Source organism: Lolium rigidum, chromosome 2 (assembly GCF_022539505.1).
Source record: "Lolium rigidum isolate FL_2022 chromosome 2, APGP_CSIRO_Lrig_0.1, whole genome shotgun sequence".
Classification (NCBI taxonomy): Eukaryota; Viridiplantae; Streptophyta; class Magnoliopsida; order Poales; family Poaceae; genus Lolium; species Lolium rigidum.
In genome coordinates, this window is record NC_061509.1 from 182,053,596 (window position 1) to 182,125,066 (window position 71,471).

The 71,471-nt window shown below is 43.2% G+C and overlaps 5 protein-coding genes across 6 annotated transcripts in view; 2 read left to right on the forward strand and 3 right to left on the reverse strand.

Annotated features, from left to right (window-relative positions):
* Nucleotides 1-24,486: 24,486 nt before the first annotated feature.
* Nucleotides 24,487-25,545, reverse strand: LOC124690353 (putative cyclin-F2-1). The gene has a single exon (XM_047223743.1). It carries the CDS (start codon nucleotides 25,543-25,545, stop codon nucleotides 24,487-24,489), a length of 1,059 nt encoding a protein of 352 aa, XP_047079699.1.
* Nucleotides 25,546-31,594: 6,049 nt separating this feature from the next.
* On the reverse strand, nucleotides 31,595-37,200 carry LOC124692677 (protein FAR1-RELATED SEQUENCE 6-like). 2 transcript variants are annotated; one of them, XM_047226096.1, is made up of 7 exons: nucleotides 37,065-37,200; nucleotides 34,851-36,980; nucleotides 34,632-34,745; nucleotides 34,447-34,557; nucleotides 34,108-34,164; nucleotides 33,620-33,700; nucleotides 31,595-31,983 (listed from the first exon to the last, which is right to left on the reverse strand). In XM_047226096.1, exons 1-6 carry the CDS (start codon nucleotides 37,179-37,181, stop codon nucleotides 33,659-33,661), a joined length of 2,571 nt encoding a protein of 856 aa, XP_047082052.1. In that variant the 5' UTR covers nucleotides 37,182-37,200; the 3' UTR covers nucleotides 31,595-31,983; nucleotides 33,620-33,658. The 2 variants fall into 2 exon arrangements, with proteins under 2 accessions (XP_047082052.1, XP_047082053.1); XM_047226097.1 differs by lacking the exons at nucleotides 31,595-31,983; nucleotides 33,620-33,700; nucleotides 34,108-34,164; nucleotides 34,447-34,557 and having other exon boundaries at nucleotides 34,632-34,748.
* Nucleotides 37,201-62,637: 25,437 nt separating this feature from the next.
* Nucleotides 62,638-65,015, reverse strand: LOC124687792 (probable small nuclear ribonucleoprotein G). Its single transcript, XM_047221537.1, has 4 exons — nucleotides 64,847-65,015; nucleotides 64,727-64,749; nucleotides 63,053-63,174; nucleotides 62,638-62,878 (listed from the first exon to the last, which is right to left on the reverse strand). Exons 1-4 carry the CDS (start codon nucleotides 64,879-64,881, stop codon nucleotides 62,816-62,818), a joined length of 243 nt encoding a protein of 80 aa, XP_047077493.1. The 5' UTR covers nucleotides 64,882-65,015; the 3' UTR covers nucleotides 62,638-62,815.
* A 213-nt stretch (nucleotides 65,016-65,228) lies between these two features.
* LOC124692678 (peroxisome biogenesis factor 10) lies at nucleotides 65,229-70,961 on the forward strand. The gene is made up of 11 exons (XM_047226098.1): nucleotides 65,229-65,433; nucleotides 65,533-65,564; nucleotides 66,953-67,042; nucleotides 67,484-67,578; nucleotides 67,674-67,875; nucleotides 68,004-68,073; nucleotides 69,214-69,292; nucleotides 69,523-69,656; nucleotides 69,839-69,927; nucleotides 70,240-70,325; nucleotides 70,427-70,961. Exons 1-11 carry the CDS (start codon nucleotides 65,244-65,246, stop codon nucleotides 70,527-70,529), a joined length of 1,170 nt encoding a protein of 389 aa, XP_047082054.1. The 5' UTR covers nucleotides 65,229-65,243; the 3' UTR covers nucleotides 70,530-70,961.
* Nucleotides 70,962-71,456: 495 nt separating this feature from the next.
* Nucleotides 71,457-71,471, forward strand: part of LOC124692679 (stress-response A/B barrel domain-containing protein UP3-like) — a 927-nt gene continuing 912 nt past the window's right edge. Inside the window, exon 1 of the mRNA XM_047226099.1 lies at nucleotides 71,457-71,471. This exon is cut by the window's right edge and continues 912 nt beyond it. The gene's annotated coding sequence lies outside the window, so the exon portion shown is untranslated.

Consider the following 71,471-nt stretch of genomic DNA (forward strand, 5'->3'; position numbering starts at 1 on the left):
AATTTAAGTAAGACCTGGATTCCATTATTTTATGTGTTCATCCTAAATAGTTGCAATCCTAAAACCCTAGGGGTTTAGCCCATGCGAATCTATGAGCTTCACTTATACCTATATAATCCTAATAAGAAACAAATTAATACATGATCATGATCTACTAAAATAAAACAACATCACTTCACATGTGATTAGCATTTCATGTCTTTATTCTTGATTAAACCTATATGATCCACTAGTGTCCCCTAGGTATAAACCCTAGCTTGTTACCACATGTTAGCACCATTGATCATCAATCTTATACACCACACCATTAGGATCAACCTCAACCATCAAACCCTAACAGAACCATGTAGATCCATCCTAATACCAATCTTGTGTAATAATTCACATAACATGCTCCTATCCCACTAAACCCTACTTAGGAAGTAATAAGCCACTTGATTTAGAAGCCATTAGTGATTACTTAGTGAAGCAAATGTGAAACCATAGTAAACCCTAATAGATAATTGATGAAACCACTTTGATAACCATCCCTTGATAGAATACCTATTATCAACCATAGTAATAAACCTACCAATACTTGCTACATATATACCATTCTACTTAAGAACCAACTAGTACCTATTAGTAAACTAAATGAATCCAATAGTAAACCCTAGAAAGTCATAGGTCCTATGTATAGTAGTTCATATTCTTATTTGACTTGTTCTTCAAAAGTTATTCTTTTGAAGTACAAATGTCAATCAAACCTTAGAAGCCCTAATTCTTCTTTGAAATACTTATTAAATCTAAATCAACATGTTCTTCAAAAGTTATTCTTTTGAAGTATAATATAAGTAATCATCAACCATGTCCTGTAGAACTTAAAATTGACAACTGTTCTTTACATTTTATTCCACTACTATCCTTTGTGTGTATGCTTGTTATGATGCATTATATCATGTGTTTATGCTATTTATATCACCAAACTCTAATAAGAACCTTGTTTGAGAACCATTCTAAAAGTGCAACAAACCCTAAAGAAATCTTTACAACTCATACATCCTAAATCACCGAGGCTAGGTTACGCTCGGGACGATTGCATCTCATACCATGCATTATAGCATCTTTGCCAATTCTTTAAACATTGTCCTTACCGGACAATGATGGTATTTCAGAATTTGGAGTTCTCACGTATCGAAGCTTTTGCCTGTTGACAAGGTATTAAGTTGTCAATGCCTATGGATTGTAGGCTAGGGTTTAGTTGGAAGTAGAGGGCAAGTAGATCTCGAAGGTTTCAGCCGAAAAGTACTCGACGATTATGAAAACTAGGGTTTGTTAAACAATGATTCGATGATCTCTTTGTCCCTCGACTCCCCCTTATATAGGAGGCGGAGCCGAGGGATTCGTGTTATACAAGTTACAGAATCCGGGAAGGTTTGTAACTCATCCCGCAAGATTACAAATAATGCTTCCTATTACAACTCTAGCTTTCCTTAATAATATCTTGGGCTTCCGAATCTTCTTATTCTTCGGGTAGTGGGCCTTCAGTAAACCCCGGGTACTATCTTCGGCAGGCCCATTTGGGATGCCTATGTCAGTAGCCCCCGAGATTTTGCTTGAATCGTAGAGTTAAGGAAAATCTCCACAGTTTATTTTTATTCGACAACTTCAATTCCTCTATATTTCTTCTCATAAACTTCTATATTGTACAGGGATAATGGTAGTTGGGGCTAGTTCGTCTGACGGATCAGGTACTAGTTAACTGCTCTCGTGGCAATCCGCAAAAACCTACTTCAAGATCACGTCCCCGGACATGACCTCGGGATACCGGTGTAAACTTCGACAGGCGCCGCTTAAGGTCTTACCATTCTGTCGAGTCCCGATAGAAATTTATCGGGTACCTAACGCGTCCGTTAGGATTTTTCTTCGTATCTCGTTGATACGGATAAAAGTAGCAGAGCGCAGTCTTTGGCGATGCCACGCCCAGCAGAACGGATCTGGGGTCTTACCTTCGCAAATTTGCGGCATTCAGAAATTGATCGCAACTTTGGCGTTCTGAGAATATATTGTCGAGTGCTTTTTCGGCTGTTGGAATAGCACATTTTATCGAGTCAAAGATGACTTATATTGTTCTCCCGATGGGAGTATATGCAGAGTTAATTAAAACTCGAAATATACTCTTTTGCTCTTCTATCTTTCTTTTTCTCTTTCTTTTCTTTCTTCTTTATAATTTCATCGGGCACGCGATAGCGTTCCCGATGGGAGTAGCCCCCGAGGCTACAGCCAAGGATTTGTTCTTGGTTGTAGGCTCCACGCCTCATGCCGCTATATTCTCTTTTTATCTCCCGAAGTTTTATAATTTCTCGGGTGCGCGAACGGTGCTCCCGATGGGAGTAGCCCCCGAGGCTATGAACAAATATTTGTATTTGATCATAGGCTCACACCATTTCTATTTTGTCTGTCTAGATCTTTTTTCCTTTTTTCCAAAGTAGCCCCCGAGCATTTGATCAGAAACTTGTATTTGATCAAAGGCTCAGCATTATTTTTTCCATGTCACCTTTTATGAAGTTGTGTAGTCGAATTTTTCCTTCTGCCAAGGTGACGTTATTGCTGACGATAGCCACGATTGCTAGTCAGAATTTTGCGACAAGTCTGTTCTCGCTGCCATGCGGGCCCAATTGATCCACTTTCTTGACACGTCGTGCAGGTGGGGGACACACGTCCTCCGCTTTTTCGGGCACACGCACCGTAACTTCTCCAGTGTTAAGTTACTTTTTTACCCTTGTTGCCACGTGGTTGTCATCTGTCACACACATTCCTTATCCAACGGTTCGTCGTTTCGCCGCACCCTTATATAAGATTGTCATCTTCCTCCTTGAGCACTTCCGCTCGCGCCGTCCCCCCTTTTCTCATCTCGCAAATTTCCTCCTGCAATCCACAATCTCCTAAGCTCCTCGCTTCCAAGCTGCAAACCCTGCGCCATTGTTGATGCCACCGCGTCGATTAACAAGGCACAGTACGCCGGAATCCTCCATGGCCGTCGTGGATCTTGGAACGGCGGAGTGGGAAAGATCCAAAATTTCCACTCAAGACGTCAATATGCTGAAGAAGCTGGGGATCAGCAAGAAACCCAAGGCATTGTGCTTCCCCAGTGAGGAGAGCTACCCAACCCCTCCAATGGGGTACCGGGTAAGTTTTGTCGACCACCTCATCCGCGGTCTTTCCGCCCCTATTCATCCTTTTCTCCGCGGACTGCTCTTTGTCTATGGTTTGCAACTCCACCACCTCACGCCGAATTCAATCCTCCACATCTCCATTTTCATCACTTTGTGCGAGGCCTTCCTTGGCGTCCAGCCTAACTGGGCGCTATGGAAGCGCATTTTCTTCTGCCGCCGCAATGGCTCGCCCAATGTCGCCTATAATATAGGCGGCGTTGTAATTTCTGTTCGGCCCACTGTCGACTACTTCGACGTCAAGCTCCCTGACTCAGTTCAAGGATGGCGCAAGAAGTGGTTGTACATTCAGGAGGAGAACCACGGATGTGCGGAGGACAACATCCCTCCTTTTGATGGCGCCGAAAAAATCTTTCGCCGCCGCTCATGGGACGCGGAAGCCACCGAAGAAGAAAGGGCGTCGACAGAAACCTTGATGGCTCGTATCCACGAGTTACAAAATACTCACGGCAAGGAGTTATCGGGTATCCAAATCACTGCATACTTTCTTAGGACTAGGGTGCAGCCGCTTCGAGCTCGCAAGCATCCTCTCTGGAAATATGCCGGCGACAAGGACGTAGATCGGCTGTCGGTGAATTTGGAGGTCAAGGATTTAGAAAGACTTGTCCGGAAAATTTCATCTCTCAGCAAAAAAGATGCTGTCCCTTCTTTTTGTCGAGTGACGCCATTCAGCGCCGCCAATCCACTTCCCGAGGTAATCTTTATCTATTGTCCTGGTGTTGCTTTGCTATATTTTTTGTAACTTTATTTCTGATATCGGTCCCTATTTTTATTTTGCACAGAATCATCCAGACCTTGTCTCGCTTCCTCCTCTCCCTGAAGGTGGAGAAGTCGAAGAAAGGGCCATTGTCACTGATGACAATCAGGAAGCTCCATCTTTTGTGAATGAACCCGTGGATTCTCGAAAATCTGCTGGTTCTTCCGAAGGTACTGCGTCGGCACAATCTCCTCCTCCCGCTGTCTCCCCGAAAGGCAAAAGGAAGAGGAATGATGTCGAAGATTCCGGCACTTCCAAAGCCGAAGAAGTTGATCCTTCACATCAGAAGGCGGCTTACGATCCTTATCTTGAATCCCTCGTCAGCTCGTAAGTTATTTTTATTTCTCCTTTTTCTCGTACTCGAAATGTTTGTCTTGTCTTGCTTTTTATGCCGTCGAGTTTTAATCACAGCGATGATGAGGAAGAAACACCAACTGTTGACGTGGCTCCTCGGACGAGCACGTCACATACTTTGCTTGCCTCGGATACGCTAGTTGAAGGAGAAGAATCCTCGCCTCCTCAACGAGACGTCGTCACCACTACTCCGCCATCAAGCCCCCTTGCTCCTTCACCAAAAAGGACAAGGATTGAAACGATCATTGAGCCTGCCCCTCAATTGGGTAGCTCTTCTACTCTGCTCTTGGATGATGTAAGTTCTCTTTTTTTATTTTCTTGCCGATATCTATATTTCCTCTATTTTGCTTTTTCACGCCTTCACTTTTTTTTATACCGATGTTTCTCTTTCTTTGTTCTTCTTTGACAGCCCATGATCAAAGAGCTTATCCGCATCGGGTCCCAATTCATTGGGTACCGTGAGTATGCCAGCAGAACTGAAGGTGATAACTTTTTTTGCTGTTGTTGTTTCGACTTCTTGCTCCTGTCGTTTGTCGCAATTTTTGACCTTTCTTTTTTATTTCGACAGAGAAACTTGCAGAGGCCAACAAACGTGCCGAGGTACTTGCTCAAAAACTGGAGCAAAGTGAAGCGGCCCGCAAGAAAGCCGAACTTGTTGCTAGCGAAGCCAAAACAGAGGCTGATGAAGCCAAAGCAAAAGCTGCTAGTGTCGAGGAACTGCAGAAGAAACTTGAAGATGCTGAAACTGCTTTAAACGAGCATAAAGCCGCACAGGCTACTCGTGAGCAGGGGATTCTCAAGCGCCTGAAATCGCAAAGTCGACGCTTTCAAGGTAATATTATCGATCCCTTCTATTTTTTATGGGACCTGTTGTTTCTTGTTTTTGACCAATGTTTATTTCCTGTGGCAGGCCAAACAAACCAAGAGTTTGATCTAGAGAATCCCGACAATGATCCTCTCCTTGACGCACTTTCTTATCTGGAGTTACATGGATCCGAAATTCGTGAAGGCGTGGCGAATGCTGACGCGGGACTGTCGACGCTGTTCCCCTACTTCTTCCCGAAGAAAGAGGAGCCCAAGACTTTCCTTGCCCTTGCCCAGAGCTTCAATTCATCAGAGGACCTTGGACTGAAGATGCGCCAGGAAAACATGAAGATTGCTGTCGAGAGTACTGTTGCCCTGGTCGCTGACAGCCAACAAACTGTTGATTGGATGAAGGTTGGCGACACCGATCAGATAGAGCAGTCAAGATGGAGGTCGTTGATTAAGGCAGCCAAGCCCAACACGAAGAAAATCCTGGCCTATCTCGGGATCAAACCAGCTTCAACTCCTAGCTCATCAAGGCCGGAGGTCTAGTTGCATGCCTCTTTGTTTTTTGCTTTCTTTGTCTCTTTTGCCCTCGTCGCCAATTTAGCCGTGGCGACCATTATCCCGGTAGTCCTTTTGGAGAAACTTCTTTTGTAATGCCTATGTAAATTTGTCTAGAAATTAATGAAATTCCCTCCGGCATTATCATTGATCCCGGCGCTTTCTTTTCCAGCTAATATTTGACAACTATTCGACCAATCCTTGCTCGCCGATGCTTCACCCGCTTCTTCCTTCTCGAAGAAAATGCTAATCGATGATAACCCTCTCGAAGGTTCTTCAAGCAAACATTTGTCGGAAGATTTGCAAGAACTTCGACAACAACTTCAATCCATGAAGAAACAAACTCTTGCGATGATGGAAAAATCTCGACAAGCGTCCGAGAGAGAGGAAATTGCTCTTCAACAGGCAAAGGAAGCCATCGCTGCGAAGGATGCTCGTCGTTGTCGAAGCTGCTCGAAGCTTCTTCTCGCGAGAATTATATGCTTCAGCTAATGACCGATGCCAGTTTGGACATGACAGGTATGTTTCCCGCTCGTAACCATATTGGATATTATTCTTCACCATTCGTTACTTGATTTTTTGTTTGATGTGTCAGGCTCGTTTCTCGGATGCTCGCTGCCGAAGACCAACGTGTTGAAGCTCGAACCACTGTTTTGCTGAGACTGGCTGCGCAACATGGGTCTAATTTTTGGGTTACTCCTGAGCGCACCCGCCAAATCGTCAGATTTCAAGATCGCGCGGCTCAGGTCCGCGATTTCCTTGACTTCTGTACGAAGACTTTATTCTTAGTTTATGGGACCATGTTCCCTCGGAACAAAATGCCAGAAACCCTTCCAGCTTTAATGGAGAAATTTCGAGATGCTCCTCGAATCCATGGCTTTGTGCGAGCTCAACTTTCGTCGGCGCAAGATTTGCCATGATGATGATAAAAATTTGTCATCCAAAATTGCCCATAGATCAAATTGTTCCTACTTGTTTGGCGAAGATGGCAAAGAAAAAGAGAAATATGGGCAAGATTGACGATTTGGTGACTCCTGTTGCTGAAGATATGATGGATGAACTTCTTCGGATGGATTCTGAGTTCTTCGTGAAGGGAAGTTATGCTGAACATAGTACTCGTCCTTCTACTGAGCGGATAACCATAGATCATGTGCTAGGTTTCCCTTGAAAACTTTTTCCTCTTCTTTGCTGTATTTCTATCATTGATACATCTTTGTGTATTTGTAAACACAATCTATATTGTCAAGCTGTGTTTTTGATCACTGAGCCCCCGAGCTTTTGGTTGGAGTCTATACTGTTTTTCTATCTCGGAGGTTTTCCCTCCTGTCATAATAAGATATCTCTGTTTTTTCATTGATGGGTTGGAAGCCCCCGAGTGTCGTGGTGTCACAGTTCTATATTTTTGTTGCGAGGTTCTTAGACCAAAGCAGTAAGTTTCTTTGGCGCATACACTATGTTTATGATTTTATTAACTTCCGATATTTGGCGAGGTATTTAGTGTACCAAGGCGAAATATTTTGGTAAGTCTAATATGTCTATATTGTACGTATTTTGAAACTTGAAAGCGTTGAGCCCCCGAGCATGTCGAAGAATAAGAAATATGTCTCCACTATCTTTATTATATTGCAGCACCGCGAGCCCGCCTCATTAAAAACCTTTCCGGCCCCACTCGGTGCCCCGAAAAGGAAAAGAGTGCGTCTGAAAACTCGCGGGTGTTTCAGTACATTGTATTTTTACAGAGAAGGACTATATTTCGACTCTAGGCGTAGAACCGCCTGAGCTGTGCTACGTTCTAGGGGTTTTTCTCGGGAACCCCTGTCGTCTTGTCCTTTATCCTGTACGCTCCTCCTTCAATTACTTCCGTTATGACGTAGGGGCCAAGCCATGGCGACTCGAGTTTTTCAGTGCGCTCTTGATTGAGTCGCAAAACTAAGTCTCCGACTTGAAAAGATCTTGGTCTCAAACGTCGACTGTGGTAATTTTTCAGGTCCTGCTGATATTTGGTTACCCTTGATAATACTTCGTCTCGAGCTTCGTCGAGTGCGTCGACGTCATCTTCCAATGCTTTCCTGGAAGCATCTTCATTATACTCGTGACTCGGGGGAGTCGTGCTCTATTTCTATTGGTAGTACTCGCCTCGCTCCATGGACAAGGAAAACGGGGTCTCCTGTGTCGCCGTATTTGGTGTTGTTCGGATGCTCCATAACACACTTGGTAGTTCTTCCGGCCAGGTATGTCGAGCTTTTTCCGAGTGGTCCTAATAGGCGTTTCTTGATGCCATTGCAGATGATGCCATTGGCTTTCTCGACTTGACCATTGGTTTGAGGATGTGCAACTGACGCGAAGTGCAATTTGATGCCTACCTCTGCACAGTACGCCTTGAACTCCTTTGACGTAAAGTTGCTGCCGTTGTCTGTGACAATGCTATGAGGTACTCCAAATCGAAAAACGATGTCCTTCATGAATTTTATTGCTGATGATGCATCTGGTGAATTTATCGGCTTTGCTTCTATCCACTTGGTGAATTTGTCGACGGCAACCAGCAAGTACTCATATCCTCCTGGCGAAGCTTTGTGCAACTTGCCCACCATATCAAGTCCCCATTGGGCAAAGGGCCACGATAATGGTATTGGTGTTAATTCCGCCGCTGGAGAGTGAGGTTTGGCGGCGAATCTTTGACACGCGTCGCAAGTCCTTACTATTTCCTTGGCATCCTCAATTGCTCGTCGACCAATAGAATCCTGCTCGAAAAACCTTGGCTGCAATAGCTCGACTACTTGCGTGGTGGCCACATATTCCTTCATGTACATCCTTCAGAATTATTCTTCCTTCTTCGGGTGTGACACACCTTTGCAGGACGCCCGAAATACTTCGCTTGTATAATTCCCCTTTGATCACTGTGAAAGCTTTGGATCGTCGAATAACTCGCCTTGCTTCAACTGGATCGTCGGGTATTTCTTTCCCGAGGATGTATGATATATATGCTTGCATCCATGGAATTTGAACCATCATCACAAGTTCTTGGTCCTCTTCATCCTCCGTGGTTTCTTTGAGAAGCGTCGAAGTTTTCTCTTCTTTTGCTTTTTCTCGCACCTTTTTTGGTTTCGTTGATCTCTCCGCTATTTCTTCCCAAAATACTCCTGGCGGGATTGGGAGGCACTGCGACCCGATGTTTGCGAGAACGTCGGCTTCATCATTGCTCAATCGGCTGATGTGGTTTACTTCGCATCCATCAAACAGCTTCTCGAGCTCATTGTACACCTCCTTGTATGCCATCATGCTATCATTGACTGCGTCACATTGGTTCATAACTTGCTGAGCCACCAATTGTGAGTCGCCAAAGATTTTTAGTCGAGTTGCACCGCAAGCTTTCGCCATCTTCATCCCGTGTATGAGGGCTTCATATTCTGCTTCATTGTTAGATGCGTTAGGGAACGTCATCCGAAGGACGTATTTCAACTTGTCGCCTTCAGGTGATATAAGTACTACTCCTGCGCCAGCTCCTTCTACTCTCTTGGACCCATCGAAGTTCATGGTCCAGGTTCTCGACAAATCTGGGGGTCCCGTGTTTTGTAGCTCCATCCATTCTGCAATGAAATCTGGCAGAACTTGCGACTTGATTGCCTTTCTTTTTTCATACGTGATGTCCCGAGGGGAAAGTTCTATTCCCCAAAGGGAGACACGCCCGTAGCTTCCGGATTGTTCAAGTATATTTGAAAGAGGTGCTTCGTTGACTACTATTATCGGATGTGCCGAAAAATAGTGGCGCAACTTCCTTGCCGTTGCAATTACTCCATATGCTAGTTTTCGGTACTGCGGGTACCGCTGTTTGGAAGGCGATAAAACTTCACCGATGAAATATACTCGGCCTTTGCACTCCATGGAGTTTTCCTTCTTCTTCTCTTTCGACAACTAGCACCGTGCTAACCACTTGGGGCGTGGCTGCAATATACAGCAGGAGAGGTTCCTTTTCCTTCGGCGCCACCAAAATTGGTGGTGTCGAGATTGTACGCTTCAAATCCTCCAAAGCTCTGTCGGCCTCTTCATTCCACTGAAATTTATCTCCTTGCTTTATTAGAGCGTAAAATGGTAACGCTTTTTCTCGCAGCCTGGCGACGAATCTGCTCAAAGCTGCGACTCGCCCAGTTAGCTGCTGTATTTCTTTCAACTTTGTTGGCTTCCTCATTGTTACGATAGCTTGTATTTTATCGGGATTTGCTTCAATCCCTCTTGCTGAAACTAGAAACCCCAGAAGTTCTCCTGCTGGGACGCCAAAGGAACACTTCGTCGGGTTCAGTTTTAGGCAGAATTTGTCAAGGTTGTCAAAGGTTTCCTTGAGATCCTCGATCAGCGTTGCTCCCTTTTTTGACGTTATGACGACATCGTCGATGTATACTTGCACGTTTTTCCCAATCTGTGTCGCCAAACACTTCTGCATCATCCTCTGATATGTTGCTCCCGCATTTTTTAGACCAAAGGGCATTGTTCTGTAGCAAAACACGCCGTAAGGTGTAATAAACGCTGTCTTTACTTCATCTTCTTCTTTCAATCTGATCTGGTTATAACCAGAATATGCGTCCAGAAAGGAAAGACGTTCACATCCAGCCGTGGAGTCGATAATTTGATCGATCCTCGGGAGGGGAAAGTGATCCTTTGGACAATGTTTATTGAGACACGTAAAGTCGACGCACATGCGAAGGACCTTAGTGTTTTTCTTCGGCACCAACACAGGATTTGCTACCCATGTGGCTTCTGTAAATATTTCTTTGATAAAACCAGCTTCTCTTAGCCGATCGATTTCTGACAGCATGGCTTTGCGGTTTGGTTCCGAAAAACGCCGCAGAGGTTGTTTGATTGGTCTCGCTAATTGATCCAAGTTTAGGTGGTGCTCGGCAAGTTCCCTGGGTACTCCTGGCATGTCAGCTGGACACCATGCGAAGATTTTCCAGTTCTCACGGAGGAACTCGACGAGCGCGCTTTCCTATGCGAGGTCCATGTCGTTTGCGATGGATGTCGTCTTTTTCGGGTCTGTCGGGTGAATCTGCACCTCCTTAGAATTTTTCTCGGTGTTGAAAGTTGATTCTTTGTTTGGCCTTCCAACGTCTGGCAGCACGTCATAGTCAGTCATACTCCTTGACGCCAGATACTCAGCTTGCATCCCGAAAGTTTCGATATCCGGTGAAAATCTTTATCGCACTTATCGGCTAAGGCGAAGCTTCCTTTGACTGTGATTGGTCCCTTTGGTCCAGGCAACCTCCACAACAGGTATGTATAATGTGGCACCGCCATAAATCTAGCATATGTTGGTCGTCCCAACAGAGCGTGGTATTGCGACGGAAAATCCACGACTTCAAATTCCAGCCTCTCGATTCTATAATTCTCTCGGGTTCCAAACTGAACGTCGAGATTGATCTTCCCTAATGGATAACTTGGTTTCTCCGGTGTGATACCGTGGAACCTTGTGTCTGTTGGCTTCAAGTTTGCTAGGGATATGTTCATCTTCCTTAATGTATCTGCATACATAAGGTTTAAGCTGCTGCCGCCATCTATGAACACTCGAGAGACATCAAATCCCGCAATAACTGCTGGTAAAATAAGTGCTGACTGCCCTGGTCGAGGAACTTGCTGCGGATGATCTGCTATGGTGAAGCCAATATCTTGCCCTGACCAGTTAAGATACTCGACTGTTGGTGGAGGCATTTTTTCTGCCATGAACACCTGTCGTGAGATTACTTTCTGAGCTCTATTGGATGGCCTTCCCTTCTGAATCATCGACACCGCTCCGTTGGAGTTAGGATCAACATAAGGTGGTGGTGGAGGTGCTGCCGCTATTCTGAGCTGATGTCGATTGTCGTCTGTAATCGCGGGGGGCGGTGGTAAGTGAATCTCACTCCTGGGTTCTCGAGGATTTCTCTGTGCTGCCCGAGCGTTAGCGTGCTCTGCCCACCTTAGCATTGCCTGGAAATTGCGACAATCTTTCTGCAGATGTCCTGACTGTCTTTTTCCATTGCTGTCGAGGAAAAAATGCATCTGACACGGCCCATTCATCATCTCTTCAGGGGACACGAAAGGCCTCGGGAACCTAGGACCACTATTTTGCCTGTTGTTTCGAGAATCGTCTCTATTATCGCCTCGCTGCTCATTGCTTCTCTGATAATCATCTCTGTTGTTTCCTCCTGTGTTTGCCCGAAATCCTGCCGAAATTTGTCCTGGAGCATCATAATTCGGGTACTGCCGAGGAAATCGTCGCCTCGGTTGATAATTTCGACCACGGTCCTCCTCTGGAGACATGTGTCGTTTGTTGTGGACAGCATCTTCTCCATCTGCCCATCTGTTTGCTATTTCCATTAACGCGGATACTGTCTTTGGGTTGGTCCTTCCCAAGTCCTCGACGAAATCTCCACGCCTGATTCCTACGACAAACGCATCTATCGCTCTCTCGTCAGATATATTTTCTGCCGAGTTTTTGATGATGTTCCACCTTTGGATGTATTTTCTCATTGGCTCGTCCGGCTTTTGTCGACATGCTCTCAACTCCTCCAACGACGCAGGTTTCTTGCATGTGGACCGGAAATTCTTGACGAACACATCCTCGAAGCTTTCCCAACTGTCGATAGATCCTGGGGTAAGTTTCTTTATCTAAGATCGTGCGGCTCCACTCAGATGCACCTGGATGCTTTGCATAGCTGTTGCTCCGGTTCCTCCCGTGAGCTTTACTCGTCTCGAGATAATCAACTAGCCAATCCTCTGGATCTTGAAGGCCGTCGAATTTCTTGAAGTTGTCGGGTAACTTGAATCCTGAAGGGACTCGAGTTTTTCGGACTCTCCTCGTGAAGCACGGCAAACCGCACATATCTTCGTCGTTAAGCTCTGGGGATTGGCGATGTTCCCTTCTGCTTTGCCGCGCTCTATCGACCCTTGCTTGTGCTGCCGTGTCTCTTGCTCCGCTTGGTCCTTCGGGGGCTGCCGCCGTTGCTCGCTGCAGGTCGTGGACTATTTTGCCTTGCCGCTCCTTCGGGAGGCGTTGATACAAACGCCGTCCCCATAGCTCCAACTCCTGCTATCGCCATATTGTATAGTGTTTCCCTTGGATCGCTCGGGAGGTGGTTTAGATGCGAGGATAAAAGCGTGTGTCGCCATATACCCAGCCTCTGGTGTCTTAGGGATGATGTTTCCTCTTGTATCTATCGACATAAAAGACATGTCGAGGTTTTGGACCAAGTGCTCTCTTTCTGCTTCGGGTATGTGTTGTAACCTTGATCTTGCTCTGTTCCGAGCCTCCCTGTGGCTATCACCCGAAGTTCTAGATTGCCGACTCAAATCTGCCCTTCTCCTGCTGGATGCAGAAGCTGCCTCCTTTCTTCTGTTCAACTCAGCTGTCTGTTTTTCCAGTTCTCTTGCAGCTCGTGCGAGCCTATATTGATATGCTTGCAATTCCTCTGGCGTAGCTGTGGTGGCCATTGGTTCTGAGCCGTCCATAGCTCTCGCGGCCCTATCCCACGCTGCTTGCGAGAGTTGAACTCTGTCTCGCGGCTGTGGCCCGACGTATTTATTGCCCAGGCCTCGTCGCAGATCGGAGGGATCGACGTATGGATTTCCCAGATCGTCGAAAGCCTCAGATGTTTCCTCTTGATCTTCAATGGCATAAATCTGATGATATTTTGTATTCAGATCTATGTTGGGTTTGGTGACACCATCGTTGAGATTGATGAAGACCTTGCCCACTGTAATAGATTTGTCGATGAAGTCATAACTGTCGACATCGCTTGAGCCATCGCTTATATATGAGTCCGCAGATGACTCAAACGACATGTCGCTGAAGATCTTGGCGAGTTTCTCTCTTGCCCTGGTGCTGACGTAGCGTGTCGACGAAGTTTCTTCTTCTCCTAATTCGGTTGACGATGTATAGCTTGAAAAATCAGAATCGACCGCCGACGATTCCGACGAAATCAGAATTTCGACACGATACGATCCTTCCTTCTCGACGCGAAAGCGAAACCTTCCGAACGTCATCTCCATAGGCTCCTCCAGATACGCATATGCATCCAAATGGGAGGGTGGGTGAGTAACAAAATCGACAGGACCAGCAGCGATCTGTTTACCTCGATCCATTGCGTTGCTTGCGGTTGATGATATCGAAGATCTTGAACGTGCCATCGAGATCAGATCCTTACGCCTCTGATCCCCACAGACGGCGCCAATTGACAAGGTATTAACTTGTCAATGCCTATGGATTGTAGGCTAGGGTTTAGTTGGAAGTAGAGGGCAAGTAGATCTCGAAGGTTTCAGCCGAAAAGTACTCGACGATTATGAAAACTAGGGTTTGTTAAACAATGATTCGATGATCTCTTTGTCCCTCGACTCCCCCTTATATAGGAGGCGGAGCCGAGGGATTCGTGTTATACAAGTTACAGAATCCGGGAAGGTTTGTAACTCATCCCGCAAGATTACAAATAATGCTTCCTATTACAACTCTAGCTTTCCTTAATAATATCTTGGGCTTCCGAATCTTCTTATTCTTCGGGTAGTGGGCCTTCAGTAAACCCCGGGTACTATCTTCGGCAGGCCCATTTGGGATGCCTATGTCACCTGTATAATCTTGCAGTCAAGAAAGGCAAGTTCATCGCTTTCTCATGTCATTTGATTATTTTTATCAAATTATATGCAAAGTAGTATACTTATCACTCTTGCATTGAAAAGCAAATATTATTTTACAATTATGAATATGACTATGTGGTGGGCAATGGAACCATGGTATGTGTTGATTGGTGGAGGTTCCATTGCATAGGTACTATTCATCTAGGATCAAGTACCAATGCCGTCCAGTGATTCTAGCGACGTACATATCGCGTTAACCATAAGATCTATAATGGCCCTGGAGAAGTCAGCTGTATCTTTTCCCTCTCGCATGCCAACGGACTAGTGATAAATGTTGCCTGGATCGGTCTATCTTTGGTAAAGGTGTGGACATGTGGTCTTTCACGGTCTACCATTAGATACAGGGGAGGGAAATCTTATTATTGGTCTATGAAGGATTGTAAGGGTTGTCCAGATCGGTCTATCTATGGTGTATAGGACAGGGCACATGAGTTGTTCGGATCGGTCTACCTTTATGGTATAGGGGAGAACAAGTGCCTGGGTCGGTCTACCCATAGATAAAGGGGAGGACAGACTTACAAAAGGGTGGGTCTGCGGGGTCGCGGAGAAGGCAGTGATTGGCTTGGATCTTACACCTGGGCTCACACCAAGGAAGTGTGGACGGGAAAGAATTCGCCTGGTTGGCAACAAGGATAAGGTCTCTTATGGGAAAAGTAATGCACCTCTGCAGAGTGTATCAAATTGTGGCTGTCACTCCTTGTTCCGGGAAGGGAACTACGAACGCGGCAGGAAAGGAACTCCATGAAGTTCTTTTCAACCTGTGAAGACTGACGGGCATAGTTTTCAGAATAAAATAAACCTTTTGAAGAAATGTTTATGAAAACTTGCATTCGCCTATGACTTTCTGGTCTATGGCTGTAGCTAGTGCATGATACACCTATTTCCTAATATGAACTTGCTGAGTACGCTCGTACTCATTCCCTCCCATTTGAACCCCCTTCTTCGATCAAGGCACCGAAGGAGAAACTACCGTGGAACTCGAAGACAAAGGAGTCAACTTCAACAAGATGAAGAATCCAGTCAAAGAAGTCAATGGAGTCAACTTCTGCATCAGCTATAATGGAAACCTAGACTAGTAATAAAAGGGAACCTTTCCCTAATCCTAGCACCTAAGTAGTTAGATTTCTATAGCAAGCCAAGTAGCTCTTAAACTTGAGTTAGCAATAAGATAGACTACGAGTCGTTCTTCTGGAGCTTTATTTGAAGTTTTGCCTCACTGTAAAGTAGGAGGCTGTGTTGATCTTATGTAAACAGTTCGTGTGTACTTCTATAGACATACCTTGGACTCGCAAATGTTTCTGTTGTACCACTCTGAGGGATGTAATATGAGTGGAACGGTGTTTCACTTGTGTTATATCAACGACTTGTGTACTACACCATGCAGTGGTACGTTGGGTCACCACACTAACCCAGGCCAAAATATCTGACCGCTTGAAGGAAAAGAATATCTGCTCTCATTGGTCACTCTCCCGCACGTGTGGAAGGCTAACTAAGAGCATATCTAGCAGAGCCCGTAAAAACGTGAACTGAAAACTTGGAGTTCAGTTTACCGAACTTGTGTTTACGGGTCATAAAATGGCTGGCGCAGAACAGAGCCCCAAAACTGTAAAACAGAATATTCCATTCTGCGCCAGCGTCTTCCGAACCCATAAAGACAGGGTATATCATAGACTTTGAATATGATCAAATAAATAATACAATCAAATACAAACAATTCATGCATAGTTCATAGTGCAGACATCAAATGACACAATCATAGCAAATAGTTTATAATTCACCATCTCCTCTCACCACCAGCATCAAACCGAGGTTGGCCCACCGTGACCATCATCGCCACCACCTCCATGAGTCACCGAGCCACCACCACTTGCCTCTTCACGAGCTAGTCTTCATCTCTCCATGATCTCCGATGAGGCCTCCTTCCACCACTCCAGTTGTTGCTCATTCATGTCCTCTGTGTTCATCATCATGATCTCCCTCTCTTCGGCCAATCGTTGCTTCATTGCTTTGGCCTTCTTCACATTGATCCTCATCTCCTCCCACTTGGCCTTGTTCCTTGCTTCCTCTTGGTTGGCTTCAATCTTGGCAAGACTCACCTCCTTCTTCCTCTCGATGATGACAAACTTGGTCTCCAAAGTCTTGGCCGCTATCACCTCCTTGGACTTCATCATTTGATCAAACTTGTCCCTCAACAATGCAGCCCCCCCTCGAGCTTGAGCCTCTCCTTGGCCTTCTTGTTTCCCTCCGGCTTGTCAACATTCCGGCCCTCCTTCTCATCCTCGGTGCCTTCGAGTGCAACCATTACAGCTTTCTTGGGTGCTACTTCTTCGTCCCTCAATTGCCACTTAGGGAGGTGTTGAAGCACATCAAAGCAATGATGCATGGTGAAGCTCTTGCCCTTGTTGCCGGCCATGTCTCTGTACCTCGCATCGGCAATGCAGTACTACATTTGCAAAACCAAACAAAAAATCATGAATATGTGGGCACCAAAGCGAAACTACAATTGTACAAACAAAATATGCGAGCATATTCACTCACATATTCGTCCACAGTTGCGCCGCTAGCAGGATTCGACACCAGTTGGTCCATTGCTGCTGCCAACCGGCCGCAGGCCGGTTTGACCGCGTCCCAACGCCCTTGGAGGGATCTGTACATGCGATCGACGGGATGGCGAAAGCGCGGCATCAGTTTATGGAATTTGTCCTCGATGCGCTACCAGTAGCGCTTCCTGTTTGATCGGTGTCGGAGACTGCATCCATCCCCACGGCGGCCCAAGCTTGGCAAAAGGTGGCGTGTTCTATTTCCGTGTAGTTGTTCACCCATCTCTTCTTCCTCTTTCCATCGGCCTCCACCTCGACCACACCTTCGTCCCCTTCATCTTCTTCCTCTTTGTTCCATTCTTCCCCTTCATCCGCGTCGTCCTCATCTCCGCCGATTCCAACGTAGAACGGAGGGAGTGGGGTAATGTTTACCTCGTCCAACATCTCCATGCACGAGGTGTTCTCGTTCCTAACAGTACGCGGCCTCAATATCTACTCGCAATGAAAAACTGAAGAACAGTTGTACTGTGTACCTTGTTGACCCGTCGTTGAGCACGCCCTGAGTGATGTTTGCAGTGACTTCCGGTGGCGGCGGATGCGGCGTTGGCGGGGAGGGGAACGAAGGTAGGGCGCCATGGCTCGTCGTCGCCTTCACTTTCGTCCTTTTTGGCACCGAATTTTTCGGCCTGGCGCGGGATGCCTTCGGCTTCGTTTCGACCACCGGGACATCAGCGGTGGCCGACGCGGCACTGGCTTGCAGGACCACATGCGTCCTCGCGCACCGCCGCTTCACGACACTCATCGACGTGACCATGGTAGCTACGTTCGCGGGGGTCGCAGGGGTCGTCGGGCTAGTTGGTGTAGCGGCGAAAGCTCTGACAACCGTGGGAAAGGGTGGCGGGGCTGTGAGCTAGCAACGGTGGCCGAATGGGTCGATTCGAGACTCTTGGTAGAGAAATCGGACGACGGCGTCGCAGAGGAAGGTGAGGGCGCGCAGATCGGCGGCGGCGGCGTCAGCGGTTGGGAGGAGCTGAAACTTCCCTCGTGCGCAAACTAGGGATTGTGTTCGGGCTGCGTTCGGTTCGCTCCATCGGCCCATACAAATACAAGCCGAGTATGGGTTTCGGTCTCGGCCCAAATTTTTTTCAGTTTTGCCTCGTTTAGGAGATTAGGAGAGAGAAGATAAGAGCAAGTACAATAAGGCTTAGTTAGCGGGTTATAAAGATTTAAATATAATATATGTGCTTAGTTGGAGGAGAGAGAAGAAGAGCGAGAAGGTGGATGGGCTCTAATGCAATAGTCAGCTCTAGCATGTGCTCCGAGGCACTTTGTGAGACCAAATAATAGACCATGTATTGATAAAGTAGTGCATTCTTAGAGCCAAATATTGTACATGCTAGCTATATATCTTATATTTACTAATTGGAGACTCCTAGGAGCCACCACGGTTAATCCTAGAAGCCTGTAAAGAATATCCATCCGATCAGGAGACTATGTATCGGCAGCCATTGGATGGTCTCTCTCTTTTACATGGCTATAATTGACGTGGCATATTGCTTATAGCCATCAGCTGGCTATCCTATTGAACTTGCTCTAAGTGGACTCTTATGCAGTAGCTAACTCTAGCACATGTCCTAAACACTATGTGAGACTAAAAGGTGGACCATATATTATAAACGTAATACACTTTTATAGCTTACTATTGTACATGCTAGCTTTAAATTAACTATAAGATGTGGCAAACTATTATAGCTGGCTACGGGCTATACTACTGTTCTTGACCTAAACCACTATCACCACGCCAGCACTACTAGAGTACTAGTATGAAGCCACGTTGGCTCTCTACGTGATCGAGTCATGAATCTGGCCGGCCTACTTGTGGCAAAGCTCCACTTAGATTCTCTATCTTTTCCTCATGTAAGTACAAGTGTACAACGTGTATACTACTAGGTAGGTAATTGTACATCTAATTAGTCGACACATGCATTAGACCACCTAGTCCTCATGCACAAGCAAGTCTACTCCTCTATTACTTAATTTCATGCAACATTTACTTCAATACTGCAGATTATACACAAATAAATCAAGTTGCCACTTTGCTGAACTCATCTAATTATTGTTGCAAGCAAATATTACAATCCAAGTTAAATACTAGAGATTAGCAAAAATCACATCAATTAGAAACAAATTAGCATTGAACCCTAATTAAATAATAACTCAAAAAATTGGGTTATCACAGTTTCCCTTGCTTGTAGTCAGGGTCACCTAAAGAGCAAGTGATTAGAACTACTTTTTCATGAACTTAGAGGAAAGAGGATAAGATGAAGTCTAGCTTGTAAGGGTACATTGCCCCTATGTGTGGTTTTGGTAATTAATGACAACCCATATGGACTAGTGTTTTCATTGAGTTTATATGAAGGAATATTCCATAGGTACTACTTGTATTCCATGTGTTGGATTCAAGTATGGATGCCATGAAGATAAAGATACACCTTGTGTATTGGCATCAAGATCATCGATCAAGATAGTATGATAGAGCATGAGAAGATACAAGGTTGACCAATACAAAGAGTGAAGAATAGATTCAAGTTTGGTCAACACATGAAGCATGAAGAATGTGCCACGTGAAGTCATGTGGTATGCCCATGAGAGGATGACGACAAGTGGTGATCGTCATCAAGTTTGAGTTGGGCAAGTTCAAGTTGAGCATCTCGAGAGGATCATATGCTTGAAGCTTGCCGTCCATTTGATGACAATGGACATGTGAAGATGTACATCAATGGAGTTTTCCCATCATAGTATATGGGGGAGCATTTGTGAGTCTTCACGAAGTAACGATGATCAAGTGTGGCATTCCGGCTTGAGTGGAGCTTGAAGAGTTATCATCAAGATCAAGCGGGATGCGCAAGGCAAAGGTATGGCCTTGCTAGGTTTTTCTTTTACCGGTCTCAAGGTGGTTAATGGGAGACCGGATTATAGGATAGATAGCCGCACTATCAAGAGGGGCTTTCGGTTGGGTAACTTGATCACATCGTCTTAGGGAGCTTAATCATTTTCATACTTTGCATATCCCTATTGCTTCTTGATGTTTCTCTGTGAGAGGTTCTTGAGCTTGTTGCTAGCTTTACAACAAGCCCAAGTTCATCGAAAACGGAATCCGCATTCATCTTCTATTGCGTTTTCGAGTTTCGACGTCTTCACCGTTTCTTGACGGTGGGAGACTCCCTCTCTAAAATCATCTAAAATGTTCTGTTAGGAGTCTCCATATTTCCAAAAAAATTGGTTTCATGTCAATCGGGGTCCGGACACAAAAGTTATCACAGTTTTTGTATAACATGCTTTCCTGCTGGCCCGGTTTCTAGCCCGGCGTGACCGGCCGTCCGACTGGATGGCCCGGTTCAAACCGGCCCCTGGACCGGTGCCAACCGGGCACTATCTAGGAAGTTTTCCAGCTTGGTCCGGTCACTAGCCCGGTCGACCGGTCTGTGGACCGGATGGCCCGGTCTGACCGAGTCCTGAACCGGATGGCCCGGTCCCAGGCCCGGTTGACCGGGTCCTGAACCAGGCGGCCCGGTCCCAGGCCCGGTTGACCAGCCTCCTCGACGGCTGACTCAGCTCAACTTTTCCCCAACGGTTATATTTGCTCTTGGGCTATAAATAGCCCTTCTTCCACCTTGGGCTGAGAAGTTCTTCCTATTCTCTCTCCTCCATTGTTGTCTTTGAAGAACTTGCTCTCTCTCTCTCTTGATCCCCACCCATGATTCTTGCTCATTCTTGAGGGATCTAAGAGAGGAGATCTAGATCTACAATCCCCACCAATCCAATTCTCCTCTAAGTGAGGGAAACCCCTTGGATCTAGATCTTGGAGTCTTGTGTTGACTTTCCCCATTGTTCTTCCTCTCCAATCTCATCTTAGCATTTGTTGCTTGGGTGGGATTTGAGTGTGAAGGATTTGAACTCCTTTGGTGTTCTTGCTTTGCATCATTGCATAGTGTTGAGCTCTCCACCATGATTAGTTCGAGTGAGAGACCGTGAGCTTGTTACTCTTGGAGGGAGACCTCCTAGTTGGCTTGGTTGGTGTCCCGGTGATCTCTTCGTGGAAGATTGTGAAGGGGCCCGGGCTTCTCCTTCGTGGAGCTTGTGAAGTGGTTGTGGATCTTGCCATCTCCGGAGTGGAGGAAAAGCTAACCATAAGTAAAGGGTCATTATCCTTCGTGGGTGTGGCTCGGAGAATAGGGTGAGCCTTCGTGGTGTTGGGGAATCCTTCGTGGGACCTCCACTCCTCCAAACGTGACGTACCTTCTTGCAAAGGAAGGGAACACGGGAATACATCCTCGTCTCCGCGTGCCTCGGTTATTTCTATACCCGAGCTCTCTTTCCTTGTTGATAGCCATCGTGCTTGAAGTACATATATCTTGCTATCACTTGTGCTACATATATCTTGTGCCTATCTTGCTTAGCTCTAGTTGTTATTGTTACACTTATTTGAGCTTAGCATATTTAGGGTTTGTGCTTGTAATCTAAACGTTAGTTTAATTCCGCATTCTTACAAGACAAATCCGTAAGAGTTTTTAATTGCCTATTCACCCCCCTCTAGGCGACATCTCGATCTTTCATAGCTAACTTCGGAGCTTCGTGCTTAAGCCTCTCAAACGCATAGAGAAAGATTTCTCGCGTTCCCCTAATTCAGGAATAGATGGCGAAGGCTATACTTGGCAGACTATATATAAAGGAAATTGGGTAGTTTTTTTCCTTTACGACAATAAGAGTTGATTCACACGCGTGTAGTTTTGGATCGATGCCGAAGAGTGGTTAGGAGGTGAGTGAGGGACTTGAACTTGGTATATATTCTGTACGTAGCATCGATTGTGCAATTACATCTTGGGGGTCCAACTTAAGAAATGTGAAGTTCTAGGGTTCACCTAAAGATCAAGTGATTACAACAACTTTTCCATGAACTTAGCTTGAGGAGAATAAGGTGGAGTCTATTTAACTCCGAGGCTCCATGCTTAAGCCTCTCAAACGAAGAAGTAAAGTTGCGTGGCTACATCTAGTCTCCTTACTTTTTTTTGCTTTCTACCAGGTCATGTTAGTTTGATTGTTGTTTTAATCTTATTAGCTCTAATTTTCTTAGATTTCATGATCCCTCTAATTGATAAGTGATAAGCCTCAATTCTCACTAGTTTATTTGACGGCCATGGCCAATATACGATCTATTTTATGAGATTTGAGAACCACCTCTTTTGAGGTGTTGGAGGTGTGGTGGCGTGGCTTTTTCATGGCAATGTAAGAATTTGGTGAAATCCACATGTACACTTGTCTTCTCTACCTAGCATGTGATAATATTTGTGCTGAAAAAAGCATGTGATAATATGTTGCACTATGTGCATGCCCCCACCCACCTCCGAGGACGTGTTTTTTTATACTCGGAAGCCATGTTTGTAGTTTTACATCGAGGCTGCACTGTGAGTTCGATATTTTGGGGCATTCAATATAGTGTCTCATGCTAGTTTTACACCTTCCCAAAGTGACGAAGTAGAATTCGGTAATAACTTAACTCAAGTGACCCATGTTTTGTAGTCGCTTTCGTAAACTGTCCTAGCTAACTGATTTTTTTCACTCAATTCAAACAGAGAGTAGTTAGTGTCCCTAACTTTATGCTCTATTTCTTTCGTGTTCCTAAAGGTGTCCTAAAACGCATGGATTTCTTTAGAGCTAGAGTTCTATGGCAAGAGAAAGATGGTGTTACAAAGTACCATTTAGTTAAGTGGAGTGATGTTTGTCGTCCTAGAGATCATGGAGGTTTGGGTGTTACTAATTTAAACTTAAGGAAAATTAGTTTATTATGTAAATGATTGTGGAGACTACAAAATGAGGATGGTGACTGGCATAGATTACTCCTAGCTAAGTATGTAAAATCTGGAACTATTGCTCAGGATAGGAATTATGTGGGACGCTCTCATTTTTTGGTCTGGGTTGATGGAAGTGAAGAATGTATTCGATAGTTGTTGTAAGAGAATTGTAGGGAATGGGGAGAAAACGAGATTCTGGGAAGATGTGTGGGTAGGGAAGATAATTTTTCCAAGGCTTTATAATATTTCTTTTGCTCATCAAATTATTGTTGCTAAAGTTTTTGCTCAAGATTTTAACTGTATTTGATTTACATGTTCTTTATATGGTGAAACTGTGGAGATGTGGAATAAACTTTTAGATCATTGTGGTCAGACAATCCTCTCGGAGGAGCCTGACAAAATTACCTGGCTTTTAACTAAGTCCGGAAATTTCTCGATTAAATCCATGTATATGTACTTATCAACTCGTAGAGTGCTCTTTCCATATAAGATGATTTCGAGGCTATCATTACCTCTTAAAATCAAAGCTTTTATTTGGCTTTCGGTAAAAAAAAAGAAAGTGTTAACCAAAGATAACTTGATTAAGAGAGGATGGAAGGGTTCTAGATTTTGTGAATTCTGTGGAGGATATGAATCATTAATCACTTATTTTTTTATTGTCGTATGTCGAGGTATATAACTGGAATATGGCAGGGAGTATTTTGGACGTCGCTTCGAGACCAGTGAATTTCTTTGATTGGTGCCAGTACTGGATTCCTCAGTTTTCTGGAAAAAGTAGAACGGTTGCAATGATAGGAGCTGCTAGCTTGTTATAGAATTTATGAAAAACAAGAAATGTTGCTTGTTTTCAAAGAATTTTGCCTAAGGATCCCACTGATGTTATTTTCTCTCCGTGTTGGTTGTTGAATAAATAAAAAAATTCAATAGAAAGAAAAGGTGCAAAATGCGGTGCAAATGGTTTCAGATCGCCTCCGTAAAGTTGCAACCGAGGTGTTTGGGCGGCGGCATAGCTGGGCACCTAGAGCGAAGAGGATCTGCGGATAATTGAAGAGCCAATTATCCGATCATATTCTTCTTTATGTGTACTCTAGAAGCTATGTTGACCCGGAAGCTAGACTATTTTTGATGGAGACGTTGGGATAGTTGACAGTGTAGTTGCATGGTTGGGATAACTTTGGTTGATGCTCCGGTACTCTTTCTTTGGTAGCTGTAATAAGGCTCGGACCTCTTGTTAATTGTGACTCCAGTTTCTTCAGTGAAATAGGGGGTCTTGCCCTTTTGATCATTTTTTTTTCGTGCACATGATTGCCGTTCGATTCGCTTTGTTTCCTGCTTGAGATTCATGGTACAAATAACATTAAGTTTCATTATGTTTTAAAAATGTGAAACATGATGATTCACGACGAAACCTAATTGTCTTCGTGCACAGAAGAATCACCGCTCTCAAAAGATGTCACTACATCTATAATGTATGACTATATACATAACAACGTGTGTCATCACGGTTCATTGAGAAGATACTTTCAAAAGGCAAATGCGTCAACAAACTTATGGAGCAATTAGGAAGAACCGATGGCACAATGAAACACACACATCCACATGCATGCATAGAAATTCATAGGAAGCATGAAAAAATTGAGCTCAATTACATTGCAAGTAGTACTCACATATGTAGATTTGAACATCATTTCCAACTCGAGATTTATTTAGTGCCTCTCTTGCCCTAGAATCTTTCATTTGAATTCCTACTCGTCCTGCAGGAACGCTGGCAACACATGGAAGCGAGGATCGGGATTCATCCTGTGCATCGTCTGAATTTCAAGGGTGATGTCCGTGGGCTTGTACCCCGTCAGCTCCTCGAAGTCTGCGTTCCACTGTGGCACCTGGCTGGCCATCGGGTTCAGGATCAGCCTGGCGAGGAAGACTGCCGACGCCGCCAGGGCGGACGGCGGGTGACGCACCCATCCATAGTTGAGGATCGACTGTTTGGCGAAGAGATGCGCCAACCGCTGAACCTCCAAGTCTTGCTCTTCTCCTTTGTCGTGCCTAGTGAAGTGGTGCACGAAGGTATAGGCCGTGGGTCCGCTGAGATCGTACCCCAGCGCCGCCACCATGTCGAACTCCATGTCGATCACCTCCTTGCCGGTGGCGAACCCGCAGCTTTCGGCGATGCCCGTGGCATTCACCTTGGATATTGTGCACTGCTCCTCGTATTTGGCGGCGGTGTAGACGGCCGTGGCGCCCAGTAGATGGAGCGCATACTCCATCTCCGTGTCAGTCAGCCACAGGGTCCGCTCGGACAGGACACGGTCGACGTAGGAGACGGCGCGTTGAAGCGTCCCGGCGGCCAAGCGGAAGTGATGGGCGACGTCCTCCATCCAGAAGATGAGGCGGGCGCGAGTGGACTGGCTCTTGAGATCTCCCAGCAGCGTATCCAGGTAGCCTGGCGAGGGCCGCTGCTTGACGTCCAGCTCCATCTTCCGGAGGTTGACGTCGATGTCGGCGTCGTAGTCGGACAGCCGCGTCGAGCTCTCGAAGTCGGTGACCTCGACGGCCGGGTATGAAAGGTGGGCGCTGAAGTCCAATGCTGCAGCGTACAGCTCGCACGTCGCCGGGAGCTCGATGGAGTCGTGGAGTGCGGCGGCGTGGTGGGCGGGGGTGGAAGCGAAGCGGACAGGTGGAAGCTTACCGATGGCCCGGAGGTAGGCGTCGTCGAACTCCGCCGTCCTCTGGTCACCGCGGCCTGAGAAGAAGGCGGAGGGAGGAGGGCCCGGAAGAAGCTCAAAGGATCCACGAAAAGCCATCGCCTGATCGAGATGGACAGATATAGAGAGTCTCGATCGGCGCTTTGAGCTAGGGGAAATGGTCTGGTATATGTGAGGAAGAAGGGATCGAGTCCTGCCTATTTGTAATTGTTATCCATGGCTCCATCTGTCTAGTAATAGTGGGTTTAATCGCTAGTGTAGGATTCAGATTGGAGCCGTGGAAACTACGCACTGTTTCTTGCCATAAGTAAGATTTCCGATTTCGATCAAAATTTGAATAAACGCGCTAAGTGGAATGAATACATACGGGCCGGAAGCTCGCCAATCGTAATGACGTATAATACACCAATGGGATATTAAGAGCGAGACTGAAACACGTGCGTCCGACTATTGTTTACTGAATTCCTTGATGAATGAAATATGTTACGAGATGATTCCGAATTTCCGAGATTTTTTTTTTGCTTTTTTTTTTGAAAGGTCAATTGATATATTAACACTAATAAAGAGCAGTACAAAGAAACCTGATAAAGTGCACACATTAAGATGAAAGCATGATAGTTCATATACTTATAGGAATTCGAAAGGTAGCGAGCATCTAGGAAAATATGACTTTAGTTTTTGTGCCTCGGCTATTTACAGGATTTAGATTAATTACATGCCCTATCTTAATCTCTGAATTCTTCGGACCATGCATGATGTTATTCTCCGGAGTGCCAACTAAGCTGCCACACGTGAGATTAATCACTTCTACATCCAAAAACAAATCTAGAATAGTATGATGATAGAAAACGGTTACAATGAGTATATATGAGTATTCTGTGTTTTAGATGATCTGAATCTGCCGATACATGAAGTATGAACAACGGACTTTTTTCCATTATAAATATGAAGTGTCTATGCCTTTTAGCGGTTGATGATTGTGTGGATTTTTAAAAGAAAAATGAAATCGTATTTCATAGGTAACCAAGAAATCCACCAAGGATGTGGTTGTTCTATTAGACATGCACCTCAGGTTGGGCTCATCTTATGTCCAAGGCTAACCGGGTGAGATTTCATTGTAAATACGGATGAAAACGGAGCGGCAACATACGTAACTGAGTGCTACCTTGTTTTTTTTTTTCATAGTGGAAGCGGAAATGGATATAGAGTCCCCAAATAAAATACATAAACGTATACCGCCATAAAAAAATATAGATCAAATACCATGTGGAAGCAAACAAGAAGGCTAGTGTTTACCTAAACTAAGAGCCCCCTAAACCACACAAAAATATCTTAACCACTAAAATGAAAGGACATAGTTGGTAACCTATGGGACATGGTGAATAGGTTCGGAAAAAAAATCCTTTAGCAATTTTAGACTTTGCGGATAAATAAAATAGCCTAATGGAAACTAAGTGGGCAACTTATATGATGATAGGAGTACTTGAAGCACAAAGACTATCATAAATTAAACAACACTAGTACAAAGCTCAGATAGAAATAACTGAGGCACGCTGGAGACAAATATATAACCTAATGTTCGCTCCTTGGGGGGAGGGGGCTACATGACCGTTGGGCAGGTGTGTGGGATTCCACGAAGAATTCCCAAGCTCAACAAAAGGTCACCTTCTTCTCCTAGAGCCTCCTCCATGAAGTTAGAGTTCAATAACTAGTGTTAGGCATTTAGGTGGCCTCCAAACCCTTACAAACTTTCCATGGACAAAATCCACAAGTCAAATACTTTTGGGCGACCTTATACACATAGGGTTTCTCATGAACCAAAAAGTTAAAGGCTAGCTCGATGGGCTCAAGGAGAAATGATGTATGGATTGGTGTATTGTAGATCGGGACCTCCTCTATCTTTTCCAAAAAAAAAGGAATTTGTATTTGGTATGGGTAAATGAGAGATCCTCATGCATTGGTATTTTAACAATGGTGGTGAGAGAGAGAGATTCAATATATGATATGTGAATGGTTGACCTAACCCTTCAAGGAAGAATACATGCCTTATACAGTCTAAGGAGAAACACTTAAGTCGGTGAAACCGACTACCAGACCAAATGGTCTAGTGTGATAGCCAGTACACCCTAAACAATGGTGGTGAATGGTTGATTGTCTTAAGCCGATACACTAGTTCACAAACCGAGTCACTCGGTCTGCACCGGAATCGTGCGGTGAATTAGAACTGGTGTTGGTGCAAACTGGGGTGATCGTTGTAGGAACCATACAGAGTGTGATACACCGCTGGAACTGCTCCAAACAATATTTGTCTAAAGAACTATTTATCCTCTCCTTTTGTGTGATGGAATGTTTGGTGGTAGGATGTGTATATGGATCTAGAAAACATCCCCATTAAATTTATCAAGATCACCCCTTTTAATAGGGTGGTGTTTCCTATTGACTCAAATAAAAGATCAATGAAATATAAACAAAACTACAACACTTTTATTCTTTATGAAATGGGGGTGGGGGGTGTCTTCAACCATCAACTATCATCGATATAGTACTAAAACATTTACATTTGACTTGTAGATAACATTAGTCCACCTACCTTGTCATTTTTAGCTAAAATAATTTTTAAGGATAAAATACCCTTACAATGTCCCTTTTGTTTGGTTAAAAATGACAAACCATATGATATGCGCAAATGGGGTTTCCCATTAAGATATAAGTAGACCCCCCCCCCCCCCCACCCACCCACCACCACACACACACACAGAGAGAGAGAGAATGACACCATATAGTATGAGAAGTTCTCCCAGTATCTTTAGGAAACATGCAAGATATGGACAAGATATATCACATGAATATCTAGATATAAATAAACATAAGCAACATGCATAGACATCCATGAGTTCACATAAGCATAGGATACTTGTCCATCACACGAACAAAAGCAAATGGGTCAACAAATGAAATAGCCAATAGTTACACAAGCCAGTAAGGACCAAATAAATTTGCAAGGCTTGTGATAACGGTGAACCACCCTAGAACCCCGACAAGGAACCCGTAATACAAATAGAACTCTACTCTCTTCTCCCTCTTTAGCATCGAAACATCAAAAAGAAATAAAGAGTAAACAATGCTAGTGCAACCCAACTAGTAGATATCATCATCATCTGAAGGTGTGTTGTTGTCCACATCTTCATCCTTCGCGATCTCATCTTCACCATTTCCTGAACCTTGTTGAACATTGGAAAAACCACCTTGAGCAATAAACGGAGGCATATCGTAACTATAGGGCGTGAAATCACCAATGTGTGGCATCTCATAGTTCTCATAAGGAACGGGAGTCATCTCGGGACCATCCGGAGGAGTAGGATTGTAGGAATACCAAGAGCGAAAACGCTCATTTTGCATCCTTGTCTCATGGTCTGGCACATAACGTCATAAGATGAACGACAATCATTTATGCACACGAAAATAGTAAAAGAGATCACAACACAACACTTGATGTGGGTGTTCACGAAAATAGTGAACGAGGAGTAAGAGAGTGACCTCGTGACAGAAGAAGGGAAAGAAAGACCCCCATGAGTTGTCGGTAGGCAGCCGGCTTGTTGTGGTCTGTATTCGATTGGCTGCCCCGGCCACGTTTGTATGGCCTTTTTGCCTGTGACCTAACTCGTACACTAATATTCGACACAAACACAACACTTGATGTGGGTGTTCACCCTGGTGTTCACATTTTTTTCGAAAATTTCACCTATCTATTAATAATCTGCAACAACACTATATAAATGTCTAAAAATAATAAAGTTACAAATAAATCATTTGACCACTTAGGGCCGACTATAGACACTATCGCTGGCTGAAGTTGCATTGCCATCCTCACCCCTCCACCACCGAAGAGCTTGTGTAGTAGACAAATGAGAAGTCGGCGTGCTAAGGCCCCAAAAGACCAACGCACCCGAACAACAACCATCACCAATGATGAGAACCGTAGATTGGAAGAAACTGGTCTGAAACCACAACAGCGAACACGAAAATCAACCGGGTCCTAGGAGATTCACTGGACACACGACTCCACGCGTCCTCCACCGATGCTAGACACACCACCGAAGCGAGGATAACGAGGAAAGAACATTATTCTGATTTCAGGATGTAGCAGCCGCTTCACCAAACAAAAAAAAATTAAAACCTTTTCATCGGCAGGAGGCCGCGATCTGCCACGCCTCCAAAGACACAAGGCCACCGGCGCTGCTGGGCGCTGGCGGGAGGAACGATTTTTTCTTCCGGATGAGCAGCCTGGGTGTTCACTTAACTTGCAGCGCGAGATGGCAATATAAACTCAAAGGATGTTTAGCAATACTATAAGCTTAGCTTTTTTTGTATTTGAAATAACCGAAAGGGATGGGGTCCGCAAGGCGAAGGTGAACAACGAGTAAGAGAGTGACCTCGTTACACAAGAAGGGAAAGAAAGACCCCCTGAAGTTGTCGGTAGGCAGCCGGCTCGTTGTTGTCTGTATTCGATTCGCTGCCCCGGCCACGTTGGTCTGGCCTTGCTGCCTGTGCCCCGTTATATCGTTCCATCTGTGGGTGTTCACTTAACATGCAGCGTGAGGTGGGTGTGCTGTGGTTAGCAGCTAGCGATATAAACTCAAAGGGTGTTGAGTACACTACACTTCGTCGTCTCTGCCTTCGCTCCTGGAGCCTCTGCCCGCCGCCCATCATCCTTCCTTGCTCTGTAAGCGCACTTGTGCATCTTGGCTTGTGTGTATGTGTTGTTGTTTCCTGTTCCATCGACGCACTAATACTGGTTATTGTTGCCTAGATCGACCGACGGAAATGGAGAGCGGTGATCTGAGGGGCAAGAAGCCGAAGATGGAGCTACCCAACGGCGGAGTGAAGCAACAAGTAGGAGCTGAAGAAACAAACGGAGGAGGAGGTGGTCGGGCAATCGTGGCGGCGGAAGCTGGCGGCGCCTCGAGGTCGAGGGTGGACATCACCATCAACTTCGACATGACCCTGCTCCAGTGCTCCGTCTGCGCCCTTCCCCTGAAGCCTCCCGTCTTCCAGGTAGGTTCATACCTTTCCTCAACACTCGACCGATTCGATCGCCGATTTGTTGCATGCATGCATTCACCTAGCTGATGTTGTTAATTACTCTGGCGCGCCTTGTTGATTCGACTTGCGCAGTGCAATGCCGACGGGCACGTCGCCTGCGCGAGCTGCCACGGCAAGCTCCCCGGCAACCGGTGCCACGCCTGCGACCACGGCGGAGTCTACGGCCGCTGCGTCGCGATGGACGCCGTCGTCCGCGCGGCCAGGGCCCCGTGCCCCTACGACCGGCACGGCTGCCCCAGCTACCTCGCCTACCACGACCTCGGGAGCCACCAGAGCGTGTGCCCGTACGCGCCCTGCTCCTGCACGGAGCCCGGCTGCGTCTTCGCCGGCCCGCCCGCCGCGCTCCTCGGCCACCTCATCGGCGCTCACTCCTGGCCCGTGCGCAGCATCCGCTACGGCAAGGTCCTCAGGCTCCGCGTGCCGGTCTCCGAGCCGCCGCGGGTGCTGCTCGTCGAGGAGGGCGACGGCCGCGTGTTCCTCCTGTCCGGCCTGATCTGTAGGTCGGTCTCGCTGGTGTGCGTGAGGGCGAACGAGGCGGCGGGGCCGCCATACACGTGCAAGCTCTGGGCGGATGCGCCGCCGGATGTCGCGACCGGCAAGGAGAATTCCCTCCTCATGGACTCAACGGTCACGAGCAGCGCGGCGCCAGGCCAGGTCGCCATGGAGGAGGTGATGTTCCTGGATGTGCCACCGGTCATGCTGCATGGAGCTGGAGCGTCCAAGGAGATGCTCCTCCGCGTTCGCATCGACAAGTCCTCAAGCGTGCCTTAACAAGCGTGCCCCCCTACGACAAGGTTTAGTTTGCCTGTCCAGAAATGTTCCAAGTACTTGTAATCACACATGAACGCATTGTTGCATGCTACTTGTATCACTCCAAACATGTTACTGTATTATTAGAATGTGTGATTCTGGGTGATTAGAATGTGTGATTCTGGGTGCTGAGTTATTCCTACAAATGTGTTGCCTGACTCTGTCAAGATAGTAGCAGCATTTGTAAGCTGCCATGTTTCACTTGAAGAACTGAGGTTTGCACTCTAAACCGAAGTACTGTGGCAACTCTCAACATCACTGGTTAGAACAGTCTTCATTTTTAATCTACCACCACAATACAGAAGTTACAGCAGACTCCTCATGTCAAAGCCCCGTGTTGAGAAAACTTATGATCAACGAGCTTTCAGGTGACACTGGGGCATCAGTAATCCACTAGACAGCAGCAACAAACAGCGAAACACATGGACTAACACTATGTACAACTTAAAGCCAAAATTCACCGGGCAGACAAGCAGCAGTAGTTAACAGGACGTAACAAAAAAATTGTGTTTTCCATTGGATTCCTCCGCCGAGTTATCAAATGCACCTTTGTAGAGTACTACCAAATTGGTGTCACCAGGTTAGTCCAGGCAGTAATTACAAGTTCCGGTGAAGTCGTAGTACCTGAAATTTACATCAGGAAGTTGATGACAAATGGCCAGCAGAGACACAAAGTGTGCAGCCAAGACTCACAAGATTTAGTATATGACAAGCTTTACTTACTAGGCAAGATTGCAAGCCTCTAAAATTCAAATTGTCCTAAATAAGAAAAGAAAAGAAAACACTACCAGCAGTTTTTTAAAATCTATCATCGGTTACTGATGAACTGTTTTATGCAAAACTGTGATGTGTATTGAAAATCTGGGTATTGTTTACCAAACTATTTTCGGTTCAAAAAATACTGTTACTAAACCAGTCAATGAGGAATGAGGAAAAGAAAAGGGCATTACATGTGTAGCTCTAATTGAATTAATGTGCAACATCCAATTAGATTTATATATGTCATAGCTCACAAGACTTGGAAGTAAATCTTCTACACAAAAATAACAACAGTGTGATAACCAAATGCTGGTTCAAAAGTCAAAACCATGTAGTGTTTGTTGTACGCTAGCATCCGTGTACTGCAAATCACTTACAGCGTGCTGCTTCTCTAGCACTTCCCCTACTTCTATTCTAAGATTAATGTTTGGAGAACTTGTGTCAAAAGTTTGTTACTGTTAGTCAATATGGTGTTTGTTGTATGCTAGCAGGGGCGGAACTAGGCCTTGGGCAACCTCGGTTATAGCTCTGAGCTTGACCTAAGTAGTATAAGTGCCCTTTACTAGTATTTTCTTGGAAATTCAAAATGCCAAGCCCAGGCCTTTGATCCAGAGTGACTAGGGTCTAGGGATAACACTGATATTGCGACCAAGCTGATGTGAGCACATGCATGAGTCCATCACGGGTCTATGAATCTGCAAGATCACCATCACCAATCAGGTAATCGGGCACCCATGCATCTTCTCGCATCAGCATGGCCACAACGGGAGTGTGTTCATGATCACTGGATATTGTGATACCGTGCTGTCGCCCATGCTTGAACTGAGGTTTATGCGGCCACCACCGCTACCGCGGCAGTTTTGGCCATTAGAGTTCAGCCCTGATCATACCCAAATCCTATGTCTACCACTCTAAGCTAGCCTCTGGGAGTCTGGGTATTGCACTATACTAGCTTTGCTACGTTGTTTGCTGATTCTTAGGTTCTTCCCCTACTACTGCTGCAGATTTATACTTGGGGAACTTGCATCTCCAAATATATAAAGTTTTCTATCACAAGTCCATGCACAAACTCTAAGCATCTCTACCCCAAATACACATCCTTTATGCATCGGACCCAGAAATCATAAATGCTCACCCCCTCCCTCTCTGTTCTCAATCCCAAGCCAGAAAAAAAATATCAAGGACCTTCTGTAGAGGAATGCCAAGAACTTCATGTGATTTAGTATTTACGGCAAGATATTGCAATATACACAAAAATATATGGATGGTGACAAATATACATGTAAATATCAGAGTAAATAAGAAATAATATTCCTGAAAGTAAATTAAGTATGAGCATAATCTCCAAAGAATAAGGGAATAAGATCCTATTTCAACACAGAATAATTCTTGAATGTCAACTGATGTAGTAAAAAAGAAAAACAGATCTCCAGACATTATCAAAAGTTCACAACTACACTAAGAACATGGGAATCTCGAAATAGGCAAAGAGGCAGCATACCTAAAATTCTACTGCCACAACTAGAGCAAAGAACATGTTCTACCCCGCTCTTCTTGTAGGAGTTCTTATAATTGAATTATCCTGCAATATAGCCATACAGTTATTTTACTACATAAAAGTGCCTTTAAATGCCAAATGGGAAAAGGGGAGGAGAATAGTTTATTTGTTCCAAATGTTTAAGAAGAACAATTGATAAGCTACAAAGATCAATAATTATAGACATTGCTCAAGCTCATAACATATCAAGGTGGAAAACAATGGGAAAGAGAACTCAGTGTGGAATAATATTAAAAATCATATATCATGTGCATTTATCTAACTGTAATCCAAAAATTTCTCAAAAGGTCCATTGTTAATGAAGTTCAGATCAGAATGGGAAATAAGCATATACTGTATAAAAGAAAATGCGAGCTGGCATGCAGCTTAAACTGTAGAATAATAATTTAGAGGTCGCAATAAAAAGGGGATAGCCATTTGTGCGGACAGACCTGCACTGTTGGGTTGTAACCCCACTGATTCTCAAACGCATGGGGATCTGCCTGTACCTGAAATCGTTCAAACACAAGAGGCATTGGTAATTACACAAGTCGAAGTACACAGGGGATGGTCAATATATAAATCAGCACAACTGTTGATAACTATGAGCTCATGTTAACAACATAGTACTCCCTCTGTCCCAAATTGTTATTATAACCAATATACTAACCATATACTAATATATGGTTGTAATAACATCTTATATTATGACGCAGACGGAGTAACTAAATAGTTGCAAACAAAGAAGATTGTGGAATTTTATCAGATCTGCGAAATTTTATAGCAAGAACCTGCATAAAGTTGTTCGGCATCATCCTTGGTTGATTAGGCAATTGATGATGTTGGTGATTAACATCCATTGCAAATGGAGCTCCAAATGACAGGTTTGGAGATATTCCTTCCTGTTTAAGTTTCCAACAAGATTTTATCAGGTACATGAAAATAATAGCAGCAGCAGAACAAAAGTACTGTATACCATTAAATCAATGCCTGCATGCACTTCCATGTGAGGACTTTCATGATGGGAAGCTGACGGTGTCCCTTGAATCATATTAGCTTCAGCTGTCACAAATGATGATCGCAGAAAATCCTACTAAGAAAAACATAAACAATCAACAAAGCAGCATTCATATGGCACAGTCTGAAATATGATGTCTGGGGCTCATTATGCCCACAAAACTCAAAAAAGACAAACCTGTTCTTTATTTGACCGTAATACCGGATCTGAATTGTCTGCCACTTCCTTTGCTGGACGACCCCTGCGCTTTGCATTTGTTGACACAGAATTCCTTACACCCTCTGAAAACTGAGGACCAAAAAGGCCTTCTCCATTTTCAGGCGTTTCAGCTTCGAACGAGAGAAACCTCAGTTGCCTCTCTCCATCAGCTTGGCCCTCGTCCAGAAGAGCCTTTTCTGCTTCTCTCAGTAACTTCAGAGCAACAAGGTACCTATTATCAGATATGAAGCCCAAATTGAGCAGCTGTCGGCACTGTGCGAACAAATAATCATGACGCTCAACTGTGTCACCAAGGAGCATCCCATTAGGGTAATGTACCAAAGCATGCAATTTCTTATAGTCTCTTTTCCAGCGATCAAGGACATATGCTGACGGAATCTCAAACATCTCATGCAACTTTAGCACAGACAATGCATGTCTACATAAGATACCAGTGAACTGATAGAAACCACATTCACAAACAACAGTGAGCCCTTCTTTATCAAAATAAACTTCACAAGTCCTGCTCTCCGTCTCCTTTCCATCTTCCATGTATGAGCATTCTTTCACTTCAAAAGTAACAATTGAGCCATCAACTTTACTTGGCATGCCATCACAATACATTGTTGCTTTCAGCTCATCCTGAAATTTCCTGAACATGTTGATTGTGTAGGCTTTGGCCAACTGCTCTTCCATGTAGAACTTTGTTACAGTCAGTGGAGTTCTATGGGAGGATTCTTCATCTGCTTGCAACTCTTTCTTGTATTTACTCTCCAATATCATCTCGTATTTACTGAAAAATTGCTTCAAAGAAGTTTTGGGGTACACAAATCCATCATAGTATGAAGCAACAGACTCCCCACGCTGTGAAACTGACATACCTACCCAGAATTGGTCTTTCAGATAGGCAGGAGCCCATAATTCCCGATGCTCGTACAAGGAACTGAGGCACTGATTTTCTGCAAGTCCATGATCCTCAATAGTTCTCTTCCAGTCAGCTTCAAACTCTGGTTTCTTCAAGGACCCATATGTTACTTTCTTCAGCGCTCTCTTAATTGTTTTGAATTCTGCATGTGTTTTCAGGTTCTCTGCCACATCTCTCATAATGCGATACAGACAAAGGCGGTGTCTAACTTGGGAAAATACTTCTCTAGCTGCATCTAGAATAGCATTGTAATGCTCAGTGATGATTGCGTTTGGGTATTGATGTTTCATACATGCCAAAAATGCCCTAAATAACCAAGTATAGCTCTCAGCACTTAGATCTGAAAGTAAACCAGTACCAAACAGAACAGACTGGCCATGATTATTCATCCCAGTGAAGAAAACAAGTGGCAAATCATACTTCTCGGTCAAGTATGAAGTGTCAAAGTAAACAACTTCCCTTTGACCAAAGTATTCATAAGCAGCCTGTGACCTAGCATCACTCCAAAACAAGTTGCGTAGACGCCCTTTTTTGTCCAAATCTAGTAAGTAGAAGAAGTTTGGGTTTTTATTCTGCATAGTCCCGAAAAACTTCTGAATGTGCTCATCATCTCCTTCCCCGAATTTAAGCCTTCCTATCTCAGTAAAGTTCCCTTGCACCTTGTCAGGTATCGGAACATTCCTGCGTCCTTTTAATCGTGATGAAGCAGCTTCCCGATTCTTCGCATCGGTCAATTTCGTGTAACAGCTCATGAGCGGCTCTGAGGATTGGTTGAGCGGATGGTTGTGATCGAGCTTGGCGTCGTCAATATGAAGCCACCTATCCTGCCTTAGCTTCAACGAGATCCTAGCTGGGCAGTTTATCTTTACTGTTTCTCTAGACAGATAGCATGCATTTGCTCTCCCTCTCCCAGCCCGACTGCATCCAAGCACCAACCTCCGACAAACCCCTGACTTCAAGTAGGATGACTTGAGAATGATGGTCGAAAAGCCAGAATCCGCCGCGTACTGCTTGTAGTATTCCAGTGCGTCATCATAAGTTTTGAATCTCAGGCCGTAACGCGGAGCGTTCTCATCCACCTTGGCCTTCCCAGCATCTTCCTGGCCGCTATCATTGTCATCAACGAAGATCACCTCTTTGCCCTGATGCAACGGCAACTCCCTCCCAGGAGTACCTCCCAAAACCTGGCAAAAAAGGAAAAAAATTGTTCTCTTAGCAGCAAACATCAAGAGATAAAACGCTTCAAGTAACCCCCAAACACTTGTAACCTGAGATTCTGCAACATTCTTCGGCAATGCGCCATTCTGTGGTAGCTCTGGCATCTTCCCATCGACACTAGCAGCCACGCTCTCGATTGGCACCTGCCTCGGCAACTCCTCTACCATATCACTTGCTCTCTGCTGAGCTTAACACGCACACAGGATGTTGAACATATGTCAATCAATTGCCCCGTCCCAAACGAATCTCATCGGAAATTGCTGTGGGCCAGTGGCGATAGCATCATAGCAAGGGAACCGGCCTTGCCTTACCTTAAGGAGGCGGCACAGGGAGACCAGGAGTGACAGTGAGGGGAACAACGCCAGTGGCCGGACCTCTACACGCCGCCGTTGTGGAAGGGAGGGCCGTCGCAGCCGACAGCGAGGAGTGGGAGGCCGGAGGCCGTGGCTCGGCGGAGAGGATAAGCGAGTGGCCGGCTGGGGAGAGTGGAGGGAAGCGAGGCCTAGGAGGGACTCATGGAGAAGCTTGGTTAGGGTTTTGGGGATTGGATTGCTCTGGATCGGCGAGAGACATGGGGAAACGGAGAGGAAGCAGATGAAGGGGCTGCGAACTGGTCCCACCTGGTAGCCAGAGAAAGTCCCAAGCATGCTACTACTACTACTGTTTTTTGAGGCAAAGCTATCATGGCAAGCAACTTTATTGATCATCAAAAATAGTTACATCGTTTGCAAGAAACTCAATAAGAAAACACATCGTTTGCAAGAAACTCAATAAGAAAACACATGCACCATCCCGAGGTCTGTGACAGGGCGGTACTTGTTTCTTCTTTGTGCGGAGGGGCTGACAAGTTTACTAAAATATGAGGAAAATGTTGGACATGTTATTGGAGTCAAGGTGTGCCGTGGTGCTCCTGCGGTATCTCACCTCTTGTTCGCGGATGACTCCCTGATTTTGATGAGAGCTGATTTGTCCAATGCTACAGCGTTAAGAAGAGTGCTCCATGACTATTGTGCCTCCTCTGGCCAGTTGGTTAGTGAAGAAAAATCAAGTATCTTCTTTAGTCCTTGTTCCTCACCTAAGGTTAGGGAAGCAGTCTGTACTGAGTTACATATTCTCACTTAAGCTATCACTGATAAATACTTGGGGCTACCACCGATAATTAGCGTGGACAAGACAGATTGTTTCATGCACTTAATTGATAGAATTTGCAATAGATTAAAGGGCTTCAAGGATAAGCTACTCTCTTATGGAGGAAAGGAGGTGCTACTTAAAGCTAGTGCGCAAGCTATCCCTGCATATGCAATGTCAGTCTTTAAGCTCCCTAAACAAGTAATTAAAGGGTTCACAGATGCTACCTGATACTGGTGGGGAGATGATGATGAGTAGAAACACATGCACTGGTACGCGTGGTGGGAAATGTGTTGGGATTCGTTGCATAGAAAACAAAAAAATTCCTACCGCGAACACGCAATCCAAGCCAAGATGCAATCTAGAAGACGGTAGCAACGAGGGGATTATCGAGTCTCACCCTTGAAGAGATTCCAAAGCCTACAAGATGAGGCTCTTGTTGCTGCGGTAGACGTTCACTTGCCGCTTGCAAAGCGCGTAGAAGATCTTGATCACGGCGCCACGAACGGGCAGCACCTCCGTACTCGGTCACACGTCCGGTTGTTGATGAAGACGATGTCCACCTCCCCGTTCCAGCGGGCAGCGGAAGTAGTAGCTCCTCTTGAATCCGGCAGCACGACGGCGTGGTGTCGGTGGTGGTGGAGAATCCCGGCGGAGCTTCGCTAAGCGTGCGGGGAAGAAGGAGGAGTGGGGTGGCTAGGGTTTGGGGAGAGGGGGGCGCCGGCCATCTAGGTGGTGCGGCTACCTTGTGCTTGTTGGGGTGGCCGGCCCTCCCCTTGGCCCTCATTATATAGGTGGAACACCCAAGAGTTGGTCTACAAGTCTTCGAATAAGACCCCAAACCAAAACCTTCCATATCACATGAAACCTACCCAAGCTAGGACTCCCACTAGAGGTGGGATTCCCACCCTTCCTTGGGAGGGGGTGGCCGGCCCCCTTAGGGGAGTCCACTTGGGACTCCTCCCCCTTTAGGGTTGGCCAGCCATGGAGGTGGAGTCCCTTTGGGACTCCGCCTTCCAAAGTGGTTTCTTCCGGACTTTTCTAGAACCTTCTAGAACCTTTCGGATCATTTTAAATCTTATAAAATGACTTCCTATATATGAATCTTATTCTCCGGACCATTCTGGAACTCCTCGTGATGTCCGGGATCTCATCCGGGACTCCGAACAAATATTCGAACTCCATTCCATATTCAAGTTCTACCATTTCAACATCCAACTTTAAGTGTGTCACCCTACGGTTCGTGAACTATGCGGACATGGTTGAGTACTCACTCCGACCAATAACCAATAGCGGGATCCGGAGATCCATAATGGCTCCCACATATTCAACGATGACTTAGTGATCGAATGAACCATTCACATACGATACCAATTCCCTTTGTCACGCGATATTTTACTTGTCCGAGGTTTGATCATCGGTATCACTCTATACCTTGTTCAACCTCGTCTCCCGACAAGTACTCTTTACTCGTACCGTGGTATGTGGTCTCTTATGAACTTATTCATATGCTTGCAAGACATTAGACGACATTCCACCGAGAGGGCCCAGAGTATATCTATCCAGTCATCGGGATGGACAAATCCCACTCGTTGATCCATATGCCTCAACTCATACTTTCCGGATACTTAATCCCACCTTTATAACCACCCATTTACGCAGGTGGCGTTTGATGTAATCAAAGTACCTTTCCGGTATAAGTGATTTACATGATCTCATGGTCATAAGGACTAGGTAACTATGTATCGAAAGCTTATAGCAAATAACTTAATGACGTGATCTTATGCTACGCTTAATTGGGTGTGTCCATTACATCATTCATATAATGACATAACCTTGTTATTAATAACATCCAATGTTCATGATCACGAAACCATGATCATCTATTAATCAACAAGCTAGTTATACAAGAGGCTTACTAGGGACTCCTTGTTGTTCACATAACACACATGTATCAATGTTTCGGTTAATACAATTATAGCATGGTATGTAAACATTATCATAAACACAAAGATATATTATAATAATCATTTTATTATTGCCTCTTGGGCATATCTCCAACGATCTCCCACTTGCACTAGAGTCAATAATCTAGTTTACATTTGTAAAGATATAACACCTTGGCCTTCCGGTGCTTTATCATGTATTGCTCACGGGAGAAGTTTTAGTCAACGGATCTGACACCCTCAGAAACGTATGTATTTTGTAATTCATTTGCGTCTCAACGCATCACTCATTTCCAAATGAGTCGGCATTAAATATGTTTGGTCTTCTGGTGGAACCTTAATTCCGCGGTCTGAAATATGTCACTAATATTGTCACACACAATATAGCTTCAAATTTCTGACTTTGTCGGAACTACACCAAGTTCTCAAAGAAACTCTTGACTTAACATCCTTTGTCATTGTCAAAACAATGACATACTCTGCCTTCTTTTGTAGAATCCGTCACAATATTTAGAACTCTTCTAAATCTAGCATAGACAACTTCTAGCTCATTGTGCTACCTTTTAAACAACACTTAGTCTAATTTGAGATTGAAATTTTATTTTCATATGTGACAAAACAAATATCGGTGCAACACCTTACAGCGATTTATTTGTCATTTCTCCATACAAAACTATATATATATATATCCTTGGTTCTTCTTAAGTACTCAAGAATATTCTTACTGTTTTTCAATGATCATCACATGAATCATTCTGGTACATGCTCATAACACTTTTTAGAGCACAGGACATCTGATTGTGTACATATTATCCGTGATCTATAATCACTCATGTGTTTTTACTCATTGAGTGTCAGATACACTCAAGTCTTGTTAAAACTTCACATGACAAGAACATTTTCTTAATATTTCTATATTGAACTATTTCAATATCCATTCTATGTACTTTGACTTAAACATATTATGTGTTTCAATCTATCTTCATAGATCTTGACACAAAATTTGTTTATGTCCATATCCTTTCATTGAAGTTATTTTCTCAATGAAACCTTTTAATCAAGTATATAATTACATCATTTATAACCAACTATATGTCATCTACATAAGTATTATAAATATGTCTCAGCGCTCCCACTTAATTTCTTGCAAATGCAAGTCTCTTCATCGTCTCTGATGAAATCAAAAACTCTTTGACTATTTCATCTGGTGAAGATTCCAACTCCATGATACTCACTTCATCCAATTGAAGTTTGTATACCTATCTAGTATTCCACGGACCAGCAAAACTCTTGATTGTATCTTGTATACACCTTTAATACACACTTCTGATAAGTAATGTATTTTGCCATCCTACTAGCATATCTCATAAAAAAAATATGTAGTGATTACTAGAATAATCCACATAGACTATAAGCATTGCTACAGAAGATCTAATCTTATCGTATTCAACTCTTTGAACTTTGTCGCAAACAACTTTTTGACAAGTCAAGCTTCATCAATTTTATAGATCCATTTACTTTCAATAAGTATTCATCTATCTTGGATTTCATGGCGTATAGCCATTTTAACGGAGTCAGGGCCCATCATAACTTCTTTGTTTATAGTTGGTTTATCATTGTTCAAAATCAATCCTTTGTCCACAAATCATTTATTTGATCACAAAGTAAACCATACCTACAAGGTTCAATATGTACTTCGATCTCCATGGCTAAAACACTTTGTAGTCATGGGAGCTATGATCGACGTGGCCGCTTCCGGAACCAATTCCGATGCAGCGCTACTCTGTTCATTATGCTCAGGTTCATAAACCTTATCAAGTTCTATTGTCCTCCCACTCAAATACTTCGCTAGAAAACAATTTCTTGGAAATAAGAAACATTGACAAACACTTTTGTCTTTGTCTCCATAGTGGGAAGAATTCCCAATCAATTCTCTGGGATAACCAACAAAGACATTCATCCGATTTTGGTTGTAAACTTATTTACTTATGCTATGCATACCAAAATTTAAGAAAGGACTATTAGGGTTCATACCCATGCCATAACTCGTATGGTGTCATTTCGACGGATCATGATGATGCTCTATTCAGTGTAAAAGCGGTAGTCTCTAAAGCATAATCCACAAAAATATAATGGCTTTATTTTATTTTATCTCATCATTAATCCAACAAAGTTTGGATACATCTCTTGGATACTTCATCATCACTATGATACTCCAAGAAACGTGAGTTCTAGAACAATTTCATAACTCTCTTAGATGTTCGCTAAAACTCGTAATTCAAATATTTCCACCATGATCCAATCATAGATATTTGACTTTTCTATTACGATGATTTCCACTTCATGCTGAAAATTATTTGAATCCATTCAAATGTTTCAAACTTCTTCCTTATCGAATATATCCACATATACTCAATTCATTGTTGAAAGTTTTCATGAAGTAGAAGAATCTCCCGCACACAACTATGCCCAGTGAACCACATACATCATCATGTATGTTTTCACTATGTTAGTTGCCCGTTCAACTCTTGGCCTATGAACGGTATTTTAGTCATTCTCTTTAGAAAAGATTTGCAAGCACCAAATGATTCAAAAATCAAATGACTCCAATAATCCATTTGCATGGAGTTTCTTCATGCGTTCCTTTCTAATATGACCTAAATGGCGGTTCCACAAATAAGTGGAATTCAAATCATTTGCCTTATGGCATTTTAGCGTCAGTATTATGTGTGTGTGTTTCACCATTAAGATTTATAATAACTTATCCATCGTACATGGAGTAATGTCATAATTTGAACAACTCATTGTTTTCATTTGACCAGAGCAAAATAACAATTATTAAGTTCTTTATTATAAATTCTAAGGGCTAGATAGAATGCTAACGACGAACATAATAACACTTTATTTTGTTCTAGTCGTGCATTCCTATCATATTCCTTGTCAGTCACTTAGGCCATTGTATTCTTGTATTGCGTTGTTTTGTATGACACTTCATACCAACCAATATAGTACTAATACTCAAGAATTCCATTGTGTGACCTAACTAGGAATACAACCATAACATGTATATCATTTATATACACCTGAGCTAGACATTCTAGTCTTTCTTTTCTTTCTGTCAATAATCTTTTGTAGTTTCTCTTTTAGCTTTCCTCATTATTCAGAAAAACACATCAACTTCAATAACTTCTCGATTTGTTGGTCAAATACCAATAACCTTGAGGTTCTTACTTTGAAGTTGATCATCATATGACAAGTGTTCCGGATTTCACTATTAGTAACCTTGTAATATGATGAACAATTTCACTCATAATTTTATCCATTGTATCATGATGACTTTACGAGACCATGTACGTACATGCTAGGCTCATAAAGTTTTAACCTTGGTATTCGCATGTGCAAATCTGGCTTGCACCCGTTGTATGCACACGTAGAATCTATAACACCCGATCATCACGTGATGCTTCGATACGACGAGTCTTAGCAACGGTGCATACTAAGGATGATAACTTCATGGATATGCGAATATTGTTAGTGCCCCAATAGTTGGAGGATTGGGACGCCTTGCGTCTTCAACCTTCGTACATTCCCATAAAACTTATGAGTTTATGTAGTCTCACCAAATTATATTCTATCATCTTGCAATAAGGTCTTAGATATCACATATATCTCATACCTTGATTATTTCTGAAAACTAAATTTTTAGCTCCTTACTTTTCAAACAGATTTGAACTTCAAGTTTCAAGGAGACAAGATAACTTTATGTACTAATTGAAACCATAGCTCTTTGAATCAACAATGTGAGGTTTACTAAAAGTTTGCTACAGGACTTAATCACTTCTTGATTCTTTGACAATACGGTACCAATCCGTAAAGTTTTTTATCAGATTTTAACAGTATTTCTATCTCAATTACAAGACTAGCACATGGTAGAAAACGGATGCCAATACTACAAAATTAATTCAAAATACTACTCAGACTATGTTTATGATAATTAGTTCATGTTTTAATCTAATTACTAATGAACTCCCACTTAATACAACATCCCTCATAGTTGTTAAGTGGTACACGATCCACATCCACTACACCAAAACCGATCATCACGTGAGATGATGTAGCTTCAATGGTGAACATCAACATGTTGATCATATCATCCATATGACTCGTGTTCAACCTTTCGGTTTCCGTTGTCCCGAGGCCATGTACGTACATGCTAGGCTCGTCAAGCAAACCCAAGTATTCCGCGTGTGCAACATGGCTTACACCCGTTGTATATGAACGTTGAATCTATCACATCCGATCATCACGAGATGCTTTGAAATGACGAACTTTGGCAACGGTGCATACGAGGGGAGAACACTTTATTATCTTGATATTAATGTGAGGGATCATCTTATAATGCTACCGTCGCGTTCTAAGCAAAATAAGATGCATAAAGGATTAACATCACATGCAATTCATATGTGATATGATATGGCCCTTTAGTCTTTGCGCCTTCGATCTTCATCTCCAAAGCACGGACATGATCTCCATCATCAACGGGCATGATCTCCATCATCGTCGGCGTAGCGTCAAGGTTCATGGCGCCGTCTTCATGGTTGTTCACCTCATGTAGCAACTATTACAACTACTTTGAAATACTACTCAACATGAAATTTAAAGACAACCATAAGGCTCCTGCCGGTTGCCACAATACAATAATGATCATCTCATACATATTCATCATCACATTATGGCCATATCACATCACCAAACCCTGCAAAAACAAGTTAGACGTCTCTAATTTGGTTTGCATATTTTACGTGGTTTAGGGTTTTCGAGAGAGATCTAATCTACCTACGAACATGAACCACAACGGTGATACTAATGTTGTCAATAGAAGAGTAAATTGAATCTTCACTATAGTAGGAGAGACGAGACACCCGCAAAGCCTCTTATGCAATACAAGTTGCATGTCGAACGAGGAACAAGTCTCATGAACGCGGTCATGTAAAGTTAGTCCGAGCCGCTTCATCCCACTATGCCACAAAGATGCAAAGTACTCAAACTAAAGACAACAAGAGCATCAACGCCCACAAAACCATTGTGTTCTACTCGTGCAACCATCTATGCATAGACACGGCTCTGATACCACTGTTGGGATTCGTTGCATAGAAAACAAAAAAATTCCTACCGCGAACACGCAATCCAAGCCAAGATGCAATCTAGAAGACGGTAGCAACGAGGGGATTATCGAGTCTCACCCTTGAAGAGATTCCAAAGCCTACAAGATGAGGCTCTTGTTGCTGCGGTAGACGTTCACTTGCCGCTTGCAAAGCGCGTAGAAGATCTTGATCACGGCGCCACGAACGGGCAGCACCTCCGTGCTCGGTCACACGTTCGGATGTTGATGAAGACGACGTCCACCTCCCCGTTCCAGCGGGCAGCGGAAGTAGTAGCTCCTCTTGAATCCGGCAGCACGACGGCGTGGTGTCGGTGGTGGTGGAGAATCCCGGCGGAGCTTCGCTAAGCGTGCGGGGAAGAAAGAGGAGTGGGGTGGCTAGGGTTTGGGGAGAGGGGGCGCCGGCCATCTAGGTGGTGCGGCCACCTTGTGCGTGTTGGGGTGGCCGGCCCCCTCCCCTTGGCCCTCATTATATAGGTGGAACACCCAAGAGTTGGTCTACAAGTCTTCGAATAAGACCCCAAACCAAAACCTTCCATATCACATGAAACCTACCCAAGCTAGGACTCCCACTAGAGGTGGGATTCCCACCCTTCCTTGGGAGGGGGTGGCCGGCCCCCTTAGGGGAGTCCACTTGGGACTCCTCCCCCTTTAGGGTTGGCCGGCCATGGAGGTGGAGTCCCTTTGGGACTCCGCCTTCCAAAGTGGTTTCTTCTGGACTTTTCTACAACCTTCTAGAACCTTCCATGGAACCTTCCGGATCATTTTAAATCTTATAAAATGACTTCCTATATATGAATCTTATTCTCCGGACCATTCCGGAACTCCTCGTGATGTCCGGGATCTCATCCGGGACTCCGAACAAATATTCGAACTCCATTCCATATTCAAGTTCTACCATTTCAACATCCAACCTTAAGTGTGTCACCCTACGGTTCGTGAACTATGCGGACATGGTTGAGTACTCACTCCGACCAATAACCAATAGCGGGATCCGGAGATCCATAATGGCTCCCACATATTCAACGATGACTTTAGTGATCGAATGAACCATTCACATACGATACCAATTCCCTTTGTCACGCGATATTTTACTTGTCCGAGGTTTGATCATCGGTATCACTCTATACCTTGTTCAACCTCGTCTCCCGACAAGTACTCTTTACTCGTACCGTGGTATGTGGTCTCTTATGAACTTATTCATATGCTTGCAAGACATTAGACGACATTCCACCGAGAGGGCCCAGAGTATATCTATCCGTCATCGGGATGGACAAATCCCACTGTTGATCCATATGCCTCAACTCATACTTTCCGGATACTTAATCCCACCTTTATAACCACCCATTTACGCGGTGGCATTTGATGTAATCAAAGTACCTTTCCGGTATAAGTGATTTACATGATCTCATGGTCATAAGGACTAGGTAACTATGTATCGAAAGCTTATAGCAAATAACTTAATGACGTGATCTTATGCTACGCTTAATTGGGTGTGTCCATTACATCATTCATATAATGACATAACCTTGTTATTAATAACATCCAATGTTCATGATCACGAAACCATGATCATCTATTATATCTTAAATGGTCCTATATATCGAGGACTTAACTTTCCTTTCACTCCGAACCTCTTAAGTCCTTTCATTGGGCTAACCTTTAAATAAACCATGTCTCCCACTTTCGGTTCCCAATCTCTTCTCTTTAAGTCGGCGTAACTCTTCTGACGACTTTGAGCCAGTTGCTGTTTTCTGCTGTTTTTGGTTTCAGAAATCCTACAAAGGAAATATTCTCGGAATCGGACGAAATCAACGCCCAGGGTCCTATTTTCCACGGAAGCTTCCAGAGCACCGAAGAGGAACCAGAGGGGAGCCAAGGGGGCCCGACCCCACATGGCGGCGCGGCCAAGGGGGGGGGGCGCCCCTAGTGTGTGGGTCCCCCAGGACCCCTCCGAGGCTGCCCTTCCGCCTACTTAAAGCTCCCGTCGCGAAAACCCTAAAACAATAAGCCACGATACGGAAAACCTTCCAGAGCCGCTGATACGCGTACAACACGCGTCCGTTGGGAACCCCAAGAGGAAGGTGTGATGCGTACAGCGGCAAGTTTTCCCTCAGTATGAAACCAAGGTTTATCGAACCAGTAGGAGCCAAGAAGCACGTTGAAGGTTGATGGCGGCGAGATGTAGTGCGGCGCAACACAAGGGATTCCGGCGCCAACGTGGAACCTGCACAACACAAACCAAGTACTTTGCCCCAACGAAACAGCGAGGTTGTCAATCTCACCGGCTTGCTGTAACAAAGGATTAGATGTATAGTGTGGAAGATGATTGTTTGCAAGAAAACAGTAGAACAGTATTGCGAGTAGATTGTATTTCGAGTATAGAGAATTGGACCGGGGTCCACAGTTCACTAGAGGTGTCTCTCCCATAAGATAAACAAGCATGTTGGGTGAACAAATTACAGTTGGGCAATTGACAAATAAAGAGGGCATGACCATGCACATACATATTATGATGAGTATTGTGAGATTTAATTGGGCATTACGACAAAGTACATAGACCGCTATCCAGCATGCATCTATGCCTAAAAAGTCCACCTTCAGAGTTATCATCCGAACCCCTCCAGTATTAAGTTGCTAACAACGAGACAATTGCATTAAGTATTGCGCGTAATGTAATCAGTAACTACATCCTCGAACATAGCACCAATGTTTTATCCCTAGTGGCAACAAGCACATCCATAATCTTAGAGATTTCGTCACTTCCCAGATTCACTGGAGACATGAACCCACTATCGAGCATAAATACTCCCTCTTGGAGTTACTAGCATCAACTTGGCCAGAGCATCTACTAATAACGGAGAGCATGCAAGATCATAAACAACACATAGATATAAATTGATAATCAACATAACATAGTATTCTCTATTCATCGGATCCCAACAAACACAACATATAGAATTACAGATAGATGATCTTGATCATGTTCGGCAGCTCACAAGACCCGACAATTAAACACAATGGGGAGAAGACAACCATCTAGCTACTGCTATGGACCCATAGTCCAGGGGTAGACTACTCACACATCACTCCGGAGGCGACCATGGCGGCGTAGAGTCCTCCGGGCGATGATTCCCCTCTCCGGCGAGGTGCCGGAGGCGATCTCTCGAATCCCCCGAGATGGGATTGGCGGCGGCGGCATCTCAGTAAGGTTTTCCATATCGTGGCTCTCGGTACTGGGGGTTTTGCGACGAAGGCTATTTGTAGGCGGAAGGGCAGGTCGAGGGGCGTCACGAGGGGCCCACACCACAGGTCGGCGCGGCCAAGACCTGGGCCGCGCCGCCCTATGGTTTGGCCACCTCGTGGCCCCACTCCGTCTCCTCTTCGGTCTTCTGGAAGCTTCGTGGCAAAATAGGACCCTGGGCGTTGATATCGTCCAATTCCGAGAATATTTCCTTACTAGGATTTCTGAAACCAAAAACAGCAGAAAACAGCAACTGGCACTTCGGCATCTTGTTAATAGGTTAGTTCCAGAAAATGCACGAATATGACATAAAGTGTGCATAAAACATGTAGATATCATCAATAATGTGGCATGGAACATAAGAAATTATCGATACGTCGGAGACGTATCAGCCGCCGCCATCGCGAAGCCAAGATTCGGGGGACAGAAGTCTCTGTTCCGGCACGCCGCCGGGACGGGGAAGTGCCCCCGGAAGGCATCTCCATCGACACCACCGCCATCTTCATTGACATCGCTGTCTCCTATAATGAGGAGGGAGTAGTTCTCCCCCGAGGCTGAGGGCTCTACGGTAGCTATGTGGTTCATCTCTCTCCCATGTACTTCAATACAATGATCTCATGAGCTGCCTTACATGATTGAGATCCATATGATGAGCTTTGTATCACTATCAATCTATGTGCTACTCTAGTGATGTTATTAAAGTACTCTATTCCTCCTCCATGATGTAATGTTGACAGTGTGTGCATCATGCAGTACTTGGCATAGGTTATGATTGTAATCTCTTGTAGATTATGGAGTTAACTATTACTATGATAGTATTGATGCGATCTATTCCCCCTTTCACAGCTATTGGTGACGGTGTGTATGCTATGTTAGTACTCGGTCTAAATTGCAACGGTCTATTATGCACTCTAGAGGTTACTTAAATATGAACTCCGGATGTTGTGGAGCTTGTTTACTCCGGCTTGAGGTGTGCTTTTATAGCCCTACACAATGAATGGTGTTTGTTATCCAACAAGAGAGTGTAGAGTAGTTTTATTATGTGATCATTGTTGAGAGTGTCCACTAGTGAAAGTATGATCCCTAGGCCTTATTTCTAAGCATTGAAACACCGTTTCCAACAAGTTCTGTTACATGTTTGCTTGCTGCCATCTTTATTTCAGATTGCAATTACTACTTACAATCATCCATATTACTTGTATTTCACTATCTCTTCGCCGAACTAGTGCACCTATACATCTGACAAGTGTATTAGGTGTTGATACGTCTCCAACGTATCCATAATTTCTGATGTTCCATGCTTGTTTTATGACAATACTTACATGTTTTGCTTGCACTTTATAATGTTTTTATGCGTTTTCCGGAACTAACCTATTAACAAGATGCCACAGTGCCAGTTCCCGTTTTCTGCTGTTTTTGGTTCCAGAAAGGCTGTTCGGGCAATATTCTCGGAATTGGACGAAATCAACGCCAAACATCCTATTTTTCCCGGAAGCATCCAGAACACCGAAGAAGAGTCGGAGGAGAGCCAGGGGCCACCAGAGGGGTGGGCCGCGCGGGCCACACCCTGGCCACGCCCCCCTATGGGGAGGCCACCCTGTCGACCCTCCTGCGCCGCCTCTTCGCCTATATAATCCCTTTCGACCTAAAAACACAGCACCAATTGACGAAACTCCAGAAAGACTCCAGGGGCGCCGCCGCCATCGCGAAACTCCAATTCGGGGGACAGAAGTCTCTGTTCCGGCACCCTGTCGGGACGGGGAAGTGCCCCCGGAAGCCATCTCCATCGACGCCACCGCCTCCATCATGCTCCGTGAGTAGTTCCCCCATGGACTACGGGTTCTAGCTATAGCTAGTTGGTATTCTCTCCTCCATGTACTTCAATACAATGATCTCATGAGCTGCCTTACATGATTGAGATTCATCCGATGTAATCGGTGTTGTGTTTGTTGGGATCCGATGGATGATACATTATGATTAGTCTATCTATAAAGTTTGTGAAGTTATTGTTGCTTGCAATCTTGTTATGCTTAATGCTTGTCACTAGGGCCCGAGTGGCATGATCTTAGATTTGAGCTCTATACTTATTGCTTAGATTGTATCTACAAGTTGTATGCACATGTCACTGTCCGGAACCAAAGGCCCCGAAGTGACAAGAATCGGGAAAACCGGAGGGGATGGCGGTGATGTGAGGACGTACGACTATAATTGGAAAACATGCCTACATAATTAATAATCTGGATGTTCTATCTTAATGCTTTGATTCCTATCAATTGCCCAACTGTAATTTGTTCACCCAACACTTGTTACTTGTTATTGGAGAGTTACCACTAGTGTAGATCGCTGGGAACCCCGGTCCATCTCTCATCATCATATACTCGTTCTACATGTCATTGGAAGTAGTATCAACTATTTTCACGGTGCCATTGCTCTCGTGTTACTATTATCTGCTGCTATGTTACTTGTTACTATTGCTCTCATATTACTGCTAATTTCACATCACCCCTGTTACTAGTGCTTTTCCAGGTGCAGCTGAATTGACAACTCAGTTGTTAAGGCTTATAAGTATTCTTTACCTCCCCTTGTGTCGAATCAATAAATTTGGGTTTTACTTCCCTCGAAGACTATTGCGATCCCCTATACTTGTGGGTTATCAAGACTGTTTTTTGGCGCCGTTGCCGGGGAGGCATAGCTCTACTCATAAGTTCACCTGGGGAGTACACTCTACCTCTCTCTCTGTTTTATTTTATTTTGTTTTGCTTAGTTTACTTTTTTCTAGTTTACTTGTGCTTAGTTTATTTTTGTCTAGTATTATTTTGTCTAGTTTACTTTTGCTTAGTTTCTTTTTGTCTTGTTTTATTTTTCTCATATACCCAAAAATCCATAAAAATTTGAAAAATCTAAAAATTAAAAACTGCTGTTATGGGAGAACCAACAACCTACTTGGAGCTTATAGAATGTTATAATAATTATAAAAAATCAAGAGCTGGTGAAGTAATGAGTGCTATGATAGAAAAAGTGAATACAATTGCTAAAATCTTGCTTAAACGCCATGATATAAACTGTTGCTCTCAACAGGATACTAAACATCTTAAATTTCAATGTGGCTTTAGTGAGGAATTTTTAATTAAGAACTATAATCGGAATTGCTATATTCATTATGGGTTCGAAGAGGTAGAACAATTTGTCGTATTTATGGGAGCTTCTGAGATCGAATCCTTCATGGTTGAGAATTATGAAACTTGTGTTGTTTGTAAGGACCTTAAAGATTATGTCTCTTCTATCCTTAATTGTTGCATAGAATGCTTCGGTGATAATCCTTATATCATTGATTATAAAGAGAGACTCATTAATGCACAAGAATGCACTCACAATTTGCAGGAACCTGTGGAAGAAGAAATTGATGAACCTGAAAGCGCATTGGATGAAAAAGAGGAGGAAATTGATGAACTTGAAAGCACATTGGATGAAAAAGAAGAGGAGAGCGACGAACAAAAGGAGGAAGAATGGATTAGCTACCCATGCCAACCTTCTAATGAGAGTAACTCTTTATCTCTTACACTATTTGATTGTCCTCCATGCTTACCGAAAGAGGTTGAATGTTATGTTCCTGTGGATTCTCTTGAAATAGTACCTATGAGTAATACTTGTGAGAATAATTATGCTACTGTTATTTATGATAATCCATGCTACTTTGATAAATCTTATGATAATGCTTTGTTTGTGCTCGATGTCGAAATGCATGGTACTAAAGAATTTTGCTTAGCAAATGTTTATGATAAATCTTTAGATGATGGTCCTATGTTACTTGATAATATTAATTGTACTACTAATGAAAATGGGATTGGAGAGTTCTTGACTTTATCTATGAGTCCCATATCTCTTGAGATTGATCAATCATCTTGTTATATTATTGATAAAAGTGAGTTTGAAAGTTTTAATTCCACTATTTTTGAGCTTGATAAAAATTATATGTTTGTGGATCATGAAAAGTATGCTGCATGTGATAGTTATATTGTTGAGTTTATTCATGAAGCTACTGAAAATTATTATGAGAGAGGAAAATATGGTTGTAGAAATTTGCATGGTACTAAAACACCTCTCTATATGCTGAAATTGTTGAAGTTACACTTGTTCTATCTTCCTATGCTTGCTACTTTGCTTTTCATGAACTTGTTTATTTACAAGATTCCTTTGCATAGGAAGCATGTTAGGTTTAAATGTGTTTTGAATTTGCTTTTTGATGCTCTCTTTTGCTTCAACTCTTATTTCTTGCGAGTGCATCATCAAAACTGCTGAGCCCATCTTAATGGCTATAAAGAAAGCAACTTCTTGAGAGATAACCCATGTGTTATTTTCCTACAGTACTTTGTTTTATATTTGTGTCTTGGAAGTTGTTTAATACTGTAGCAACCCCTTCTTATCTTAGTTTTGTGTTTTGTTGTGCCAAGTGAAGCCTCTAATCGAAGGTTGATACTAGATTTGGATTTCTGCGCAGAAACAGATTTCTATCTGTCACGAATCTGGGCTGTTTTCTCTGTAGGTAACTCAGAAAAATATGCCAATTTACGTGCGTGTTCCTCAGATATGTACGCAACTTTCATTAGTTTTGAGTTTTCTGATTTGAGCAACGGAAGTATTTATTTAAAATTCGTCTTTACTGGCTGTTCTGTTTTGGCAGATTCTGTCTCTGTTTTTTTGCATTGTCTCTTGTGGACTTGAAGCAAGGCTTTCTACATGTGGAGAGCTGTAGCTAATGTTTTATTGAGTTCTTGCAATGTGTCACTACAGAACCAAGGTGGATTCAATTTTTTTGAGTACTAACCCCTCTAATGAAGTTTATGAGAAGTTTGGTGTGAAGGAAGTTTTCAAGGGTCAAGAGAGGAGGATGATATATGATCAAGAAGAGTGAAAAGTCTAAGCTTGGGGATGCCCCCGTGGTTCATCCCTGCATATTTCAAGAAGACTCAAGCGTCTAAGCTTGGGGACGCCCAAGGCATCCCCTTCTTCATCAACTTATCAGGTTCCTTCTATTGAAACTATATTTTTATTCGGTCACATCGTATGTGCTTTACTTGGAGCGTCTGTGTGCTTTTATTTTTGTTTTTGTTTGAATAAGATCGGATCCTAGCAATCCTTGTGTGGGAGAGAGACACGCTCCGCTTTTTCATATGAACACTTGTTCTTCGTTTTACTTTTAATGTTCAATGATAAAAGTTGGAAGCTACAACACTTATTATTTGGTTGGAAACAGAAAATGCCTCATAATGTTTTGGATAATTTGACACTTGGCAATTGTTTTGAGCTCTCAAGTAGATCATGATTAAGTTTTTTCATGTAGTTTAAACCTATTAGTGGAGAACTACTGTAGAGCTTGTTAAAATTGGTTTGCATGATTGGTCTCTCTTAAGGTCTAGATATTTTCTGGTAAAAGTGTTTGAGCAACAAGGAAGACAGTGTAGGGTATTATAATGCTTGCAATATGTTCTTATGTAAGTTTTGCTGTACGGGTTCATACTTGTGTTTGCTTCAAATAACCTTGCTAGCCTAAACCTTGTACTGAGAGGGAATACTTCTCATGCATCCAAATACTTGAGCCAACCACTATGCCATTTGTGTCCACCATACCTACCTACTATGTGGTATTTCCTGCCATTCCAAAGTAAATTGCTTGAGTGCTACCTTTAAACAATTCAAAATTTATCACCTCTGATTTGTGTCAATGTTTTATAGCTCATGAGGAAGTATGTGGTGTTTATCTTTCAATCTTGTTGGGCAACTTTCACCAATGGACTAGTGGCTTCATCCGCTTATCCAATAATTTTGCAAAAAGAGCTGGCAATGGGATTCCCAGTCCCAAATTAATTAACCAAAATAGACACTCCTCCATGGTATGTGATTGTTAGACGGCACCCGAAGATTCGGTTAGCCATGGCTTGAGAAAGCAAAGGTGGGGAGGAGTGTCATCATAATAAAACTAAAATAAAAAGGCACTCCTTCATGGTATGAGATTGTTGGCAGGCACCCGAGGATTCGGTTAGCCATGGTTTGTGAAAGAAAGGTTGGAAGGAGTGCCACCCAAAAATAAAATAAAATGGGAGCCGCTCTTTGAAGGTTTGTCTGGCAAGGGGGTTAGAGTGCCCACTACCATTCGTTGACAACAACAAGCACCTCTCAAAATTTTACTTTTATGCTCTCTCTATGTTTTTAAAACCAAAGCTCTAGCACAAATATAGCAATCAATGCTTCCCTCTGCGAAGGGCCATTCTTCTACTTTTATGTTGAGTCAGTTTACCCATTTCTCTCTATCTTAGAAGCAAACACTTGTGTTAACTGTGCATTGATTCTTACATACTTGCTTATTTGCATTCATCATATTACTTTGTGTTGACCATTATCCATGAGATGTACATGTTGAAAGTTGAAAGCAACTGCTGAAACTTATATCTTCCTTTGTGTTGTTTCGATTCCTTTACTTTGAATCTATTGCTTTATGAGTTAACTCTTGTGCAAGACTTTTGATGCTTGTCTTGAAAGTACTCTTCATGAAAAGTTTTGCTATATGTTATCTATTTGTTAGCAACTATAGATCATTGCCTTGAGTCACTTCATTCATTTCATATGCTTTGTAATAGTATGATCAAGGTTATGTAAGTAGCATGTCACTACAGAAATTATTCTTTTTATCGTTTACCTGCTCGGGACGAGCAAAAACTAAGCTTGGGGATGCTGATACGTCTCCAACGTATCCATAATTTCTGATGTTCCATGCTTGTTTTATGACAATACTTACATGTTTTGCTTACACTTTATAATGTTTTTATGCGTTTTTCGGAACTAACCTATTAACAAGATGCCACAGTGCCAGTTCCTGTTTTCTGCTGTTTTTGGTTCCAGAAAGGCTGTTCGGGCAATATTCTCGGAATTGGACGAAATCAACGCCAAACATCCTATTTTTCCGGAAGCATCCAGAACACCGAAGAAGAGTCGGAGGAGAGCCAGGGGCCACCAGGAGGGTGGGCCGCGCGGGCCACACCCTGGCCGCGCCCCCCTATGGGGAGGCCACCCTGTCGACCCTCCTGCGCCGCCTCTTCGCCTATATAATCCCTTTCGACCTAAAAACACAGTACCAATTGACGAAACTCCAGAAAGACTCCAGGGGCGCCGCCGCCATCGCGAAACTCCAATTCGGGGGACGAAGTCTCTGTTCGGCACCCTGCCGGGACGGGGAAGTGCCCCGGAAGCCATCTCCATCGACGCCACCGCCTCCATCATGCTCCGTGAGTAGTTCCCCCATGGACTACGGGTTCTAGCGATAGCTAGTTGGTATTCTCTCCTCCATGTACTTCAATACAATGATCTCATGAGCTGCCTTACATGATTGAGATTCATCTGATGTAATCGGTGTTGTGTTTGTTGGGATCCGATGGATGATACATTATGATTAGTCTATCTATAAAGTTTGTGAAGTTATTGTTGCTGCAATCTTGTTATGCTTAATGCTTGTCACTAGGGCCCGAGTGGCATGATCTTAGATTTGAGCTCTATACTTATTGCTTAGATTGTATCTACAAGTTGTATGCACATGTCACTATCCGGAACCAAAGGCCCCGAAGTGACAAGAATCGGGACAACCGGAGGGGATGGCGGTGATGTGAGGAACACATGTTTTCACGGAGTGTTAATGCTTTGCTCCGGTACTCTATTAAAAGGAGTACCTTAATATCCAGTAGTTTCCCTTGAGGCCCGGCTGCCACCGGCTGGTAGGACAAAAGATGTTGTGCAAGTTTCTCATTGCGAGCACGTACGACTATAATTGGAAAACATGCCTACATAATTAATAATCTGGATGTTCTATCTTAATGCTTTGATTCCTATCAATTGCCCAACTGTAATTTGTTCACCCAACTTGTTATTGGAGAGTTACCACTAGTGTAGATCGCTGGGAACCCCGGTCCATCTCTCATCATCATATACTCGTTCTACATGTCATTGGAAGTAGTATCAACTATTTTCTGGTGCCATTGCTCCCGTGTTACTTATTACTGCTGCTCGTGTTACTTGTTACTATTGCTCTCATATTACTTGCTACTTTCACATCACCCACGTTACTAGTGCTTTTCCAGGTGCAGCTGAATTGACAACTCAGTTGTTAAGGCTTATAGGTATTCTTTACCTCCCCTTGTGTCGAATCAATAAATTTGGGTTTTACTTCCCTCGAAGACTATCGCGATCCCCTATACTTGTGGGTTATCAGGTGTGTTGGGGACACAAGAGACTTCGTGTATCGTAATTGCAGGGTTGCTTGAGAGGGATATCTTTGACCTCTACCTCCCTGAGTTCGATAAACCTTGGGTGATTCACTTAAGGGAAACTTGCTGCTGTTATACAAACCTCTGCTCTTGGAGGCCCAACACTGTCTACAGGAATAGAAGCGTGCGTAGACATCAGTACCCTCTCTATATTTTGGATTGTACTACACGTACAACCAACCCGTAGCACATGTTGCATATAAATCAATTCCATTGGTCATGATTTGCATGAAACTAAGCTTTCTCAATCATCGGGTTATGTAGCTCATTTTGAGGTTCTCATGCATATGCCTCGAGATCAAAGCTAGATCACTTTAGTCCCTCGATCGAATGCATTCGAGGTGATATTTGTGGTCTCATCCAACCGTTGTATGGACTAAAAAAATGAATTATAATCAATTCAAATGGATAATGAAGCAGAATTCTCTTCATGTGCCTCCAATAATTATTGCATGGCTTTCGAAGATTGAAGTTCAGCACTTTGTCATATATATATATATATATATATATATATATATATATATATATATATATATATATATATATATATGTTCATACACAAAAGGTTGGTTGAATATCTGAGCAAGAGGATCAGCTTCCTTGCAGGACCTTTGTTAATGAGTTGAAATGTTAACAACTTCACGTTGGAGTCATGCGGCTTTGCACACTCTTGACTAACTAACTGCGCAGAACTTCCCCTCTGCAATTGATACGTGAAAATCCTCCGAGCATTTCCTATCTGCGTAAGTTTGGAATCGCTTCACGCGTACCGATCTCACCACCGCAACGTACATCATAGTCCCACAAATTAGGGATCTATGTGGGGTACAGATCTCCGTCGATCACTAAGTACCTTGAACTCCTCATAAGGGATCTATTCATAGCCTCGTACGCTGATTGCAAATATTGAAGGATGGATATTTCCACGCATTAGGGGGAGATTTCAAGTACCAAATATAATGCCAGGAAATTATTTGGAACTCCACGTTCCTCTTCATATCCACGTACTCAATAATCTGGACTATACGTCTACGATTCACAAATTTGCAACACTTTGCAAATAACCTGCCAGATTTATTTACTGATTAAAAGGTGATATATAATCCTTTAATCCGGCTAGAAATGCGCCCGAAAGAGTGGAGGTACCAATAAAAATCACTCAACTCCGTATCCCTGAAAAGAGGATTAGTACGGCCTCTAACTAGGATCTAGCTTCCTACAAGCAACAAGGTAAAACGAGGAGAAATCCTCTGAATCATTAAATACATATCAACCTAGCGTTGACTAACACCTTATGGGTAGTATACACCCAGTGGAAGGGAAACCTCCACAACCCAGCTTCAGCTTGCACACACTGGCTGGGACATCGGAACACTCGGACTCACGCGTATCGGGAAATCACGAAGAGTCATCATGGGTGTCTGAGATTTCCTCCAACTATATCAATTATGGAGAATCATATGATTAAAGCCTACAAATGTCGACAATATTTCTCTTGTATGATTGCAAACATCCTTCACAATGATTCAAATCCAAAGACCATAGCCATGGCATAGTGTAAAACCACTTGCTCGGACTGATTCAATCGAAGGATGCAATCCAAGCAGAATTAGCCTCGCTCCTCCAAATGAATTCCCTATGCGTTTCAATATGTTCTCTTCCAGCAACGGAATAACATAACAAGGTGGTGAGAAAGCAGGGCTTGTAGCACAAGGTCGGATTTACGCAGAGATCCAAGACCTAATCTCCAGATGTGAGTGAAATCCTATTTCCGGTATATTATATCATCGGCAATACAAAATTATCTATCTATGCAGTCGATAGATGCAGTGACTCATATCGATGTGGATCACTAAATTTGGATATGTATGGTTCCCGATGGAATCTCAATCCGAATCGAAATGCAAATGCAGCATGTATTGTGTAAAATCTTTAAGCCATAATATGACTTATTGTTGTCGGTACATTTTGGTACAACCGACATAGTGAGTTCCTTATACACAAGGATTACTCCTACAATGATGATTACCCATGTGTGTTTGTCATACGCAAGGATTACTCTTGCAATGACGAAGCGCGTGATCATCTAAAAGATGGAATTTGAGATGAAGGATTCGGTGAAACCCAAACAGTGCTTGATATTACAAGTCAAGCTACTTCACTCAAATATGATGGTACACCAAGTTGCCTATACTATAAATATTGGAGAAACTTAAAATGGACAAGTCATATCCATCTCTCATGCCGGTTGTTCAATCTCTAGACGTAGAGAAAGATTCACTCAAACCACGGGATGATGTAGAATGGATGTTGGGAATTGAAGTTCCATATCTCAGTGCCATTGGATCCACCAACACAATTGGTTGAGAATTAAGAATTTCTTTCGATATCTCCAAGGCACCACACATTACTTGACATATTCTTGTAATTTCACAAAAATCTGAACTCCAATAGCATCAGGATACACTGATGTTGGCTACTTGAATGATCCCCACAATGTGTATCAACATGGTAGAACTGTCACTCCATTGATGTCTTCGAGACAGACACTGGTGACTACACCTACCAATCATTATAAAATACAAGGCCTCGTACCCACGTGTAGCTTTATGGAATGATAAACCACATACATCAGTCATGTGGTATTGGTTCTCTTGAACCATCAATCATTACCTACACAGATAATGTTGCTTGTGTTGCATGGATGCAAACATTGATACATCAAGAGCAATATCACTAAGCATATTGCCTCTAGATTGTTTTATCTCCATGAACTTCAGAAGAATTGGAGCATAAACATCTTGCAAGTTAAATCACATAATAATGATGTTGGTTTGTTCACCAAGTCTCTACCAACTTCAACATTCCAGAAGTATTTTATGGAATTGGTATGCGACGGCTTCCAAATTTGCAAGAATCAGGGGGAGTATCTTCCTGAATCAATCATGTTCAAAGCATCATATTACATCCTTTTTCCCTTTATGAGTTTACTACATAGGTTCTTATCAAGGTTTTCAATGAGGTAATATCAACACAAGATGATATGTCATATTTTCTGTTTTCCCCACCGGGGTTTTTAGGAAAGTATATACGACATATATTGTTCTCTAAACTCTATGGATTTTTCCCTTTTACAAGGTTTTTCTCATATTGAGTTAACAAAGAGACAATACCAATTATATGTTGTGTCATTTTCTTCTTATTTTCCCACTGGGTTTTGAAGGAGTTTTAACAGCATATCCAACCTTTATATGTTGCACCATTTTCTCCTTATTTTTCCCACTAAGTTTTTAAGGAGTTTTAGCAACATATCATACACACTACTCTCCTCATATTTTTCCCACAGAGTTTTTAGAGGAGATGATTCCAAAGATGATTCTAAAGATGACGAAGCACAAGGACAAGCAAGGATTAGGGGGAGTGTTAGGATTTAATTAAGTAGGTTTAATTAAAGGGATAATCCTCCCTCATGTAATTCTCTGTGTTGGTTGGTTTGTCAACAGACACAACCCTTCCTCACACCTCTTCGAACGGACGTGACCCATATTCGCGTCTCTTTCCCTTGTATATAAGTTGTGAATCATCAATGGAACAGAACAGTTGAATCATTTGTTGTCTCTCTCCTTTGCTTCTCCATATTACTTTCAACACGATTCAGCGATTGGCCCCGCACCCGCGCCGCACCCTGTGGGCTGCTCCGTGCCATCCGAGGATTGCAGTGAGACTTTTGTTTTTCCAAAAAGGTTTTGTTCAGCTTTATAAATAAAACCACAATAATAAGCCGATGCAAGGGATGAAAACTTATTTTATAAAACATATTAATAAAGATAAAAGAATAAAAATATGAGGATCTACACCCTCCACGACACACCTAAGAGCACCTCTAGCAAACATGCGGACAGTAAAACCTTGATGCGGTACTATGAACAAGTTAGTCCATTAGAATAGAAGCCGTATAATCCTACCGTAAAAAGGAATATACACCTAATATGTTGTCATCTTCCTCGTAGACACATGGATCACGGCGCAGTTGCCCTGACCACTGCTTGGTCACCCTCGATGCTCTTTCTAGCCCCCTTGCCTCTGAGCCAACCATGTTTCTTTTGCGGTTCTTAGCAAAAATATATACGGGTTGGACCATTATACAAGATCTATTCCGTGTATTCTTTTGTCAACCACGTGCAGTTTTAGATCTTTTACGGTATCAGATAGAGATGCTCTAAGACAACCAATAAAAGGTTAAACTACACTTTATTAAACCACCAAACATCGTCGCTCTGGACCCACAAAGGGCCTCCCGACCTCTTGCTCTAGGCCATGGAGCGTCGAGTATCGAGACCAAAAACAACTAAGACATGCATTGTAGTGAAATTTATGTTAGGGCAGCCTTTTGGTTCCATGCATATGCTCCAGTGTAACCAGTAAAATAGTTAAATTATGTAAAAAATGAAATGCATATGCTTATTGGCTATATATGCTCGTGGTCACATGCTTGCAAAGTTTTATGAAAAAAATACTTAGTGTGCTACGAGTAATAAAAGTGATAAAATAGTGCTCTAGAATATTTTTTGAAATGCCCTATTTTATACATTCTACAAAAAAGTTATTCGCAATGAATTTTTCCGTAAGCACGTAGGCATGAACATTTAGGTGTGTCAGTGTTTAGAATTTTGAATTACTATGAGATTTGCAACAAAATATATTAAGAGGCACAACTTGGTTACATCCTAAGTACGTAACAGAAACACTCTATGATAAACAGACTTGTACAATGTACCCAAGATCAAAATCAAATCAAATGTCAAAGTAAAAAGGAATCACACTTAAACTACCCAAACCCATGTGGCATCTTCCCAGTTATGTCACTCCCTCAATTTTTTAGTCCAACTATGACTTAACTAAGAAAATATAATTTATGTGACACATAAAACATATAGTTGCATTCGTATTTTAAAGATTCCAATGGTACATATTTGTGGCATATAGCACATGTTCTGTTGCTCAAAATCATGGTCAAGGTTTTGGCACAAAAGTGAGGACATATGTACCCAAATAGAGGGGACTATCAAGTACAGGTATGTTTGGATTGGGACCAACCTATGCCTTACAAATTTATTGGGTATTATGACCAAAAAGTTGGTGTGTTTGGATGGTTGCCACTTTTTAGCATGCCAATGCCTCACTACCAACTGTAGTTCATGTAAAAAAAAAAACTAGGCAAGGTTGGCACGCCACTTCTTATTTTGCCCTTAGCTTCCGCAACCTATCTCCCTCCAATCTTCGGCCTTTGACTTTCCCGAAAAGGCATTCATTCATTGTTCGTTCTGAGGTGGATTCGAACCACGTTTGGATCACTATCAGAACCTCCAGGGATTTCGCCACAAGACATCAACAACAAAATTGGCAGGGCAACCCTAAGCTTAAACCAAACATACCCATAACGCAAATTCGCTCGCCATTGCCACACGCTTTATGGCTAAGACCAGAACACGTTCAGAGGCAGCTGATCCAGTTTAAGATGCACATGAGCAAGTAGATTGTGTGACAAGCTAAAAGTTGAAAAATGCATGAAAGATGTAAGTTCTGATGTCACAATCACCATCAATCTCTAGACATCATTGTGAGTTCAACGTTGACTACTTACATTTCTCTCGATGCTAACAGAGATTCCAAAGATAGAGTAGTTTGTGTAAATTCTTGCAATAAGACAGAGATCTGATCTCACAACTGCAGACTGATGTTAAGCTTCAGTGTCAGTTCATATATAGTACAACAAATACACAAACATCGCCCAAAAGGTTGCCTAAATTCGAACCAGAATAACATTGAATCTCAGCAATATTAACCTTGATCAAGCATTAGAAGACAGTCCAAACTATACGAATGTGCTAAATTTCACACATTAACATAGTAGGATACAATATGCCCGATTGCACACACATCAGTTTTGACTTAACACATCAGCTCAGGTACTAAACCAGAAGTAGGTATGCCAAAATATCCCAAAATATCACTGAGACTTGGCAATTGGTTCAAGGGCTTCAATCATCACAACACTATTTCCTCTCAGAACCTGCAGAAGTTGTTACAGTAAGATAGGTCATATAATTGGAACAGATGAGAAGAAGTTGACAAAGTATTTTAGTTGCCAATATAATTTAGCTGGGAACATTTGGATCGGGTATGGCCTAATTGACAGTAGGCACTACCGTCTGATTATATAAGAGAACAAGAAATAATTACTCACCACCATCCCTATGTCGTTCCTTTCATCTCCATTGACCTCCACAGTGTTATCCACGACCAAATTCATGAACTGATCAAATCCTCGAAGTGTGCCAATGACAACACGGTTTGCATTCAGCTTGACTGGAAACAATTAAAAAGAGAATCAGTTCAGTAAATAGTCCATTAAAGCAGAGGAGGCAAAAAAATCCATAGTTCAACATCACTTTACAGGACTACTATTATGGACAATTAGTAAACTTGACAAAATTTGATCAAAAATACAGAGTTCTTTTTTCTTGAAAATTTAGAGCGTGAAATGAAAAATGGGAAGAATGCTAGTCCTAGGAAGATATACACTCAACTTTACCAATTTATGAATGACAAGGTATTTAAGTACATTAGTCTAAACTCTAAAATCTATGATCAAATGATTACTACTTCACCATTAATAGATTCAACTAAGCATCTGTCACAAAATAAAACGAGGAAATAATGAATTGAGGGGACACAAACTAAGTGGAATTTGGGAGGATAATTCCTAGAATTCGCAGGCACAATTATGTTTAATGTTTTTCTGCATGGACATAAGTTGACCAGGGAACAGATGTTAAGTAAAACAGAACAACGGAAAACAATAAGAAATAGAAGATGACAGTAAGCTCCAAAGAATAAGCAAATTGCAGCTGCCAAGTTGTGCACAAATATCTGAATGTGCAGGTTGGTAATACAGTACAGCTATACCTATGCAACAGAATAGAACCGTAAAAGCCCTATAAGAGTAACTATGACGAAGAAACTTCATTTGGAGATAAATCCATAGCTTTGCTAAGATATCATCATTTAGGGCTTTACTTCACCAACATGGAAAACTGCAAAGATGGTCAGCAGAGCATATCCATTGCAAATTACTAGCAAATTCAAATTCACAGAACCAAAATTATTAAGTCACAGAACAATGAAAAACTTAAAAAAATAGAAGATGACAGCAAGCTCCAAAGAATACACAAATTGCGGCTGCCAAGATGTGCACAAATATCTGAATGTGCAGTTTGGTAATACCATACAGCAACACCTATGCAACAAAACAGAACCGTAAATGCCGTATCAGAGTAACTATGACAAAGAAGCTTCGTTTGGAGATAAATCCATAGCTTTGCTAAGATATCATCATTTAGGGCATTTACTTCACCAACGTGCAAAACTGCAAAGATGGTCATCAGAACATATCCATTGCTAATTACTAGCAAATTCACATTCACATATAACTACAGTCAGCACTACTCATCAATCAAAAGTAAATCAAGCGACCTTCCCAATTTCTGTGCTGTGTTAACTTTTTTGTGAATCTGTATTGTGTTAACTAACAAACAGGGCAATGCGTAAGCAAAATTGATTTTGCTTATTGGTTGTACAAACACTACAAGATACAAATACAGAACAACAGTGCGGATTATACCCCCAATGAATAAAACAGAATCAACATTCTACAATTTCCAAAACGAACATTATCGAATAGCATATACCAGTTCTAGATACAATTTACTAGTCACACAGCACGATCAAATACAAACATAAGATTCTTGCAGGTTACAGATAGCACATAGAGTTCCGTCACAGAATCCTAGAATAAAATCTCGCGTCTGACGAATATTATAATCAAACAAAAGATCAAGAACCAAATAGGCGCACTTACTTTGGAGCTTCTTGTCCATGTACCTGTAATCCAAAAAAATAAAATAGAATCAGAACCGCAAGGAATCAGAGAAAACAGGAAAAATAGATCTAGCTCGAGAAGAAAAGGGCAGCATATTACTTCTTCAGATCCGGTGGCTGCCCCGATCGGCTCATGGTGACTGCCGGACGAAAGATCTAGAACTTCGCCACTCGACTTGACCCAAACCTTGAGAGGAAGCGAGAGGAGGTAGTCGCCGCCGCCCCTTGAACCCTGAACCCTAAATAAGGCGACGACTGGGACGAGTCGCCTCTCCCCAAAAAGATCCACCTCCACAGCGTGTGGAGACTAAACAGTCGATGACACGTGGGCCCACGAATCGCCCGCAAACTCGGAAAGAATCAGATGGATGAGGCGTGGATAGAGAAATAGCAGGAAGAGTAGGGGTGTATCTGCAAAACCTACCACCGGAGGTCCGGAGCCTACCACGGCGCACACACGCGAGCGGCGCACTCCTCTGAGCTCTGACTCTACCGAGATGAGCGCCGGGGATCCCGCCGGCGATGCGGGGCCCAGCTCCCGCGGCGGCGCCAGAGGCGGGGCAGCCGCGCGTCCTCGGCGGTTCCCGACGGCGGCGCAGCCGGAGGTCATGCGCGCGGCGGAGAAGGACGACAGCTATGCCGCCCACGTCACCGAGGCTTGCCGCGACGCCTTCCGCCACCTCTTCGGTCCGCGACCCCCTCCAGCTTTTGCCTTCCCCGAGCTCGTCGTAGCTTAGCTCCGTGTACCCGATTTGGTTGTGATTTGTCGTTTTGGTCACGATGCAGGTACCAGGGTTGCCGTTGCTTACCAGAACGAGGTGAGGTGCTAAATTGCCTATGCTGGCATGCGGTTCTCCTTAGTTTGTAGCAATTGGTTGCTATCTATTCAGCTCGAAATTTAACATGCTTTATATGCTGGGTTGCTGTGAATGGTTCATACGGACCCTTATTTACTTGGGTGCTAGCAGTTGAAATTGCTCGGTTGTTGGATATTCGTTTGTAGATTTAACATATTTGGCGGCGATAATGGATGTTTTCTGAGGTTGATATTTTGGTGGGTGAATTTTGCAGAACACCTAGCAAGGATCACGATATTTAGAGGTTTGCAATTTGGCTAGCCATTTACTTTACTGGGCAGGGGGAACTTTAAACAATAATGAATGCTAACAAGTTAAGTTGTCATCTAGGATGGTGCTCTAAGATATACTCCCTCCATACCGTTTTATTGGGCTAACTAGGCTGAGCGCTGCGACCAAGGTGCTACTCGATGGGTCGAAGAAAATCTTGTCGTAGCTTGTGATTCTGTTTAACGATGCAGTTATTAATATGGAAAACCACCCGATCGTTGTGCACTCTTATCAAGGGAGGATAGAGCGCATGCATTGGTCCTTTTTTTGTTGGGTATTAATTACCGAGATTGAACACATGCATCGGGAAGAGGATCGGCCGGGAGCGATTATAGGAGGAGAGGGGCTATGATGTATATTAATTATTGCTGATATGATCCTAACTCTTGGTATTTTACTAATTTTCTTGGGAGACTAATAAACCGGTATGGAGGGAGTAGTAGTCTAGCTAGTTCTGTCAAGTTAGTTTGATTCAGAACTTATTTGTTGTATCTTATATTTGATGCTTGATATTACTTTTTTTTAACTGGAGAGATGGAAATATGGTCTTTGTATGGCAGTGCATCTCAGTAGAGTAGGATTGTTGTGCTGGATAAAACAGAAAAATTTCCTGTCCGTGAGCTGCCATGTTAAGTTTCATGCGCCAACTAGTAGAAACAGAAGTTCGAACTGATGGAAAGTGGGTGAGCAATCCTCATATGTGACTCGATGTGGCCTACATGTGAATAGAATCTCATGTTTGGCTCGATAAGGCCTATGCGTGGACAGAAAGAGGGCAAGAGCATTTTTTTATCAAATTGCAAAAGCCGATAATTGAACCCAAGAGCTCTGCTCTGATCCCATGTTAAGTATTGTGCACCAACCAGTAGAACCAAAAGTCCAAACTGATGGAAAGAAGGTGGGCAGTCCACATATAGTGTAACAGGTTCTTTGGTAGAGCTTCTGCATTAGTTTGAGTATTGTTCTCTCTTTATTTTTCTTTGTGCCGACATTTATATTATTGACATTTACTTATTCGATTTATACTTATATAATTTGTAGAATGTGCCAGAAACTTACATTAATTTGAACTTCCGCAGATAAAACTTCTTGGCCAGTCCCTTTATTACTTGCTGACAACAGGCTCAGGCCAGCAAACACTTGGAGAAGAATATTGTGATATATCTCAGGTCATATTGCCTTTCCTTTTTAGCATTGTTTATATTTCTTTAACAAGGACAAAAGTTATGTACAAGTGTCTGCTTCCAGCCATTTCAAGTGTACTGGGGGCCCATACTTTATCTGGTGCCATTGGGCTTGTTTTGTTGTCTCTGTTTACAATAGGAATCACAAAAGAAATCTGATCATGTGCGTATGTTTTACTATGAAGCGTCACTTTTTGTCTGAGGTTAAACATTATACTGTTTTAGTGTACTAGATGGGAATGTTGCTTAACAAATTAATTGAAAGATCCCTTCAAGGTTTAAACAAAAGGCAAGGAACACCAAGTGTGATGGCCAGTGAGATAATCAAATTTGTCCCAGAAAGTTAGGCAGTACCATTAGAATCTCCAGGGAATATTATTAATGTATTATGCTGATGCATATATATGTTGTGATTGGGCTCTTCAGGTTGCAACTTCACATGGACTTCCGCCCACACCTGCTAGGCGGATGCTTTTCATTTTGTACCAAACTACCGTGCCCTATCTTGCTGAAAGAATCAGGTATGTTAGTCGTAAATTTAAATACGCTCCTTTAACCAATATTCTCTTTGCTGGAAGAAGTTGATCGCATATTTTCTGTTCACTGGTCTTAACAGTTCGAGAATTGTCTCCCGTGGTATTTACCTCGATGACTCTCAGCTTGATTATCATCATGAAAGTGATAGCTCTAGTAGAGGCATTGCACAATCGTCTACAAACACAGATGACTCTTCAGCAAGCTTGAGTTTTTCCACCCTTTCAAGGTTGAGAAGCAGAGCTCATGACTTTGGGCTCTGGATAGTTCAGAAATGGCCTTCGGTACGAAATTGTTGTAGTTCCTATGTGCATCTGTATTTTTTTAATATGGAAAATCCCCCAGTTTTACTCGTTGAGAAATTTAAAATGTTGTTCTGACACTAACAAGATGTTTTCTTGTCTGTTCCTAGATGCTGCCGCTTGGTCAAGATTTTATACAGTTGGCTATCCGGACAAACCTGATGTTCTTCTATTTTGAAGGTATCTTATGTTCTATAGGATATGTAAAATCATTTACTATTTGCGATATATTTCAATTGATTGTTATTATGGGTTGGTGTAACAAGTAACAGCTAAACTGTTTTCTTTCTAATGCCTTGCTTACTGATCACCTTAAAGTCTTTGAACCTGATTTTGTTGTGAGGCCAGAAGGCATATTAAAATTGCCAGGCTGACTTCTTTTCGCAAATTCAACTCACTCGGTTTGTTATACTGTTATGCTGCATATCAGAACACTGTCACACATTCATACATTCATAGGCACATGTCTTGCTGCAGTTCTATCATTCAATTTCTCTAAGGTAGGATTGATTGATGATTTGATTGCTTACCTTCAAGCCTTAAACAAGGGGGTAATGCGTCAGGCAATACCCCGGCTCCATATAGACGGTGTGTCTCCCCTTTGCGCGACCATTCCCGAGCCTAGGGTGGCTGTCTGTGGGTGCGTCGTGGCAGGAGGCACCCCGGTGTTCCTCAACAGCTGGTGGTTTGTCGTGATGGCATGCGCTGAGACTTAGGAGTTCTCTTGGGGTGGGTGCCGAAGCCTCCGCGAAAGCAATGCACATCTGTTCTGTGCCGACAACGATGACGCTCGCGAGCGCCATTTTCCTTCCTGGAGGCGCTGTCATGAAGTTTCCCCCTTCGAGCTATGGAGGTCCGCCGGCTTCACTAGCGTAGTTAGCTAGTTCTCGGGGTGTTGGTGGTCCTCTGTTTGACATGCTGCTCAGTGTGCTAGTCCTGCTTGGTTCCAGATCCGCGGAGTGGCGTCTCGGGGAGCCGCCGGTGTTTTGCTGAAGTCTTGGGCGTTCTCGGAGAGCTTGTAGTTTAGGGCCTGGCCCTGGTCTGCCTGTTCCTTTGTTGTAGGCTTTAGCTCTTCACCACCTGGGCTTGTATCTCTAGCTGGTGTCCCCAGTTTTTTCTTTTTTCTTCTTTTTCTTTGTTGCGTGCTACCTTGTACTCCTGGCCGGTTGATGGCTTTGTTAATTCAAAGCTGGTCTCGTCGAGCCTTCTGTTTAAAAAACAAGGGGGTAATGCTTGATGATGATTAATTGCTATATCCTCTGTACTAAATACTAAATATTCGGTATATGATTACACTTCTATAAATTTCCTTTGCTGTAGGGTTATATTATCATTTATCGAAGCGGGGAGCTGGCATTCATTATGTATTCATTGGTAAGCCAATGAATCAGAGACCTAGGTACCTTCTTCTCTACTTATTTACTTTGTCTAAAGTCTTAACTACATGAACTCACATATAAACAAATCATACAGCCATTGGTGCTACAAATTAGACGCCACAAATGAATTTTAGAATGCAAATGATAAGAAGATTTCTCATGATCTCTAGTGTTTTGGACTATCTTCATGCTATTTTCCTTTGAGTTACGAATTCTCAAGATGATCAAGCGTAATGCACTACATTTGCAGGTATCAAATATTGGGCATCTTCTTGCTGATTCAGTTGTGTATTCTTGGTGCTGAGAGGCTCCGAAGAAGTAACTTGTCATCAATAGCTAGTTCCATTAATCAAATTTCATCAGGAAGCTATCCTTTGTCTACTGGTACACACTCTTTTACTGAGGTTATTTGAACTACTATTAATATTTAGTGAACCAGCTACTATTTGTATACCCACTGCAATGTTTTTTATTAATATTATGTTGAACCTCTGAGTTACTCCATTAGAATGATACAAATATATGTATGATGATTTGAATCCTCGTCGTTGTGAACGGCGAAACAGGTCGGACTGTCCCTGTTCTAAATGAAGATGGAAATATCATCAGTGACATCCGCCATGGTAAAGCTGTAGATATGGCTTCTGGTTCAGAGGTATTTTCTTCAAATAAATGTCCTTGAGTTGGAATGACTTCTTTTGTGTACCTTAGAAGCAGCGGAAAACGAACTTATGCCCCATTAATAAACTAAATGTTCATCTTTGTATTGAAAACTAAGAGTTATATTTACATGTTGCTCTTCAGATGCACGCCGTGATGCATTTTTCTTGACAAATCAAAGTTCTGGAATCCAGAAATGTTAGAATTTCAGACTAGTCCTAGAATTGCATATGCTTCCAAGCATTATTTTTTAAAATTCAGTATATGTGATGTATTGTGCGGTGCTGATGTGTTTTCTGATGTTCAGGCGTCCAGTAGCAAGAGCAAATGCACACTCTGTCTGAGCACCCGCCAGAACCCTACTGCCACAACCTGTGGCCATGTATTCTGCTGGTAAAACTCGTCTTTCAACTGCTATGCCTTTAAGCAAACTGGCTTCACAACTCTTCCCACCCTCCCTTGAATGGTATGACAACTCATGGCATTGCCTGCAGGAACTGCATAATGGAGTGGTGCAACGAGAAGCCGGAGTGCCCCCTATGCAGAACCCCTATTACCCATTCAAGTTTAATTTGCATATACCATTCGGATTTCTAGCACATCGTTACTCGCGGTAGCAAGGGATCTTGTGGTCCCCCACAGGCTCCATGCCTTCATCAAGGCGGAGATACATTTATTTATGCCAAAAGAAGAACGGGTAGAAGCCTGTCCGCTGAAGTTGAAAAACAGCCGGGCTGTAGAGATCATCAATAGCGCCAATGACCCATCTGGAAAACAAACAAAAGGAGAAGTTGTAGTGCCAACAGATACCCTTGTACAAGTACCATTGTTGTCAGACACAAGTGAATTTTGTAGGGTAGAATAAGGAATGACTAGGATCCTAGTAGAGCAATTGAGCAATCGGATGCTATGTTTTGTTCTCTGTACACCTTCTCAGGCTGTATCTCTTGTATCCCCATGTATACTGATATGCTTGTACCCCCATGTAATCCTGCCACATCTGAATTGAACACTTACATGGCAATCTGAATCGAACATTTGAACGGCACATCAGAAGATCTCGTGGGATTGTTTTGCTTATTCATGATCAGTAAATGTACAGTAGATTACCTGCTTAACTGGAGTGTGCCATCCTACGCATGGCTGTTGGAGCCGTTTGGTGATGTTGTCCATTTGGTGCCGTCGGTGCTAAATGCCAGTTTCTTTGGCCGAGGGCTTTCAGGTGTGATAAATGGAATGATGGACGGTCTAGAGTTTCTGAAGAAAAACTCTACGCTAAACTAAGAGCCATCGCACTCTTCGGTGCTGCTCCGCCGTGCTGGATGGCAAAACAATGTGCGGTACACCATAGTTTACAACAAACACGACGCTTTTTCAGAGCTAACGGTGTCACGGTGCTCCTGCACACTCCACACCAGACAACGGAGCGCAGCCGCCACCGGCGCCGTGCCCGTGCCACTCCGCGCGCCAGCGCCACTATAAAAATCCCATCTTGCCAAGACTGTGACGGCCAGGTCACTGTCCTCCCCAAATCCCAAT

What these genes read in the sequence shown, in the direction of transcription:
- LOC124692678 (XM_047226098.1), top strand. Translation starts at nt 65,244, where the DNA reads ATGAGCGCCGGGGATCCCGCCGGCGATGCGGGGCCCAGCTCCCGCGGC. An exon ending in TAGTTCAGAAATGGCCTTCG is followed by an intron (nt 67,876 to 68,003) that starts GTACGAAATTGT and finishes GTCTGTTCCTAG; the next exon opens with ATGCTGCCGCTTGGTCAAGA. An exon ending in ATATGGCTTCTGGTTCAGAG is followed by an intron (nt 69,928 to 70,239) that starts GTATTTTCTTCA and finishes TCTGATGTTCAG; the next exon opens with GCGTCCAGTAGCAAGAGCAA.
- LOC124687792 (XM_047221537.1), bottom strand. Translation starts at nt 64,881, where the DNA reads ATGAGCCGATCGGGGCAGCCACCGGATCTGAAGAA. An exon ending in CAGCCACCGGATCTGAAGAA is followed by an intron (nt 64,750 to 64,846) that starts GTAATATGCTGC and finishes TTTGGATTACAG; the next exon opens with GTACATGGACAAGAAGCTCC. An exon ending in CATGGACAAGAAGCTCCAAA is followed by an intron (nt 63,175 to 64,726) that starts GTAAGTGCGCCT and finishes AATTGTTTCCAG; the next exon opens with TCAAGCTGAATGCAAACCGT.
- LOC124692677 (XM_047226096.1), bottom strand. Translation starts at nt 37,181, where the DNA reads ATGGTAGAGGAGTTGCCGAGGCAGGTGCCAATCGAGAGCGTGGCTGCT. An exon ending in ATGCAGGCATTGATTTAATG is followed by an intron (nt 34,558 to 34,631) that starts GTATACAGTACT and finishes AAACTTAAACAG; the next exon opens with GAAGGAATATCTCCAAACCT. An exon ending in TGCCGAACAACTTTATGCAG is followed by an intron (nt 34,165 to 34,446) that starts GTTCTTGCTATA and finishes GAACGATTTCAG; the next exon opens with GTACAGGCAGATCCCCATGC.
- LOC124690353 (XM_047223743.1), bottom strand. Translation starts at nt 25,545, where the DNA reads ATGGCTTTTCGTGGATCCTTTGAGCTTCTTCCGGGCCCTCCTCCCTCC.